Here is a 60948-nt window from a genome sequence, read left to right as displayed (position 1 = left end):
GAATCAAGAATCATCCCTCTGCTTTGTTTGACTTGTCTCCACCTCCAAAAGTCCCACCTCCTTGTAAATGTATAAAGAAACCATGTAAAGTATGTTAGTCAGACTGATTTGGGAAGAACTGCAGCCGCGTCAACGCGAAGTCCTCAATAAAGAATAACTTTGTTTGAACGTGATCCCCAACGTCTCCTGGTCTCTTGCTTCGACGAAGAAAAACTTCACAACACCTTTAAAAGCAGTGATTTGTCTGTCACGGTACACTGCTTTAAAGCAACACTAAGGAACTTTTCCTCTTCGGTCCCCCTACAGGTTGGAAGTGGAATTGTCCATTACCGCTGTTGTAAATCATTTAGCCTATCGCAGCCTACAGTCACACACACGCTGGCTGTTTATCCAGCACCGGCTTTGGAATGAACGATGTCCACAGACAAGGTAGAGTATGATGCATGATTTCATGAAAGTATGATGTACAGTCCTTCTAGAAAAATGCAGAGTTTTTTTGTGATTGTTGCGGGCAAAAATCTGTAAGGGTGGATTCCTGCAGTGGTTCAGTCTGCAAGAAATGCCGAATAAAGAAACGTTATTAGCAAGATGGTAGAAAACTGCACATTTCTTGTCTATTCCACCCACTGCCACTTATACCAACGAGGGAAATAAGCGCAGTTACTATAGCTTAATATGTGGGAGAGCGTTGCTATAGAGAGTGACAATATTGTTTTGCAATATGTAGCACTTCAAAGTCAATACCAAATCAAAACTAGTTAGTACATTAGTTGCAATTGAAAAGGTTTAATGACAAATTATGGTTATGGTTACACTTAAAATAGTTACAAAATAGATGTATGAGATGTTGATAACTTATATTATTAATTGTACCCAGCATATATGAAAAATGTTACCTGAGTAAGAGGAATGAGGAGGTAAAGAGAGAGAGAGAGAGAGAGAGAGAGAGAGAGAGAGAGAGAGAGAGAGTAAGAGGAATGAGGAAGTAAAGAGAGAGAGAGAGAGTAAGAGGAATGAGGAGGTAAAGAGAGAGAGAGAGAGAGAGAGAGAGAGAGAGAGAGAGTAAGAGGAATGAGGAAGTAAAGAGAGAGAGAGAGAGAGTAAGAGGAATGAGGAAGTAAAGAGAGAGAGAGAGAGAGAGAGAGAGTAAGAGGAATGAGGAGGTAAAGAGAGAGAGAGAGAGAGAGAGAATTTTTTTGAATTTTGAAAGAGACTTTATTACAATTTTTTCACATGAACCATTTTTTCAACAAAACAACATTTACAATTTTACATTTACCTTTTATACCACAAAGAAAATCAAAATAAAACAAAAAACAAAAAAACTTTCTACATTAGCAGAAGAGAAAAAACTATTTTTCCATCAATAACAGAGCACAGAGCCTCATTTTTACACCATTTCATTTCAAAAGTGACAAAGTCATCCATGGAACTAAAAAAACGAATATCAATGAGTATTCTGGACTTAACTGTGGCTAAAAACAGAATATTAATATCTTGATCTGCACCCATTTCTATCTTATTTTTTCTACTCACATAGATTGCCAGCTTTGCTTGACCTATAAGAAAATTTAAACACTGACAAATAAACCTATTTCTTCTAACATATTTAAAACCAATAATAAATACGTCTGTAGAAAAAGATTCATTAAAACTATAAAATAAATTATGTAATAAACTAAACAACCGTTTTAGTCTAAAACAATCCATATAAGCATGAAAAACAGTTTCTCTCTTTAAACAAAAAGGGCATTCTGTAGTGACATCAGGGTTTAAAACTGAAATAAAAGCATTAACTGCTATTGCACCATGTAAAAGTCTCCATTGTATGTCCCCAACTCTTTTACTTAAGGGTGGCTTATACAGTGATCTCCATTCTGGTTTATCATCATCACATAGATTTAAAACATTACGCCATGGTGTATCAACCCTCTTGTCAAGCAATTTTTTGTTAAAAACCAGAACACAAGCTTTATAAAAAAATTTACCAGTACTTGAAAAAAAATTAAGACATAGGGATTTTCCAGAGCTTAAAAACATTCCTGAAACATCATCTAACATAGGAAAAATTAAAAACTCGGATAATACATCTTTTTCATTAGGAACATTTTTTTTTCCACAGTAATCTGATAAAAGTCTCAGTTCATCAGAAGTAAGTCTTTGTTTCCATTTTTCTAATATACGAAAAACAAATCGTCTAGACTTAATTTTCAGATTCAAAGCAACTTCTTCCACGTTCCCAAAGTCTGGCCCTGTCAAGTTAACTAGACTCCCCATTGTACATATTTTGGAAGCCACAAGTGTTTCTGTGAGTCCAGGAATTGTAGAGTCATTGTGAGTTAAATCAAAACGTGCTCCATGTATTAGCGGTTCTTCAAGGAGCCAGTGAAGAGATTCAAAATGTCCTTCTCTTTGTACTTTGAACATGTTCCACACTTTAAAAACATTCCGATAAAAAGTAGGCATTTCATTGAGATTCAGTTTTGACAAGTCCATAAAGAAAAGATTTCTGTCCATTTTCAAATTTCCAAGATTTTGTAGTATTTTACATGCAACTACTTTCCAGCTTGAAATTATTGAACCATTAAGAAGTCTTTGCAAAAACTGTAAACGAAAAGCTGCTGCTCTACTTTGAAGATGTACTAATCCTTGTCCTCCTTCCTCTTTAGGTAAAAACAAAACACTCTGAGGAACCCAATGTAACTTGTCCCAGAAAAAATCAACTAAAATCGCTTGAATCTCTGCTAAGAGACGCAAAGGGGGATCAATGCAGGTTAACTTATGCCATAAAGAGGAAGCTACTAAATTATTTATAACTAAAGTTCGACCTCTGTATGACATATTTGGGATTAACCACTTCCATTTTTCGAGTCGACCTTTAACTTTTTCAAGAGTTCCTTCCCAATTTTTTTGCACAATTGCTTCATCTCCTAAAAAAACCCCCAAATATTTAAAGCCTCCTTTCTTCCATAATAAGCCAGGAGGAAGGGAAAAAGAACCATTTTTCCAATCCCCTATTAGTATTGCTTCACTTTTTTCCAAATTAATTTTAGCAGAGGACAGTTTTTTAAAATCATCAAGTACACTCATTAAAAACTGTACATCACTCTGTTGACTAACAAACACTAAAACATCATCAGCATATGCAGAGACTTTTATACTTTTTCCGAAATTGGGCAAATTAAAACCTTGTACATTTTTTCTCAATTGTTGTAACAGAGGTTCTATTGCTAGCGAATAAAGCATTCCAGAGAGTGGGCATCCCTGCCTCACTCCTCTAAACACTTTAAAGGGAGTGCATAAGCCACCATTAATTTTGAGTATGCTCTCAACATCACTGTACAAAACTTTAATTTTATCTATAAAACTTTTACTAAAACCAAAAGCTTTTAACGTTTCCCATAAGTATGTGTGTTCAACCCTGTCGAAAGCTTTTTCTTGATCGAGCGAAATCAATCCAATATCACTATTTGATAACTTAGAGACATCATACAAATCCCTAATAAGGGAAATATTATCAAAAATTGACCTTTTTGGGACACAGTAAGTTTGGTCCGGATGGATCACCTTATTCATAATTATTGACAATCTATTTGCTAAAATCTTTGAAAGAAGTTTATAGTCACTACACAGAAGTGAAACAGGTATCCAGTTTTTGATCTCTGTGAGATCTCCTTTTTTGGGAAGGAGGGTCAGGACTGCTCTCCGGCAACTCAAAGGTAACAGACCTTCGTTCAGACTACCATTGAGTACCTCTAGGAGATCTTCTCCTAAAACTTCCCAAAGACATTTATAGAGGTCTATCGGTATGCCATCAATTCCAGGCACCCTTCCGGATTCCATGCTCTGAACGGCCTTATGCAGTTCTCCCAGGCTAAGCGCACCTGAAATCTCTGCATTAGCTTCATCAGACACCTGTGGTAAATCCTCAAAGAAGACACTCTCATTGATATTGTCTGATCCGAGTTCACTTCTGTACAGTTTCTCATAAAAACCAATTGCCCTCCTTCTAATAACTACAGGATCGGACAACAAAATTCCTTCCTCAGATCGCAAAGCGTGAATGATTCTTTTTTGCCCATTTTTCCTTTCAAGGTTAAAAAAATATTTTGAAGGTGCATCCATCTGATCATGACTTATAAATCTTGACCGGACCAAAGCCCCCTGTGTTTTAACCCCTAATAATTCTGCCAATTGATTCTTTTTTTTAGAAAGAATTTTCAAATAACTTTGTTGTTTTGTTGACTCTGCCAATTCCTGTATCTTAATTATGTCATTCTCTAAGTCTTTCATTGACTGATTTAAAACTCTGGTGCTGTTGTGAGCATACTGCTGACAATACTGTTTAATTTGTACTTTGCCAAAATCCCACCATTTTTGTATTGATTGAAAAGATTCTTTTTTTGTTCTGTAATCAGCCCAAAACAATTTAAAAGTGTGTATAAAATCCTTATTATCTAGCAAAGTTAAATTAAAATGCCAGTAAGCACTCTTAGGCTTGACAGAATTCAAAATAAAAGAACATTGCACCATGCAATGATCTGAAAAACCAACAGGAAAAATACAACAATTTTTAAAAATACCAACATGATGCTTAAACACATAGAATCTATCCAATCTTGCCAAAGATAAGACATTATCACGTGCATGTGCCCAAGTATATTGTCTTTTATCCTCATGATAAAACTTCCACACATCACTTAACTCATGCTTGCTTATTATTTGAATGAGACGTTTTCTTGAAGGCATATGGGGTTCAATATGATTTCTGTCACAATTACTCACTGTACAATTAAAATCTCCTCCCAGAAATAAATAATCATCATTAGAAACATCTTGTAAAACAGAACATAGTGTATCTAAAAACAACATCCTATCAATTGTTGAGTTGGGGACATACACACAAATAAAAACAAAATTATAATTCTCCATTTGTGCTGTCACTTTTAAAAGTCTACCCTTCAAAAACTCTTTAACTTGATATGAACTTGGATTAAAGGTTTTAGCAAATAATATTGCTACTCCTCCACATAACGTGGTGTTGTGGCTGAAAAAAGATAAACCTTCCCATTCTTTCATCCAATCATTAACATTGTTCACGTCACTATGCGTTTCCTGAATCAAAGCGACATCTATTTTTTTCTGTTTGAAAATTTCATACAACTCAGCTCTTTTTCTATAATCTCTAGCACCATTAACATTCAAGGAGGCAATCCTCACTTCAGCCATAGTGAAATAAATGAACAAACAAAAAAACACAAGCAAAAGCAGATTACTAATGTTCTTAGTCTTCATTTTCATTTAAATCCGTGCCAACTTTCCTCACAATCTTTTTCAAACGATAAACCTCCCTGTTTGAAAGGCACCCATCTGCTATTAGGCTTTTGGCTTTGTCATGGAACTGCATTAGATCAGGAAAATATTCCTTTACAATCACACCTCTTTTGTTTTTAGTGGTATTAAGAAAACGTTTTATATCATCAACATCATAACTTCTGCTTATGCCTTCAATCTGTGACAACACTGTACTTGAGTCAGACTTTTCACTTTCACTTTCTGACTCTTTCTGATCTACAAACACTTCTCCTTTTTTAAAACACTTTGCATTACTGATCTTTTCCACATTTTTCCTTTTTTTTGGTACTTTGAACATCCTATTCTCTGCTTCGGTGTCAGACACATCATCATCCCTCATGTTTTCTACATCACTGTTCAACAACCCAGTTTCTGCAGCTACAGAAATCTCTGAAATATCCCTACCTTCATTCACTGACTCCGTCGAGGTCGATCCAGCTTCCACAGGCCCCTCAACAGATGTTCCTTCCCCAGCAGATTTATCTACGGTCGGCACTGCTTCAGCCAGACCGACCCCCGACGGTTTAACAGCAGTATCTTCAGTTGAAACTCTATCCTTACTATCTCCAGCTGCATTTTTGTCGGGACATGAACGGATTAAATGGCCCGATTTACCACATCCAAAGCACTTCATTTTATCAGTAGTAACAAACACTACATATTCAAAATCATCCACACGGAAATTTAGTGCCAAATCCAATTCTGCGTCATCTTTGATTATCATGAATGCAAATCTCCTAAATGAAACAATATGTTTCAATAAAGGAGATTCGCACCCGATCGTAATCTTTTTTATTGGCGAAACCAACTTTCCATAACGTGAAAGCGCTTGTTTCAAAATATCAACACTGAGAAACGGAGGGATATTTGATATTGTGACTTTTTTTGATGGTAACAACAGCGGTAACACAGGTGTAAGTATTTCATCAATGATTATACCTCGCGCAACCACCTCGTTTGCTTTTTCCACCGAATTAAAAAAAATCACGGTCGCGCCATTCATTCTGGATGCGGAGAGAATATTTTGATGGCCAACAATCTCTCCAACACCCAGACAGCAAGCCTCCACACTCGCCACGGATACAATCTTGACTCCATGACGGCGTGTGAGGACATCAAGCCCCGTCCCAGCCTGAGCTGCCATGCTTTCTAAGAAAGCAGGCAGCACAAACAAACAACACACAAAATAAATACTAAATCAAATAAACAACTTAGAAGTAAAAAATAGAAAGTATATATAAGGAAAACACAAAAGAAAAAACAAATACACGCGCTCAAAGCTCGAGCTCTCACACACGCTCCACAAACGCCCACGCATGCGCAGAGAGAGAGAGAGAGAGAGAGAGAGGAATGAGGAGGTAAAGAGAGAGAGCCCCCAAGAAAGGGACCCAGAGAATCAGAGAGCGAGAGCATCAAAAGAGACAGAGCAACAGTTTCAATCTTCTTTTATTCTTTCCTTGACCATGTGACTAAAACCCAGATGTGAGACATTCAAACTGACCAATCAGATAATTACACTTCCACCACCGTACTAAAGGTGTGACAATTCATTGACCCCCAAAATACAAACATGTTGGCCTACAGGCCTAGATCACTATCAGCCCCTCTGTGCCTTTAGGAACTCCAAATGGTCCTTGTGGTGGAAAGAGGGGGTGGAAACAGTAAAGAAATATCTTGGATTATTTTCAATCCTACAAATCCTTGGTTATGCAGCATGTGAATGAGAAATGTGGAGTTTTTTTGTGATTGTTGCGGGCAAAAATCTTTGATTATGCGGCACGTTTTCTTAAAAAACGCGGTGGAATATGCAGGATATTTATGCAATTTTATGCGACGAAATTGCGGGAACTTGCAAAAACTGCGGTTTGATGAAAAAGAGAAAAAAAAGTGATTCCCCCAACACCCTGTTCTCACTCGGCTACTACCTTAATGTAAAGAGTCATTTCTTATTACTTCCTATGATAAGCAAGCACACTACATCACAGAAAGTGCTGGGAATATTTAAGTTCTCATCTTGTTTTATTTCAGACCTTAATAAACACATGGCTCAAACTTACAAAACATTGATGAGTCAAACAAGTTCTGTAGCTTTACAAAAGGAATATGCTACAACTTCTGTAAAAATGAATAAATAAAATATAAAAACATAAAATGTGTGCTTCCTGTTTTACAGAGTATACAAAACAGACATCTTCTGTTAAAATAAGTACTTCCAATGCACAAAGTGCAATCTCTTACTGTAACGTAAATTTACATACTACTAATATACTTACAACTGTAAGGTTTTTGAACCTAGTATGATTTAACACACTGGTAACAAAAAAGTGCAATCTTATGGGGCAACCTGTAACCCGTGTTTTTCCAACCTTATACCCCTGAAAGTGCACTGGAACGGCAGTCAAACCCGTGACTTCCCACCCGTGAACTCGTACTAGATCAATGTACTCCCAGTTACGAGTTGGAAAAACACGGGTTACAGGTTGCCTGGAACGTGGCATCACAACTGTTAAGTTGCATCAACTCCTGACCTGAATGAAACTACAACAGTCCACTGTGAAAATGTAAACTATAACTGCGTAGCCTCTAACACTGGCCAATCATTCGCCATCCTCATCCTCTAGAGTTGGGGTACTCGACAGTGGCGGAGCCAGAGGGGGGTCCGGGGTGGCACTGGACACCCCTGACATGCGATTGGCCACCCCGGGTGCCACCCCAACATTTTATTTGCTACTGGCAGTTGCTGATGCAGATTTAAAAAAAAATGACGTTCGCCGGCAGCGCGTCGCGCGCGCAGTTTTCAAATGGACGAGCAGAGGACGAGAGATGGTTGCAAGATACCGAACTTCACCGAATAAGAAAACATCATATTTGAAGTAAGTTTTCAAGGTTTAGCATCAGGGTGGTTTGCTCCGAATACATTAGGCCTAATACACGCATACAGTATAGGCTACCTTGCCGTGTGTACGTTACAAATGTTCTAGCTAATGTGAGGATAAGAGATCAAAACGCAGGCAAAGAAGAGCAGAAACAAGCGATATTTCATCACTATAGGACTGTGAAGCTTTATGGGTGTAGGGTGTTGATGGACTCGATCTATTGTGTTTTGATAATCATTAAATCTGACTAAAATGCGATTTTCTCAGCTTTTTGCTCATGTTGCTTTTTATGAAACTTGCCAACATTCAAGTGTTGATAAAAAAAGACGCACGAAGCTAGAATAAAACATTTTTTTTTTTTTTTTTTTTAAAGCACAGGGTCTGTTCTTTCTTTTGGTATGTTCAGATATTCATACAACAAAATATTCTGGGGTGCCATGAAATTGTGAAAATTACCAAAAACACCATTTTTTTTATACTGGCGAGAAAAAGTTAAGATAAAAATGTTGGTAATTGGATGATGAAAAAGTTTCGAAAACTGTTTCTGGGGATTCACTTTTTATTTTGCCTACCTTTTGTCTTCTGCATTCTCCTTACCATTGTCTCCTGTTCTTCCCTCAGACTCGTCCCCCAGAAACAGTCCCACGGACCCAGCCCCAGGGTGGGAATTATACCGCGGCCACGCGGCCATGGCCGCCGTTGCCCTACACTTTGGCCTTCATGCCCCGTGAAAAAAAAATCATCGTACGGCCACAGTGGCCTGTGTGCCCTGGCCCTGTCCAAGTTCCACCCAAGTAGTCTCTGAACTTCAATTAGTTTGTGGATTCGCGCAGGTGCAGTGTCATAATCACATCGATGATCTCACGCATCAAAACAGCAGTGCAAGAAGCATGTAACGTCAGCACCAACAGAAGAACGACACTCTGTTGTCTACACTGGTGCATAGACATATACACTAGATTTCGCCTTGGCTACGGCATTCGTTCATGAACTGCCGTAGCCAAGGCGAAATCTATATGTCTATCTATGCACCAGTCTGCGCACACGTCACACAGCAGGAAGCGCGGGCGCCCTCAGATCACTTGGACGTCGCTGTGTTATAAGAGGTAAAAACGATATAAATACTGTTCGTTTTCTCACACAAACCGCTCGTTTCGTGTCTTAGGCCATCAATGTGTACTTACGATGGGGAATTGTTTTAATTTGGACTCTGTGGATGGCTGCTCTTTGAGACCGTGACCATAGACCTGCATTATATGACTGACAGACAAGAACGGTTTGACCTAAAAATATCAAAATCTATTTGCTAGTAGATAAGTGCCCTTTTCAGAAAAGGGCCCTATGCAAGGTTCCAGAGGTAACGGCGTCGGCGCACTGAAGCGTTTTTTTTTTTTAATAGTTCAAAGTTACTATAAGATTTAATGTTATTACCTTGACAAACTATAACTTACATCATTAAAAAGATATAAGACTCACGTTTCAGTATTTGACCACTATTGTATTCTGAGAAATTTATATTGACAGTTATGTCTTAATTTGTGTCAGGAGTTATGAAATGCAAAAATGAGTCGATACCTTTAATATGAATTATGAGCGTCAGACGCACCCATTCATAAAAAAACTCCTGTGCTGTCGTCATGACAGCGATTCACAAAACAACGTCCCTCGCGGCTCTTAGCTCAAAAGTGTGCAGATTTGGAGAAATATTGATATATTCTCAGTTTACATCAGATTTCTATTGACAGGAATAATATTTTATTGAATTTATAGCCAAATGCGTCGATGTAATCATTATGAGCGCTGTATACTGATGTGCTGTTTCAATTCATACCAGCAGCCTGAGGGCGCTCTACTGAACATTATAGTCCATATTTGAAACGCATGAAGAAGAGCGTTCAACAATGCAGGAAATTATTAATTTATTGGCATTTGTGTTGTTTCTGAATGCTTTTATTGGCATTTGTGTTGTTTCTGAATGCTTTTATTGGCATTTGTGGTGTTTCTGAATGATTTTATTGGCATTTATGTTGTTTCTATTGTTGTGTGAGGGTGTATACCTTCTGGATGTAATGGCGCTCTCTCTCTCTCTCTCTCTCATTAAAAAATGTTTTTTTTTTATTAAAAAAGTCATAATCCATGTCTTATTCCAAATTAGGATGTTATGCTATCAATCTGAATGGGAAAACCATCGAATTGTACGATGGCCTTTGTGCCCTGTCATATGGCCTTGGTGCCCCTAAAAAAAAAAAAAAGGTGGAGGCCAAATGGCCTTGCCCCTAAAATTACATAATTCCCACCCTGCCCAGCCCCAAACCCCATCTCTTAAAAATTAATAAAGGCTGGTTCCGTTCAGACCTTGACATCAAGTATTTTACTGTTATATGTCAACAAGATTCAACAAGACATTTTCACCTGGCTAGACCCAATGTTTAGATCTGTTGTGGTATTTATGCAAATTGGCACATACGTAATTAGATTATGCACCGTTTGTCCATGTTAACAAACAATTTAAAAAAACTTGTAATACATTTTTTGTTTGTCTTGATGTAAGTAATCAACTCAGTAATTTTCATGGTGATATCTAAAGGTTAACATTTTTACCTTATTCAAGTAAGAAAAAGAATGAATAGGCGTATGAATAGGCTATATTTGGGTCTTTTTCTAAACTTTCCCCTAATGGGATTCTTCGGGACTTGTTTTTCCTTACTCAGGACATATTGAGGATACAAAATCAGTTGAGTTTGCTTCAGTTGCAATTTGTTCAAGGTTTACCCCCATTTTGGCTTAAAATGACTGGACTAACAGGCAGATCAGGTGCAAACAGACCCCAGCCCTTGCATCACCACTGGCTAGTCAGAGTCAGTGTGGTCAGACTTCAGGACCAGGAACAGGTCAGAGCATCTACCAGACACAGGCAGTCAATCGCATACCCAATTCAGGAATTTAAGTTGAGATGATTTTGCCAGATTAAAAGGATAGTTCACCCAAAAATGAACACAAAAAAATAATTAGAATTAGAAAGAATAATTATAAATTATTATAAAGAAAGAATTATGTTGTATTAAATCTTCCTAGGATAAGATTTTATATTGATGGGCAATAAAATTGTTAAATTTTTTCAAGTACATGTCTGCTTGATGCCTGCTATATGGAATAAAAAAATAAAAAAAAACGTTTTTTTTTTTTTTGTAAATGTGAGGGTTTTTTTGTAAATAAACGCAGTAGTTCATAACAGACACATGCTACGGTATCTTATCTCCTTGGTGCTTCAGCTTTGTTTTCTGCAAATATTTTGGATGTTCAACACTTATAGACACAAACAGAGTGACCCAATTCCTTCCATAAGCTTTTCCACTGTGTCACTGTGTCTCTGTGTGTGTGTGTGTGTGTGTGTGTGTGTGTACTTCTTGCTCAAAAGTTTACCCCTGGCTCTTAATGCATCGTGTTGCATATTCTTGAGCATTACCTTGCAGATTCTGAATAATGTGACCAATCATAATGCAGATATCCACCATTTTTGTCTCTTTTGCAGCAGTAAAAGATTGTTTTTTAGTCACTGTAGTCAGTGGTTTTCAGCAAATGCTTGTGCACTAATGCATCATTTTTCCTGTCCTTTTAATCAAGCCTGTTAGCTTGCTTCCGCTAAAGAAAATAGTCCGTTCCGTCTCTACGGTTAGAATCCTGCATCCATAGCAACGCTCTGTTTTTGATGGCAACGGTGTGTTATACTTAGCAGCGGTCTGTTATCAAGAAATAATAACAGAGAAATATCAAGAAATAACAGACCGCATTCTACATTGAAATTCAACCAAGCCATGTAATAATAAGTTTTAATTGTTTTTCAAACGCGATCTACTGAGGCTCTACTACGTTCACACGCTTGTTTTCAGTCTTTCTATATTTAATTTATCAATATATCCTTATAATTCATTTAATTTTAAATAAAAATTAAATTAATTATATATTTGAGATGTTTTTGGTTTATATCTGAACAACATGTCTGTGTAAATTTGTTTTAACAAAAATTATGTTCAAACAAAATATGTTGTATATAATTGATTTTTTTTTTTTTTTACATTAATCATGGTTGTCAACTTGCCATCAGCAATTATCATTAAAAACAATGCAAATATTGATTTACACATAAACTTTTTTTATTTCAGAAAGAAACAGCTCACCATGAGTGAATTTGTTCAGAGGAGAAATCCCCCATGCACTCCTCAACAAGCAGCCATTGTAACAGATGCCATACTTAATATGTTGGTAACTGACATGCGGCCAATGTCAATGGTGGAAGATGAAGGATTCAAAAAAATGGTCAGCACACTCAACTCAGGATACATTCTTCCCTCAAGGACCCACTTCACAAAATTAATGGAGAGGAAGTACCAGGAGGCATTCCAACAAATTAAGAGTGCTATAAACACCACCAACAGCAGAATGGCTTTAACTACTGATATATGGACAAGTGTTGCCACTGAAGCTTACCTTGGCATTACATGCCATTACATTGGGAATGACTGGAAGATGACATCTGTCTGCCTTACCACCATGCCACTCGAAGACAGACATACCTCAACCAACATTGCAGAGTGGTTGGAAGAAGTAGCAGTCAAGTTTGAAATCCCTTCTGAGAAAATTTGTGCCATTGTACATGACAATGGTGCGAACATTGTGGCTGCTGCAAAATTACTGGAGGAGAAACATGGGTGGACCAGTATACGCTGCACTGGCCACACCTTGCAGTTGGTGATTAATGCTGCATTAAAGAACACAGGCATTCAAAGAGCTGTTGGAGCTGCAAGATTTCTTGTGGAGCATTTAAAAAAAAGTGAGCAAGCCTGCAGCAAGCTGAAAGACAAACAGAAACAAATGGGCACACCTGAGCATAAGCTTGTTCAGGATGCAAGTACTAGATGGAACAGTACATTCTACATGATTAACAGACTGATTGAACAGAGATGGCCTGTAACTGCAACTCTATCTGACCCATCCCTCACTCACAGAGACAAACGCTATCTTGACTTGAAACCAGACCAGTGGAGTCTGCTTGAAGAGCTTTGCACTGCTCTTAAGCCATTTGAATGTGCAACTGTTTTTATGAGTGGGCAGGAATATATAACAGTCTCTTCATTGCCTCCACTTGTGAAAGGGCTCTTGAAGTCCACTGAAGGTGCTGCCTACGATTCAGCTTCAGTGAAGTCCTTCCAAGTCACAGCAGTTGAGCAGCTTCAAAACAGATGGAAGGAAACACTCTTTGATCAGGTAGATAATCCTGTGATTCTCTCCTCTGCTCTGGACCCAAGGTTCAGAAGACTGAAATTTCTGTCACCTGAGCAAATTATAACTGTTCAAGCTAAAGTGCAAACTAAAGCACTTGCAGCAAGAAGGGAGATATGGTGCAGCAGCAAATTACCACCTCAACCATAAGAACCGCAGCTGAACCTTCAACATCTTTGCTTGACTCACTCCTTGAGTCTGGAGGCAGCAGTGACGAAGAGAGCAGAGAGGAGAAAGCTGAGGAGGACCTCAACACTCAAATAAGAAATGAAGTCCTGGCTTACTTTGGTGAGAGGCCCCTAGCCAAGAAAGAAAATCCTTTGGATTGGTGGAGAGATAATAAAGATAAATATCCCACCTTGGCAAAATTAGCTAAATCCTACTTGTGTATCCCAAGCTCCTCAACACCATCTGAGCGTCTATTTTCTGCTGCAGGTAACATAGCTTGCAAAAAGAGAGCCAGCCTCAGCCCGGAGCATGTGGACATGCTGACATTTTTGCATTCCAATTCAGAGTTTTGGAAGAGTGAATAAGAAACATGTTCTTATGAACAACACTGAACAGTGACAGTTTTCCTCTTCTTCTGCATTCTACCTCTGTATCAAACAGTAACATTTGTTTGTTTGTTTATTATTTATAATTTTGATATTTCAACAAAATCTGCTGCTTAATATCTTATTACAAACATGTTTGTGTCCTAATTTTATAATGTGAAGTTTATATGAGCAGCACAACTCAATATTTTGTTTTGTTTATTTATATTTTGGATATTTAAAGAAGTTTTACTGTTTAAAAACTGGACAGACTTTTGTGTTTTAAGGTTTAAAATGTAAAAATTAAAGATTATATTAGTAAAACTCAATGTGTGGCTTTTGCACTTTTTAAAGTACACTTTTACACATAAATACCCTGATTTAGGGTTTTATTTAGTTAATAAACAAAAAATCAAATAGAATAAAAAAAACAACAACATTTTATCCGATTAATCGATTAATCGAAAAAATAATCGTCCGATTAATCGATTATCAAAATAATCGTTAGTTGCAGCCCTACATTCATGTTTAATTCGTGCTATAATTAAAATAGATGATCAGTTCACATGCTGCTTGAACTAAGGCGCTATACAGTAAAGCGCCACAAAATGGTATTTATTGTTTGAATTTCACAAAAATTACTCAATTTTAAAGCTGAGACTTTATTTTATACAAAAAAGGAACCTGCTCTGTCTTGTCTGTTGGCGCACTATCAGTGTCCTCTTTGATCCGCAATAAATTTTTCACTGTGTGAGAACATGATGTGTGGAGTGAGAGTTGAATGGCTTGTCGGACATAGCAACAGTAACTAAGAGGGGCAGGTCTTTGTGAAAGGTCAAATCATCATTGAAATCTTTGTGGACTCGACTCGGACTCGGATATTAAGGACTCGGACTCAAGTCCGACTCGGGCACATTTGGACTCGGACTTGGACTCGGACTTGATTGGTAAGGACTTGGACTCGACTCGGACTCGACAAAGGTGGACTCAGACCCAACACTATCATCCTCCATCCCCTCTTCCTCAACGTCATGTAACACACCGGGAAACTGCTTTGCGCGGTCTTTTGCGCTTATTTTTGTTGGCAAATGAGACTGATTTGCGGGCTTCATCATGGCTTCATCGGGGGGTTTGCAGCTTTTCGATGATGTTCACGTCGCGTAATTACGTCACTTCATGACGTTCCCATGGAAACAGGGGAAAATGGCTGCTCTTGTGTGAAGTAAACGCAACATTTTTCAACTTTCTGCTGAGATATATGTGACTTTTTTGCAATGAAAATGTGGGTATTTTGAAATCATGCAAGCCCCGCATATTTTGCGCGCGGAAATCGGCAATTTATGTGGCGAAAGTGCGGCGTATTTGAAGAAATGCGGCCCCCGCCTAAATATGTGGACTTTGGCTGATTATGCATTGAATTATGCGATCGCATAATCGCATTTTTCTGGAGGGACTGGATATATTGCGACATCAGAAACAAAGAAAAACGTACTCGGTTACCTAATGTAACCTCGGTTCTCTCTAGAAGAGGGAACGAGTATTGCGTAAGTAGCTTACGCTTCGGGAAAGTTCTCTTTCTTCGAGATCTGAAGCCAAAAAATTATCCTTAATTTTGCATTTATTGTCAACGCAGTGCAGCAGCAGGCAGACCAAAGCAAGCTGTATAAGCGTGCTCATTGGCTGCCAGGCGGCAACTGCTTAAGCCTATCAGTGAGCCCGGTGTGACGTCACACCCAATGAGGGCGCTTCGCGCCCTCCACACGCTTCTAACCGTCAAGAAGGGTGTGGCCAGTGTGTATATATTGCGGGCTCACAGGCTGAGTTCTGGTTTTCATAGTCTGAAGCGCAAAAGCTCGTGGCGCGTCACGGCAGGTTACGCAATACTCGTTCCCTCTTCTAGAGAGAACCGAGGTTACATTAGGTAACCGAGTACGTTCTCTTACGAGAGGTTCTCTCGTATTGCGTAAGTAGCTTACGCTTCGGGAACCCATTGTCAACGCCGTGCGCGCCGAGCATCCAACACATGAATCCCAGGGAGACCGGGGAAAAACATAACGTTGAAACAGGTGGCCGGTCGGGCCCACACCTGTACTAAGCACTTCACTTCACATAAATGATAGAGCGGCATAGCCGGTCTGTATACATCAGTGGAAATGGTGTGGCCGGCAGCGCGGGCCCACACAGTGCATAAACACGTATAGGGAAAGGGAATAGAGCAGAAACACTGGTCTATTTGTGGAAAAGAATCCTTCCCCTGGTGCCAACCAGAAAATTAACCAGTATGTGGACATAGTCTGCGCATAAGCGACTGGGCAGCATACATGCCACTTATACTGATAACAGTTTAGCCTGCAGGGCGGGAACTTCCAGGTTATAAAACCTCACGAATGTAGATGGGGAGGCCCAGCCCGCCGCCATACAAATATCGTGAATAGAAATTCCGCTGGACCAGGCCCACGAAGAGGCCATGCCTCTAATGGAGTGGGCTCTGACACCCAAAGGACACTGCAGGTGTTTGGAGGCGTAAGCTGCTGCAATCGCGTCCACTATCCACCTGGGCAGGCTGTTTCGAGGCGGCGAGACCCTTGGTGCGTCCGCCAAAAGAAACAAAGAGCTGCTCGGACCGCCTGAATGCGGCGGAACACGTGATGTAAACTCTCAGCGCCCTTACAGGGCATAGGAGGTTATCACTGTCCCCGTTATCGGATATTGGCAGAGCCGAGAGGGAGATGATTTGTGCCCTAAAGGGGGTACCAATCGCTTTGGGAATATACCCGTGTCTCGGTCTGAGAATGACTTTAGAGACATTCGGTCCGAACTCAAGACATGCAGGGCTAATAGATAGCGCGTGCAGATCCCCCACGCGTTTTACTGAAGACAGAGCTATCAGAAAAACGGTTTTGAGCGAAAGGTACTTAGGATCCACAGATTCAAGCGGTTCAAAAGGAAAAGCCTTCAGGGCCTCCAGGACCAAGGACAGATCCCAGATAGGAACCGAGGGGGGCCGCGGGGATTCATCCGCCTGGCTCCTCTGAGGAAACGGATAATAAGCTCATTCCTTCCGAATGCCCGGCTGCGCGTCGCCTCAGCGAACGCTGCAATAGCCGCCACATACACTTTGAGCGTGGAAGGGGACCTGCCCTTTTCCAACAGCTCCTGTAGGAAGGAGAGCACTTGCGGAACCCCACATGTGCGTGGATCAAAGCTCTTAGTAGCGCACCATTTAGAGAACACAGACCACTTAGACGCATAGAGCCGTCTCGTGGAGGGAGCTCTAGACTGCGTGATCGTGTTCACGACCCCTTCTGGCAGGTCAACGGGTATCCGTTGATTACCCATGCATGCAGAGACCATCGCTCCGGATGGGGATGCCAGATTGACCCACCGGCTTGAGAGAGGAGATCCTTTCTCACCGGGATCGGCCATGGAGGTGAGTGCGACAGCCTCACCAGCTCTGGGTACCAAATCTGGTTCTCCCAGCGCGGGGCTATAAGGAGCACTGGGTGCTGTGTTTCCCTGATCCTTGTTAAAACCTGTGGTAACAGGGAGATCGGGGGAAAAGCGTACAGCGGGAGGCTGGGCCAGGTCTGGGACAGCGCGTCCTCGCTTTTCGAGAAAAATTTCGGGCAATGAGCGTTGTCTCTCGACGCAAAGAGGTCGACCTCCGCTCTGCCGAATAGGCGCCAGAGAAACTGGACTGTCTGGGGTTGCAGGGACCATTCTCCCGGGGGAATGATGTCTCTGGACAGTCTGTCTGGACCGACATTCAGGTGGCCCGGCACGTGCGCGGCTCTCAGCGAGAGGCGTTCTGTCAGCTTGCACAGGTTCCTGGATCTGACACCGCCCTGTCGGATCACATAGGATACCACGGACATGTTGTCCGAGCGGACTAGCACATGGTGATCCTGTATGAATGGGAGGAAGCGCTTGAGCGCGTTCTCGACCGCTATCATCTCCAAACAGTTTATGTGGAGGCATTTCTCCTGGTCTGACCACAGGCCAAAGACCGGTTTGCCCTCGAAAGAGCGCCCCAACCTGAGGTGGAAGCGTCCGTCGAGATAACTTTGCGGTGTGAGATGGCTCCCATTGTCACTCCCCGCTGGTACCAGTCGGCTGCTAACCAGGGCTTCAGTGCTGAAAACGCAGCTCTGAGTCACTCTGATTCGAATGCCGCCGGAAGCCCAGGCTCTGTGAGGCACTCGGGCATTCAGCCAGCGTTGTAGCGGGCGCATACGTAACAGACCCAGCTGAAGCACTGCTGCAGCTGAAGCCATACAACCCAGCATCCTCTGAAATGTCTTGAGAGGTGCGGTGCTGCCCGGCTGGAAGGACGCGGCCAGGTGTCGAATGCAGCGCGCGCGCTGTGTCGACAGGCGGGCCGTCATTGCCACAGTGTCCAGATCCAAACCCAGAAAAGAGGTTGATTGACTGGGCACTAATGAGCTCTTGGTCCAGTTGACCGTGAGCCCCAGGCTGTCCAGGTGGCTTAGAAGCACTGTTTTGTGGGCGAGGAGTTCGGCCTCTGACTGTGCTAGAATTAGCCAATCGTCCAAGTAGTTCAGAATTCGCATTCCCCGACCCCTCAGGGGAGCGAGAGCCGTGTCCATGCACTTCGTAAATGTACGGGGTGCCAACGACAGGCCGAAAGGCAGGGCGGTGTACTGATATACCTGACCGTCGAAGGCGAATCTCAAGAATGGCCTGTGACGGGGTATTATCTGGATCTGAAAGTACACGTCTTTTAGATCGAGAGATATAAACCAGTCCCTCGGGCGAATTTGCGCGAGAATTTGCCCGGTTGTGAGCATTTTGAACGGTCTTCTCATAAGAGCCTTGTTCAAACATCTTAGATCCAAAATTGGTCTGAGAGCTCCGTCCTTCTTGGGAACGAGGAAATAACGGCTGTAAAAGCCCGACTCGCTCATAGAAGGGGAAACCGGTTCTATAGCCCCTTTGCACAGAAGTGTAGCTATTTCTGCTCGAAGTAGATGTGCTACTTCTCCATTCACTCTCGTCTCGGTACGCGCCGAAAGCGCAGGGGGCGGCAAGCGAACTGCAGAGTATAGCCCTTTTTTACTGTGCTTAGCACCCATTCTGATGCGCCTGGAATAGCTTCCCACGCTTTAGAGTGTGAAGCCAGGGACAGAATGGCCTCCGGGCTCTGATCGCCGCGCGTCGCGGGCTCGAGAGCTCGAAACGGAGGGGTGGGCGCAGCGCGCGCGCTCTTGGTGCTTAGATACGGCGGATCGCACACAGCGATAGCTGGCCGTTTTACACACGGTGTCCCGGCGGCTTGGACGGGGAACATATAGTGTGAGGCGCGACGCGCGAGGGCGGCGTCGGGGCGAAATGTTCGTTAGTATGTGTGAGCGCTCGAAGGCGGGCACAGGACTTACATTTAAAACATGACCGGTCGTGAGAGGCCGTGTGACAGAGCGGGCAGTGAGTAGGTGTGGGCACGGTGAGGTGGACACGTGACCTACTTTTAACACTCGAGCGGCTTCTGCCTGCTTTGTGAGAGTGGGCTCTGTGAGAAACACGGGATTTATAGTGCTTGTGTGCAGGGGTGAACACGGAAACGTGGGCACATTCACTGCATTTGAAACACATACGGCGTGAGCCGTGCAACCAGACATTATGCTCATTTGAGATTTCTCTGGGTCGCCGTGAGAACGGTGGTTGCGCGCAGGCGAGCGGGTAGCTATACCGGCTCGATGACTGCGAAGTAAACATCTGCAGTAGCCGTGGCAACGGGGACTGACAGAGCGTGAAGCTTTGACAGTGGTCCAGCCGCAGCGGGACTTAACCGTCTTTTCTTCCCTCGTGTTTAGACGCTCATAAATACTCGAGCACCATGAGTAGGAGTGGTACGAGAGGCGGGTTCATTTTCTGTAAGTAAGAAAAACTGGCCGCGAGCTCGGAGAAGCGAACAGCATAAATTTTTATCTGCCGCGAGAGCCGGGATCGAACTCGGGTCTCTAGCGTGAAAGCCTATGATTCTGCCACTGAACCACAGGGGAGAACACATTACCTTTCAGTTAGCGCGAAGATATAAGAGAGCGACCTCATGTTCGTTTGCAGGCGTGCGTGTATAAAACAGGCTCGTTTACTGCAATAGTAATATTTCCAGCCGCCTGAACTTAAGAGGGGACTGAGAAATGTGTGAGAATTGGCGGTTTGTCCGGCCACAGCGGGACTAAAACACTCTCTCTCCTCTTTTCGCCGGTGAGTGAGGCGCGCGCGCGCTGAACGTTGCTCGTGACCGTCCGCTCAGTTATCCCTTGTGAACGGCGCAATCTGCGCGGCCCAACAAGGGGGAGAGCGGGTTCGCTTTCTGTATGTAAGAAAAGCTGGCCGCGAGCTCGGAGAAGCGAACAGCATAAATTATTAACTGCCGCGAGAGCCGGGATCGAACACAGGTCTCTGGCGCGAAAGTCTAAGATTCCGCCACTGAGACACAGGGGAGAATACAATAGCTTTCGGTTAGAGCGAGCTTATAACAGAGTGTCATGTCTTGTGACGGCGTTTGCTTGCAGGCGTGCGTGTATTTATAACAGGCTCGTACACTGCGATATGAACAATTCCAGTCGCCTGAACTTAAGAGGGGACTGAGAAATGGAGGTAGGTCCGGCCACAGCGGGACGAAAACACTCTGTTCTCCTTTTCGCCGGTGAGTGACGCGCGAGGACGGAGTAGCTTTCTTGTAACGTAAAGAGAGCTCCAAGACCGTCCGCTTCTGCCATCCCTTGTGAGCGGCGCAGTTTGCGCGGCTCGAACAGAGGGAGAGGAAGCTCGCTCCGAGACCATCCGCTTCTGCCATCCCTTGTGAGCGGCGCAGTAGCGCGGCTCGAACAGAGGGAGAGTGTTTATCTCATTCGCCTCATCCCCTGACGCGGCGGCGGCGCGGGCGAGAGCCGGCGGTTGAGCGGCCGGGAGGGGGGGCGGAGAGGGCGAGAGAGAAGCTCGAGGGAGAGGTTCCGGCGAGCTCCTCAGTCACAACAGTCTCCGGTGGTCTCTGCGAGCGGCGCTTCTTCTTGCGCGGCCCGGCAGGGACAGGCGGAGCGACAGCTTGGTCGAAAACTTCAAGTCGAGCCCGCAGGGTCGACATTGAAAGTTCCTCGCACTCGGGGCAGCCGCCCGTAGAGAGTGCGGTGGCGGCGTGCTCGCGGCCCAGGCAGAGAGCGCAAGGTGGCGGTCTCCGTTGCTGAGCGGGGCGCGGCACGAGCCGCAGGAAAAACGAGGTATTTTGACAAAAACGCCTCGTGCTCTTTTAGAACAGTGAGAGAAAGTGTGTGTCGCAGGGCGAACACACACAGCAGTAATAAAAGGATATGTCGCCGGATAGCGTAGCAGGCACGGATGGCTGAAGGCGGCGAAGGGCGGCCGGCTTCCTCAGGCGCTGTCCTAAGCTTGCTGGTCGCTGGTTTCGACGGCGGCGGCTTCTCAAGATCCAGCGATGCGAAGAGCTTCGCTGAAGACAAGAAAATCAGAACTCAGCCTGTGAGCCCGCAATATATACACACTGGCCACACCCTTCTTGACGGTTAGAAGGGTGTGGAGGGCGCGAAGCGCCCTCATTGGGTGTGACGTCACACCGGGCTCACTGATAGGCTTAAGCAGTTGCCGCCTGGCAGCCAATGAGCACGCTTATACAGCTTGCTTTGGTCTGCCTGCTGCTGCACTGCGTTGACAATAAATGCAAAATTAAGGATAATTTTTTGGCTTCAGATCTCGAAGAAAGAGAACTTTCCCGAAGCGTAAGCTACTTACGCAATACGAGAGAACCTCTCGTAAGAGAACTAAATAATGACTATTGTAACGCTTGACATAAAGCAAGTCAAATTTGTAGTTTTCTTATGTCTCCTTCGAACTACAGAAACGCGACCCAGTTTGGCAAACTTGCATAGTGTGGTTAAAGCAGATATAGGGCCGCAAAGCGAATGCAGAAGTGCCTTTCACCCTGTTACGACTTGATGAACCACTGAAACGATTTTGGAAACATTATTTTAAGGTAAAATTTTTTCATTAGTGTTGCTTTAAGACAGAAGTCCACCGAAGTCTGCGTGAGCAAATGAAACTGTGCAGTTCGCCTTACGTTCATCATTAGTTACTGGACAGACATTGATACCTGTTCGTTTACAGCGCATGTTGTCTAGACACCGTCGCTATGAAAACAAAGACGCTAATATGCAATCACCCGCAAATTAATGTGGGGGTAAAATATGGGACAAATCACGTCCCGCATTGATTTGGTACGGGACGTATAATTTTTCCTTTAAATAGGCCTACGGGACGATTCCGTATTTTACGGGACGGGTGTCAACCCTGCGGCGAGTCATTCTTTGTAATCTTCTTTGGTGAGCAAAATATCTTGAAACTTGCATTTTCCGGGCATCAAGTTTCAGCCTATTTTTGCAATGTCTGTGAAACGTTGAGGTACCATTGTAGTAGTTTTGTGCGCGGGTGAACGTCACGGCAACGAACAACACAAAGTAGCCTACCTCACGCGGGAAACACTTAACGTAACGCGTAAATGCGCGTAACTAAGGTAAATCAAACAAGCTAGTGTGCATAGGCCACAAAGTGTTGGCGAAATAACACATTAGCGGACCGGAGGGAATAATATGGACATTTTTCCAGAAAACTTCTTGCACAAACTAAATTCAAGCACTTTCAAGGACCTGTATCTGTGTGTGTTTATGTTCAAAAACTTTCCAGGGCCTTGACTTTTTTTTTTCAGATTCACAAACTTTCAAGGATTTCATTACAGTGGTGGGCCGTCAGAGCCAGCAAGGCCTTCTCTGCTGGCCTAAACACTACCACAATCACTGACTTGCACTTTAATATATTTTTTGAAATATTTTTTGGCTGTGGTTGAACGACCAATTTGCGACAGTATGGTATCGGGAAACAGTCGTGACTAGCTGGTTGATTTCTTCAGCGATGCATCGTACTATGGTAGTTAAGCAGAGAGTTACGTCGTTGTTCGGGAAACACACCCCAGTTTAGGCTGCCCCGAGTTCCTATAACTGTGTATACAAGCTCCTCTTTTTCTGGTCTCTTGTAGATGCGAGCTCGTTGACCACATTTGCTGAGCTCTTCTTGCCCACAGCAACGGTTTTTCACACTTTCAACAATTTTCATAGCGAAGCAAAGGTTATTCCTGTTTTGCTCTTTACTCTGACCTATACGCACTAAAAGCTATAACGGACGTTTGCAGTTTCAAGCTCTGTTTCTTTCCAGCAAATGTATGTATCAACACTTTAGAAAATGACAGGGCTGCGTCTCTAACAGACAGCGTTGATGTTTCTCTTTTTTCAGTAAAAAGAAGATCAACTCTCTCTGTTCGTTTCTCCATTTCATATTTTAAACAAATTTCTTCACGATGCTTTCCTCCTATTAACTGTTTTATTTAATCTCTATTGCTGCCTAATTATTCACATCATCTCTCTTTCTTTGAGGATGATTTTCTTCTTATGAGGATTTTCCCTTCCTCCGTCTTCGTTCCTTCTTGGCCTCCTTCTTTACTTTTTTTACTTTGTCTAGGGAGTTTATCATGGAAATACCTTTCTGGGTCAATTGACACAAAAATGATTACTGTTGGTGAGATTGCTCATATAGTATAGACTGAAAAGAATGAATGTAAGGACTGTTTAGTATCTATTGAGTAAGAGTGAGGAGAGTTTCTTCTTGAGAAGATTTGAAGAGCTACTGAAGAGACTGATTCTCATATCCAGAAGAGCCGGACTGGTGAACAGCAGGTCTGGGATGGACAGACTGTGTGAAAGACACATGGATTATTATCTGCACATGTAGTTTTTGATATTTCTCTTACTGTGAGTGTGTCGTAGAGGTCAGATGATCTGGACTTGAGCTCAAGAGCTGCATATGTGTTTGCACTGGGATCATCGTTCTACAGGGAAACAGAGAGAAGGAATTTACAGCACAAAAAAGAAGAGATTTTAAACATTGTGAGTTCATGTCTCAATCAGAGTTTGTCAGTTTGTTACGAGATGTTTGAGCAGTCTGATAATTTCACAACATATGAGGTAATCTGACTTGATCAGAGGTTAGACCAGCCATAAAAAAATCTGAAAATAAACAAAAAAGCCATTTTTATTCTTATAATGATAATATTCTTAGATTCTTTGATCATCTCACCTCATTTATAGCAGATCTTCTGTTTATTCTTTTCTTCTGACTGTCAAAAACACAAACAAGTAATTTAATTGTTCCATATACAATGAATAATCAAATATATTTATGAATTAGTTCAATTTATATATATATATATTTATGTACTCCTTATTGATAGATTTTTATTTACATTAAAAATAATATTAATATGATGATGATGATGATGACGACGACGACGACGACGACGACGACGATGATGATGATGAATAATCCTCCAGATGACGCTGTGCTCACAATCACATTTTGAACTGAAAGAGGAAGATCATCATGATTAACTCTCCAAACTGATGAATGATGTGAAGATACAGGAGTGTGTAAATAACACCTTCACATGTGACATTTACAGTGTCTGAAATAACGTTACTCATGCAAGTACACTAAACGTTAGTTTCTAGCAAAAACAAAAGACACAGAGACTGAGTGAACTCAATCTCACCGTCTTTAACTCATTAAAAACAACAGACACCAACAGGGCCGGTGTCTGTAACTTAGGAAAACAAACACTGTATTTTGTCTTGTTTCCAACATGTTAGTGTTGCATATTTACAAACTATATCAGGTTATGCTGGCTCTAAATGTGTTAGAAGTTTATTTACGGGCTGCGAATTTGAGGTCGGACTGAACAATGTAAGGACTGCATCATCTTTGATGAGTAGCTTCTTTGAAAAACCGGCATTGAACTGTGCCTGACGAAGCAGTCATTCGTGAAATGAGCAGAACAGACGGTTTAGGTCGAACATTGCTGTGGTATTTCTGAATAAATAAGCATTAGCCACTGGTCTCTTGTATTAATGTTGTTCGTAAGCCTGTGCAGTGACGGTGGGCAGTGTTCGGGGGGGCACTGAAGGCGGTGACTGAGTAGTTCTGACGTCACATTTATACAGAAGTCACAACGGCTCGTGAAAAGGCACAGCTACTTTATGCAGGCTGTGTGCATGTGTCTGTGGATCGACTGTTGTGAAACTTATATGGTATTACACAGCTTCTAGACCTCTGCTATCATGAAAAAAGCCAGGAAATTTCAGTTTTGACAATATGGGATCTTTAAAGTGGATGTTGTTGTGAGGACTTTTATTATGACGAAGGTATAAAGAGAAGAGCGGAAGGAAAAGGTGAAGAGAAAAGTTAATAAAAGAGAAAGAAGCTAAAGAAGAACTCGTCTGTGTCCGAAGATTTTATTTCTATATTCCTAAAGTTATCTTAGGGTGCTTTCACATCTGTAGTTCGGTTCATTTGGTCCGGACTGCTTAGCTTAGCTGCCTCTAAGGAGCCATTGGGGGCTTAAAACACCATCGAGCGTCACGTGACAACATCCACATCACTCGTTGGCCAGATGTGTCTTGAACGCATTTCCATAACTGCACTTCGATTGGTCAGAATTAACGTGCGGGAAAATTCCAACAGAACTCCCGGAAGTAAACGAAGAGGTGGAAAATCCGGCAGACAACACCCCTCTGTTTACTATGGAGAGACGACTGCGTGGGCTGATTGTATCCTTGGTCATATTTTATTATATAGTTTGTCTACACCACTTTAGACAAACAATAATATTTGAGAATGAAGCGAGGATGCGGCTCGAAAATAATGTTAATAATTTCTATCAGGCTCCGCACCTCCTCACAACTCCAAGTTTGTCTGCGAGCTGCCATGCTTAAAGTGCAAACTGTCAACAAACATTTCTCCTCATCCCATAATGCACAGCGCAGCTGACTACGGCAACTGGCTTAGTCCAAAAATGCGCAGATCTTTGGCAGTTGGTTCTGTTCGACGTCGGATCACGTTCTCACCACAAACGAACCACTCCAGAGTTCGTTTCAAAGCGTACCGAGACCACCTCTTCACTTTTGGTGCACCCGAGATGAGATCAAAATAAAATATTAAAGGTGCCCTTGCATGGATTATTTTATTATTTTAGAATGTTTCCTGGGGTGCCCTTATAATGTTAGTATGTTTTTTAGATCAAAATAAAATATGGTGGTAATATTGTTATTGACCCTGTTATGCGTTTAATGAAGGTGTATTCATGTAAAATACACTATATAAATGTCATTGTTTTAAACACATGATTATCCTGTAGTATTTTAGTAACAGTACAACTTCTCACGTATCAGTTCTCTTCCTGTGTTTATCGTCATAAGAAAGAAGAGTCTTACACTTGTAGTCCAGCCGGCAGTTCACATCACACTGATTCCCTCCACAAAAACACAATAGGATTTTCTCATAAGCTTCTGGATTATCGCAAAAAAAACAAGATTTATGATCAACAAAAGTTCATGATACACACGTTTCAGATGAACACAACTTTTATGAATATTGAAGCCTAAATGCAGTTGCCAGAAGTGAAAAGCTAAAGGTAGGCTATAAGCGAACTACATCACAGTCACATGACTTCAACGTCACCATCACTAAACTTCAGAAAACTCTTTCAGTTTTTATCTAGAAACATTTTCCCTGAAGGTCTGAGTTAGAGTAGTTTATAAAATCTCAATTATAAGCATATCAATGCTGTAAAAGCGCACTGAGTTTACATGTTCGGCTGATGACGTTTAATCTCCTCGACTGACTCTGTCGTCACATTTAGACACTTGTTAGCAACCGCCTTTTTCAAGACAAGAAACAGCTTCAATAAATCACGAGTGGGGAAATACTGATGTATTTTATGTTGTATAATAAAGCGTGTCTTGAGCTTGTGTTCACCACAGACCTTATTTCAGCCATTTAACCAAAACCCATTTCAAAAACCCATTGACTTCGGGACGATGAAACCAGAAGTGCTAAAATGCAACTCTCTTCCAAGATTTGGCCGACAAACTGATGTCAAACCTGCACCTCTACAGCCATCTTACCCTGAGGGAACGTGAGGAGTTTTGGCACAGCGCCACCTAGTGTTGGCGGATAATGGACAATTGATATTTTAGCCTATAAATAGTTTAATATCAAGCTGAATGACACCCAACTTTCCCATGTTGGCCATTTACTTTTTTGTAGTAACATGATGTATTTTATGAACTCAATAGGATGTTATTACGAAACTTGGTTTGTGTGATCATGTCCTGAAGGAGCCTGAGAAGATATAAAGAGCTGTGTAGTGTTTTATACAATATCTTGTCAAAGCTACTGCCTTTTGCACTTACACTTCATCATTGCTCTGATTCTCTGCTTTCTTAATGTTGCCTCTTGTGTGAATTGCCTCATAATTGCTGCTTGCTGCTGCATTTTACATTTTTAATAGCTTTATTGAACTGTAGATGAGGTGTGCCAAAGAATATTGAATTTTGTGTCATTTTTACATTTTATTTACATTACTTTTTTAAGTTGTTAGTAACATTTCTGGTTAGTATATACACTTTATAAACTGATAACAGTAAAAAATATATATATATTATCAGCAGTAAACGTAGAACAAACAGGCAGGGATCAAACACCAGCAAAAGAGATATCCAAGGCTGAACACAAACGGACACGGTAAAGAATTGCTGTAAAATTTACAGCAACTTACTGCCAATTTTGGTTGTAAAGCCTGTAAATGTACAAGAGTACTGTAACTGTACTGTGAATTTACAGTTCTTCAATGTAATCTTTACAGTATGTTACTGTTATTAATAATGCAAAGGCAGTTTCAGGGCAAACAGAGTAGCGAGTATCCAGGCAAACAAAGCAGAGTCACAAAGGCAATAAGCAAAGCGTCGTTCCGGTGAAAACAGTCCAGGGTCAATAACGAGGAAACAATGGAAACAGGGAAAACGCTCAGAAACATCAAGACTTCGCAATGATGGAGTGGAGAGAGACTGAATAAATAGTCCGAATGATGAGCGGCAGGTGTGCAGATAATCAGTACCAGGCACGGGTCATGGGGAACGGAGTTTAAATGGATAATGTCAATATTCGGGAGAGGGAGCCCTCTGGAGGCGAGTAGGAGGAACCACAGAGGCTTGTTTCGTGACCAGGGTTCGAAATGAGGGGGGTCTGGGGGGGTCCCGGACCCTCCATAAGTCATTAGGGACCCCCCATAAGAATTTATTTTTGGATTTTGGGGGGTCCCTGACAAATATATTTTAACATTAAAAATGATTGTGAAAATTCTAGGTCTTTAGTGACGTTTTATATTTATAACAGTAATTAATTTATTTCCTAGCGCGAGGCAGCAATCAGGGCAGCTATTAGCCGAGTGAGTTCCTATACAGCGTCACAGATTGTTGTTGTGGTGCTCCCGCAGACACGCACTGTAGCTGAACGCGGCAAAACGAAACAAAGAGTGAAATCCTGAATGAAAATCCTGTAAGTGCTTCGATTATATTTATATCTCCATAATTGCTTATAGTAAAATATCAGGAGTTCGAGTTCCTATATCAAAAGTTGCATTAACTAGATACCCAGTGTAATGATTAGAAGAGTACGTTTGTCAACGTTTCTTGCTAGCTGTAACGTTATGTGTATGAAGCCAAGTGATCTGCCAGCTAACAGCAGACTATGGAAGCTTCCGCCACAGAGTGAAAAATAAAAAAGGTAATTGCGACTTTTTAATCTCACAATTCTGACTTTTTTTTCTCACAATTGCGAGTTTACATCTTACAATTCTGACTTTTTATCTCAGAATTACGAGATATAAAGTCACAATTGCAGGTTATAAAGTCAAAATTGCGTGATATAAAGTTGCAATTGTGTGTTATTAAGTCAAAATTGCGTGATATAAAGTCGCAATTGCGTGTTATAAGATATAAACCCGCAATTGCGAGAAATATACTTGAAATTCGGACTTTTTTTTAGTTTATATCTCACAATTCTGACTTTATAATACGCAATTGGGAGATATAAAGTCAGAATTGCATGATATAAAGTCACAATTGCGTGTTATAAAGTCAGAATTGTGAGATATAAACTATTCTGAGGTAAAAAAATAATAATAAAAAAAAGTCTGTCTTTTTTTCCTTAGAATTGGACTTTATATATATCACAATTGTTAGTTTATATCTCACAATTCTGAGAAAAGATGTCAGAATTGCGAGATATAAACTCGCAATTATGTGTTATAAAGTCAGAATTGCGTGATATAGCCTAAAGTCGCAATTGCGAGAAAAAAAGTCAGAATTCTGACTTTATAACACGCAATTCTGACTTTATATCTCGCAATTCTGACTTTATAACACGCAATTGCGACTTTATTTCACGCAATTCTGACTTTATATCTCGCAATTCTGACTTTATAACACGCAATTGTGACTTTATTTCACGCAATTCTGACTTTATTTCTCAGAATTGCAAACTCGCAATTGTGAGATAAAAAGTCGAAATTTTCTTTTAAAATGTTTTATTCTGTGGCGGAAACAAGCTTCCATAGCAGACCTAGCAGCTAGACTAGTTATTCAAAGCTAGCATAACAACCTACTTTTCCAGTCAGTGATTACGAAAGATAACCAGGTCTGTGAGTTGATTAAAGTGAATGTGATTTGAGCATGAATGAGTATACATGAGAGCTTGGTAAGCTATCTAGGAAGCTAATATTATTTTTCTTAATTTAGAATCCTGCATCATGGAGAGAAAAATAACTTGTAACTTTGTTGCTCCAGAGTTAGAGGTTTACCTTTTAGATTATAGCCACTTCTCCAGACACCACTACAATACTGGGCCTATACCCCAAACCATGAAAAACATCCCAAGACCATTATCCCACCTTCAACATTGGTCCATATAATTTTGCCTACAGTATATAGTGTAGCAAGGTAGTCTTCAAAATTTTTAATAATTTAATAATTACATTTTAGGGGACCCCCCAAGAGTCCTAAGTCATTTCGAACCCTGTTCGTGACACAATGTCTGTGGACAGTCTTTTTCATTTATGGTTGATCACTGAATATATCGAACCCTCGTTTGTTGAGATGTTTTGTGGATGTGTTGCTGTTACGTAGATCAGGTCTGTCCCGCTGTCCTGTGTTGCTTTAGGAGACTTTATTTTGTCATAATAATCACCGGCTGTATCTGTCACCTGATTGGTCGAGTGGGTGTGACTGGGGTTTGAATCAGGCTGCTGATTGGTTACTGTGGCGTAAACAGGACAGACATCTGTGCAGTTGTTGAGGTGTGATGCAGGCGTCTGATTGGATGAAGATGCAGGCGTCTGATTGGAGGAAAATGTTACCGTGGCGACATCACTGTTTGGAATCTCCTCATACATGCGGTCAGTCTGAAAAACAACACATACATCAATTATTTACTAGTTAACATAGATTATCATATTTTTGTTGATCATTTAACATGTCTGATCTTCTACAGGTAAAGATTTGAACACTCACCTCTGTATTGTGCTGCAAGTTTTGCTGAAATAAAGCTGCATGTAAATAGAGAGTCAGTCAATTTACACACTAAAATAGAACTAAATAATAACACTAATAATCACAAACAAACTGTTACCTGTCCCAGATTTCCTCTTCCTCTTCTTCAGGATGATGAAGGTTCCAGAACACAGAGTCAGAACCAGCAGAACCGAACCCAGACCGCCAGCAACAGAAGCCAGATCTGAACATATTATATTGTATAAAACACAATGCTGATTCTGATATTACTGTTAAGTGAACAATAACATTCTTATCATTTATATAATGATACAATAGAATATTATATTGTGTAACTGAAATGAAACTGCAATGGTAAACCTCAACTCTAAAGAAGGAAACGTGGTTGATGTCAAAGCAAGTTAACCACACGAGTACGTGCCTCTACAAATGTTCAAAGTAATTTCCTTTCAAAGAGTGATCATGTGATCAGAGAGTTGCATTATGGGTAGTGTAGTTTGTCTTCTTACTAATGTTTGTCTGATAGAGTTGAACTGTAGTATTTCCTGTTGTTGTTCTTGTTGTTTCAGTTTCTGTTTGATGAGTCGCTGACAGAGAGAAACACCAGTGACTGTGAATCATGCAGTGAGAACATGAACACATATAAACTCTAAAGCTCTACATTCACACACAAACCATTCACATCATGTGAATATGAGCAAAAGTTGTATATTCTTTTATTCATAACACTGATTACTCTCAACTAAAAATATTTTAATGTTCACTCTAAAGACACTCTTATCCAAAGCAATTTGTACATTTTAATAACCGGGAGCAAACATCTGAGGACTGAACCTTCAGTCTTCAACAACTTTAACACATTTAATCTCAAAGGAATCATCTAATATATATAAATGACTTCAAGTACATTTAGAAGCACAATATTCAAGAAATAAGAGTCATAAAGAGCGTCAGACAGAGGAACTGACCTGATTGTGGATTCAGTTCTGTTGTACTGAAAGATGACGGTGTTTTTGAAGAAGGGCTGATGGTTGAAACTTCAGTGGTCTTTTTATCTGAAGGGTCACAGGAAAGATCAACTTAAAACACTGACACTGAAGTTCATTTAAAATACATACAATCTTTCATTCAATTTTAATCACTCTGTTTCTTGTTGTGCCAAAGAAATACAGTAAAGTCACTTTAACACACTACCAAGTCATAGTTAATGTAACGTTGGGGTTGAATGATAGGAGGAAGCAGGATCCACATGCAGCAAACTTTATTAAATAAATCCAAAACTAGACAAACTCAGACTCGGGAAACAGGACAAAGGAACCAAACAGCCAACATACAATAACAAGAACTCACAAAGACTGAGACTAGACACAGGGCTTAAATACATAGGTAAACAAGCTAAACAAGATAACAAGGGGGCGTGGCTAATCAGAAACACCTGGGGAGACTAATCAACATAATGGGGAAGTGCTAAACACGGGACAAGACAGAGGAACACAGACATGAATCATTACAGTTATAGTGACAATTGGACCCTAATATATTATTGTTTCAGTTTCTGTTTGATGAGTCGCTGACAGAGAGAAACACCAGTGACTGTGAATCATGCAGTGAGAACATGAACACATATAAACTCTAAAGCTCTACATTCACACACAAACCATTCACATCATGTGAATATGAACAAACGTTTATTGATTTACACTGATTACTTTCAACTGAAAATATGTTAATGTTCACTCTAAAGACACTCTTTTCCAAAGCAATTTGTACATTTTTAATAACCGGGAGCAAACATCTGAGGACTGAACCTTCAGTCTTCAACAACTTTAACACATTTAATCTCAAAGGAATCATCTAATATATATATAAATGACTTCAAGTACATTTAGAAGGACAATATTCAAGAAATAAGAGTCATAAAGAGCGACAGACAGAGGAACTGACCTGATTGTGGACTCAGTTCTGTTGTACTGAAAGATGACGGTGTTTTTGAAGAAGGGCTGATGGTTGAAACTTCAGTGGTCTTATTATCTGAAGGGTCACAGGAAAGATCAACTTAAAACACTGACACTGAAGTTCATTTAAAATACATACAATCTTTCATTCAATCTCTGTTTTAATCACTCTGTTTCTTGTTGTGCCAAAGAAATCCAGTAAAGTCACTTTAACGCACTACCAAGTCATAGTTATAGTGACAATTGGACCCTGATATAAAATGTGACCAAAACATGGGAAATCATTTCTTTGTACTTTTGTCAGTAAAATAAAGTTGAAACAGAATTAACAAATCACAGATTCTTCATTTGTGTTGCATTTTACAAAATTATCCAACTTTTCTGGATCTGGGGTTGTACAATATTAATGACTTGATCTCTCACTCTCAGCTTGTTTCCATGCAGTTAATTTCTGCTATTAACAAATGTAATCACTTACCCAGTTTAACCAGCAACACAATCTCTGAATAGTCATCAGGTCCAGTCCTCTCCACACCACACCAGTATTGGCCTTCATCCTCTGTTCTCAGATCAGTGATGGTGACGGTGAAAACTCTGGCCGTCGTGTCGTCAGTCAGAGAGAATCTCTCGTCTTTAGCTGGAGATCCTGATTTAACCATGATGTTTTTAAATCCAATGATTGGACACTCCCCTTTACAAAAATACTTTAAATATGATTCATATCCAGATTCATATGAGCATCTGATGTCAACTCTCTCTCCTCTGTATCCAGTAATTGTCTGTGGAGCTCCAACAACAACAGCTGAAAACACAAATATCATTATATAGAGCTGTTATGTGTGAGCAAGAGACATAAGCAGGCCAGAATAATAACTGACAAATATCATCCATATGAGTCTGATGATCATGTGATAACAGAGGAAAAACAAGAGAAGATGTCAAACTCTGTGTAAAAGAGCTGAGAGTCTCAAACTCACCTGTACAGATGCTGGAAAAGAGCAGCAGGACGTCCAACATGATGAAATTTGACAAGCGTTTCGCTTAAATAAAAGACCAAATTCTGTGTGACAAACGTTACTGTCGTTCTCTTCCGTACTGAGAGAACAATGTGCGTCAGCAACTAATATTCACAGTTCCTTCACGTGTTGAGAGTCAAACTCATACTGTTCACTGACTGTGTGTCTGTGTTTTCATGTGGCGTTAGGTGTGAAAACGCCTCTCAGTTTTGACCAGGAAATGAACTGTGAATTCATCAACCACAACCTGTTTCTGTTCTGTCTTTAACATTTTTGAGTGCTTTCTGTTGCCCTTTTGCTCTTTTTCTCCTTCTTAATGTTTTAATATATTTTCAAGACATGTTAATTACATGTAAAGCATCATCCACTTATAGGAAAAAAATGTCAAACATTTTAAGGAAACAATCATTGCCAAACTCTGAATGAAAAAGACATGAGATGAAGAAGAAATGTTTGTTAGGGGTGTTTTCTGTGGTAATCGACAGCATGGAGAAACACTGTTTACAGAAACTATAAATAATACAGAAAATTTCTTGAACATTAAAATCACTCTCTCCATCATATGAGCTCTGGGAGAAGAGTTGCATTGTGGGAAATGTAGTGTGTTTAGCTGAAGCCTCAAAGCTCTTCCTGTGGCTGTAGTTTCACTTCCTGTTTGGCAAGTGTGAGCCGAAGACATCACATGTTTAACTGAAGCTAAAGGCCTCCTAATATTGTAATGATGAAGCTTTTCTTAAGCATCTCAATCGCACCAAACTAATCTGAGCCATTTATATGTTGTTTGCAATGATTTATACGGATATTCATCTACTTTTGAATGGTGCAGTTCCAACATCAGCCAGCAGGAGTGAACCGATGAAAACAGACAAACCTTGAACTGAACATCCAACAAGGAAACGATATTCACATTAATAACTACAGACTCACAATATAATAATACTGAAATAAAACATATGCTTCATTTGCAATCAAGAATAACATGTTTAATTTGTCCATTAAAGTATCTAATGAATAAATATTGTTTGCATTTATCTTTCGCCACATGACAGAGATCTGATATTCTATTTGTCATATTTATGCTTTGCATAAAACTGAAGAATATTCGGTACATCCTATTAAAAAATAATGATAATAATCAAATAAAATATTTAATAAAATAAAAATGTGTTAAGGTCTTGGAACTGATTATTTCAACATGACAACTTGACAGCTCAACAATAAACCACGAGAAAACATGAGATCAAGTATGTGAACTTGCAAAAGAACACACATTATTATTTTACATTTGATTATTGATTATTTTATTCATTTCTACATAACTCTTCAGTATATGTTGGTGTGCCTTAAGCAGTCATTCTGAACCAGTAATCATGTTTTTGACAATTCTGCAGGGATGGGATCATTTTTTCCATTTTTTATTTATTTACTACTTAAATTATGACTACATTATTATGTAATTATTTGACCCATTTTTAAAAAAATAATTTAGCAATTTTTAAAACATTTTTTTTTTTAAATGCCATAAATTGTGTATGACAGATAGGATAATCATTTATTATGCATATTGTTAATATTTATAAACGATAAATTAATAAATAACATTAATTATAATCTATGAATTAATCTGTCTAATAACGTCTACAAATATAAAAGTTATCTATCTACCAAGCTCTGACAATGTATGGAATATTATATTAAGAGATTATCCAAATTAAAAACCAATAGGCCTATACCTTTAAAAGCAGGGATTTGTCTGTCACAGTACACTGCTTTAAAGCAACACTAAGGAACTTTTCCTCTTCGGTCCCCCTACAGGTTGGAAGTGGAATTGTCCATTACCGCTGTCGTAAATCATTTAGCCTACCGCAGCCTACAGTCACACACACACTCACTGTTTATCCAGCAGCGGCTTTGGAATGAACGATGTCCACAGACAAGGTAGAGTATGATGCATGATTGCATGAAAGTATGATTTTTTTTTGTGAGAGTTTTTTGTGATTGTTGTGGGCAAAAATCCTTGATTATGCGGCACATTTTCTTAAAAAACGCAATGGAATATGCGGGATATTTATGCAATTTTATGCGATGAAATTGCGGGAACTTGCAAAAACTGTGGTTTGATGAAAAAGAGAAAAAAAAAGTGATTCCCCCAACACCCTGTTCTCACTCGGCTACTACCTTAATGTAAAGAGTCTTATTACTTCCTATGATAAGCAAGCACACTACATCACAGAAAGTGCTGGGAATATTTAAGTTCTCATCTTGTTTTTTTTTTTTTTTTTTGATTTATTTATTTAAAAGGGACAACGCACATTAATCAACATGAGGACAAAGTCCAAAATGTAAATGTGCCAGATTTAGCCATACAGGCTAATTTTCATCTGCAGGTTGATGGTTAAGAGAAAACAATAAATACACTACAACAATACAATAAATACATATCAATAAGAAAGCCTTAGATAAAAATAAGTAAGAATAACACTACTATTCGCGATCTGGACAACTGGCAGGTTAATCAAAAAACAGAAAAAAAACAAAAAAAAACAAAGACAAGTATCATACACAGTAGACACAGATCAAAGTGTATAGACACACATTTAAATACATCAGCAACATATATGCACACACAGAGACACCACTATAATGATGAATGCAAATATATTATTCTGTATTATGGCAGCATATTTGATTTGACAATAACCAATGTTTTATGGATTTGGAGAATGATTTAATAGATGTGTTGTTCCTTAGTTCTGTGGGTATGGTATTCCATGTATGAGCTGCTCGAAAAGAGAAAGCTGACTGTCCAAAACTACTTTTTCTACATGGTATTTTACAATCCCCTCTTGTAGACGCTCTAGTGGATGCGTTTAGATTTTGTTGGATGAATTTATTGAGCGGAGGGGGGGCCATACCATGAAAAATTTTATATACAAGTAAGATATCAGCAAACTTAATCATGTTTTGCCAATTTAACAGATCATATTTAATTAAAATTGTACAATGGTGATATGAATTTAACTTTTTATCCAACGTTTTCAAGGCTCGTTTATAAAGTATTTCAACTGGTGTGGTTCGACCTGTCTGTGTCCAACTGGTAAGACAGTAATTCATATGTGATAAAATCATAGCATTAATGTATAACTTTGAGGCCTCTGTAGTTAAATTATTCCTGATGTGTCTGAAATTTGCCAAATTAAATTTGATTCTATTTATGACCTTTTTCACCTGTGTTTTAAATGAAAGACGTGAATCTATTATTATTCCCAAATATTTGAGCTCTTGGACCACTGGAAGTCTTTTCCCTGCTACTATGACATCTGGGTCTAGATCTCTATTTGCAGATTTCGAAAAAAACATACACACTGTTTTATCAGTATTAAGGTGAAGACACGAATTTGCTAACCAATTGGAGATATTGATCATTGCAGCTGATAGCTCTTCTGCAGCTTGCCTCTTGTTTGTAGCATGTAGATATATGACAGTGTCATCAGCATACATCTGGCAGGTGACAGTAGGTGGACAGACATCAGGTAGATCATTGATATATAAACTGAATAACAGGGGACCCAAAATGGAACCTTGGGGTACACCCAAATTAATGTCAGTTATTTGGGAGATGTTATTATCCACACGAACACATTGTTTTCTGTCTGTAACATATGATTTTATCCATTTAATAACATCTGATGAAAAATACAATTTTGATAACTTATTAATTAGAACGTCATGATTAACCAAATCAAAAGCTTTTTTTAAATCAAGAAAAACAGCTCCGAGCACCCCACCCTTCTCCAGTTTAGCCTTTATATTTTCCAACAGAAAGACATTAGCCGTTTCCGTAGAATGATATTTTCTAAATCCAAATTGCATCTTATGTAATGGGAAGGAACCTGCATTTAAATGCATTGTAATCTGTTCCAATATAAATTTTTCTGCAATTTTGGAGACTGCTGGAAGAATGCTTATCGGTCGATAGTTGCTGATGACACTATGATCACCGGATTTAAATACTGGTGTTATTATTGCAGTTTTCCAAGAACTGGGAAACACTCCTTCATTAATTGACCAATTTATAATTTTCGTAATAGATGGAATAAGTGCCTCCTTATGGGTTTTTATAAATGCTGTGTCCATCCCATATATATCTTTTGCCCATGAACCATTAAGAGAAGAGATGATTGAATTCACTTTGAAGTTTGTCACTTCTCTAAAAGTCATAATGGGGGCACCAGGTATCTAAAGGAGTGAGAGAGTAATTTGAACTGGCAAAATTCTGAGATAGAGCATTTATAGAATTAATAAAATAACAATTAAATGCTGCTGCCACTTTACTTGGCTCATGGGTTACATTTCCATCTATATTCAGTTTTATTGGTTTATTGATGGTGCATGATTTCCCTGTTAATTTTTTTAAATTATGCCAGATTTCTTTTGTATTTCCCTTAGCTTCACGAATAGCATCAATAAAAAATGTTGCTTTTGCCTGCCTGAGTTTTTTTAAAACCTTATTCCTCAATGTGGTGTATAAACGTCTCTCATGAGCCAGTTTATTCTTGAGAACCATCTTAAGGGTGCTGTCCCTCTGTTTCATTAGCGACCTTATAGTCTCATTTATCCAAGGTAGATGGTTTCTTTTACCAGGTTTACTTTTATTTTTTCTCATAAAACTATGTATAATTGTTTCAAGTTTAACCATGAGAGATTTACAATTTTCATCAACACTTTTATGAGCAAGATGTTCATTCCAATTGATTTTTTTAATTGTATGTTCAAGACTAGGTAACTGACTTTTAGGCATTACATACTGATTTAACTTTGTATAAGTTGATAAATTTAATGCCGTTTTGGGGAGTTTTCTTACGATCAGGATCATATTGTGGTCGGATAACCCTGTGACCAAATTGTACGATTTTCTTATTCTTTCTGGTCTATTTGTGAAAGCCAAATCAATAAGTGTCTCTGATGAACTAGTTATTCTCGTAGGCCCTTCAATTACCTGTTGTAATTCAAAATTACTTGTAACACGTTTTAACTCTTTCCTTTTTATTTTATCACTCCAATTTATGTTAAAATCTCCTAATAAAACAACCTCATTTTTAGTATCACATTCCTTTAAAAGAGCATTCAATTTATCATAAAAAACAATTTTCGTGGACGGTGGTCTGTATATTCCAATCAGAATTAAAGACATTTGAGTTGAGAGAGTTAATTTAAGCACAATGCATTCCAAGTCATCAACACATGACAAGTGAATTTGCGCACAGTTTATACTATCCTTTACATAAAACAATACTCCGCCACCCCGACCAACATTTCTGTCTCGTCTAAACATATTGTAACCATGGACTTTTAATATGTCAGCCGGGGAGTTTTCGTGTAGCCATGTCTCTGTCAAGCAAAGGAAGTCCAAATTTGACTCATATAAGAGATGTTACAGTTGATCCTCTTTAGGAATTGCGCTTCAGATATTTAAATGTCCTCCTAATAATCCGCTTGGTTTAGCCTGAAAATCCCACAGCATGCAAGCCTGGTTTACAGTGCGGAAAAGTTTAATACCACGATGTTTCACAATTGCAGGATTTATCTTACGTTTTGAATTGTTTGGTGATGCACAGTTTGTTAGTTTTTGCACATGATTTTTCACGCAAGGCATCACAGCGCTCGGCAGGATCACTGCTGGTAATGAAGTAAAGTCAGCTGGAAACTCACCCAGAGTGAAACTCACCCAGAGTGTTTTATTTCAGACCTTAATAAACACATGGCTCAAACTTACAAAACATTGATGAGTCAAACAAGTTCTGTAGCTTTACAAAAGGAATATGCTACAACTTCTGTAAAAATGAATAAATAAATAAAAAAAAATAAAAAAATGTGTGCTTCCTGTTTTACAGAGGTAGCTATACAAAACAGACATCTTCTGTTAAAATAAGTGCTTCCAATGCACAAAGTGCAATCTCTTACTGTAACGTACATTTACATACTACTAATATACTTACAACTGTACGTTTTTTGAAACTAGTATGATTTAAACCACTGGTAAAAAAAAAAAAGTGCAATCTTACAACTGTAAAGTTGCATCAACTCCTGAATGAAACTACAACAGTCCACTGTGAAAATGAAAATCCCCAGTGTTAAATTAACACTCCTCAGTGTACATATGTGTCCACACTACAGAGTGTTACAATTAACACTGAAGCAGTGTTGAAGTTAATGAGATAATTAAGTGATTAATTAAGTGATGATTGAGCATTATTGAAGATACCTGATGTTAATAAGCAGAATCATTGACGGAAAGAAAAAAAACAATAACAGGAAAAAAGAGAAACACAAGAACTACAACTGACTTCGAGTCATTACACATTGTTGCACTTATTATTACAAGTTTGACTTTATTTCTGTCATACATCGACAAAAGTTCTTGAGATTCAACAGAAGTTTAGACGGTAATGTTTTATGGAATTTTTCTTTTCAAGTCACCATTATGGCGATCGGTGTTTGTTTTAGTTGGGCTCTTGACCCGTTTCATTTTTTAATATTAGTTTTTCTCTGACTGTTCCAACATTGTGTTTATAAAGCACATTTGTTACTGCAAGAGAAAACGTGACCTGCTCACAATATGTTTTGATGACAATGACATTATCAGCATAAATCTTTGACTATATGCTTGATGTCTTGTTTTATTAATGGTGATTGTAGCTCTGAGATTCTACAGTTTAAGATCCAACAGCAATATCAAAAATTTTGAAAATACTTTTTGCACAAAAGTTATTGTGTTTAAACACACAGACATCAAGAATCAGCATATGAATCTCAACAATGGTGACAAAAAACAAACTAGTGACAAACAGATCAACTCTGAACATCACAAAACAAGCTACTAAAGTCAGAACAAAACAATAGCAAAATAAAAGCAAACAATGAAAATTATAGGACAATTCAGCTGCATAATTTATTCATGATGCAATGCATGATGTCAGCCATTGATGCGTTCTGATTGGTGGCTCCCATCATGCACTGCGACATTAAGCATTTGTTTGATTGCCACCATTGTTGAGATTCATATGTAGATTCTTGATGTCTGTGTGTGATTTTAAAACTTTCAGATCATTAAAATATTGCTGGAAGTAGTTACTGTAGTGAAAAATTAATAAAGCATTTGGATAATCAGTTTATAATGATGGGTGAGATCAGTGTATCAGGTCACTAGTAACTTCATCATTGAAACATAACCAGGGCTGTGTCTCCCAAAAGCATCTTAAGACTAACTTGATCTCAGACCAACTGGAACAAATGGTTTGTATGATCAAATTAGGCTTGCAATGTTTTCGGGAAACACAGCCCAAATCATAGTTTTTCTTGCCACGACAAATGTGCTTTATAAACACAGAGTTGGAGCAACCAGAGAAAAATTAATGTTAAAAAGTAAAGGGTCAAGAGCCCAACTAAAGCAAACACTGGTCACCATAATGGTGACATGAAACGAAACATTCCATAAAACATTACCATCTAAATTTCTGTTAAATCTAAATAAGACCGTGTGTAGATGTATGACAGAAATAAAGTCAAACTGGTAAAATAATAAGTGCAATAATGGTTCAAAGTCAGTAGTTCTTGTGTTTCTCTTTTTTCTGTTCTTGTTTCTCTTTCCTTCAGTGAGTCAGCTTGTTATCATCAGGTGTCACCACTAATGGCCAATCATCACCTAATTAATCACTTAATTATCTCATTAACTTCAACACTGCTTCAGTGTTAATTTTAACACTCTGTAGTGTGGACACACATGTACACTGAGGAGTGTTAATTTAACACTGGGGATTTTGCTGTGCACTGGCCAATCATTCGCCATCCTCATCCTCCATCCCCTCTTCCTCAACGTCATGTAACACACCGGGAAACTGCTTTGCGTAGTCTTTTGCGCTTATTTTTGTTGGCAAATGAGAGACTGATTTGTGGGCTTCATCATGGCTTCATCGCGGGGTTTGCAGCTTTTCGATGATGTTCACGGCGCGTAATTACTTCATTTCATAACGTTCCCATGGAAACAGGGGAAAATGGCTGCTCTTGTGTGAAGTAAACGCAACATTTTTCAACTTTCTGCTGAGATATATGTGACTTTTTTGCAACGAAAATGAATATAAATATGTGGACTTTGGCTGATTATGCATTGAATTATGCGATCACATAATCACGTTTTTCTGGAGGGACTGGATGTATTGTGACATCAGAAATGAAGATAAACTAAATAATGACTATTGTAACGCTTGACATAAAGCAAGTCAAATTTGTAGTTTTCTTATGTCTCATTCGAACTACAGAAACGCGACCCGGTTTGGCAAACTTGCATAGTGTGGTTAAAGCAGAGCTTGTGTTCACCACAGACCTTATTTCAGCCATTTAACCAAAACCCATTTCAAAAAACCCATTGACATCGATGAAACTGATGTCAAACCTGCACCTCTACAGCCATCTTACCCTGAGGGAACATGAGGAGTTTCGACACAGCGCCACCTAGTGTTGGCGGATAATGGAAAATTGATATTTTAGCCTATAAATATTTTGATCTTCAATAGTTTAATATCAAGCTGAATGACACCCAACTTTCCCATGTTGGCCATTTACTATTTTGTAGTAATATGATGTATTTTATGAACTCAATAGGATATTATTACGAAACTTGGTTTGTGTGATCATGTCCTGAAGGAGCCTGAGAAGATATAAAGAGCTGTGTAGTGTTTTATACAATATCTTGTCAAAGCTACTGCCTTTTGCACTTAAACTTCATCATTGCTCTGATTCTCTGCTTTCTTAATGTTGCCTCTTGTGTGAATTGCCTCATAATCGCTGCTTGCTGCTGTATTTTACATTTTTAATAGCTTTATTGAACTGTAGATGAGGTGTAACAAAGAATATAGAATTTTGTGTCATTTTAACATTTTATTTACATTATTTTTTTTAGTTGTTAGTAACATTTCTGGTTAGTATATACACTTTATAAACTGATAACAGTAATATATATATATATATATATATATATATATATATATATATATATATATATATTATCAGCAGTAAACGTAGAACAAACAGGCCGGGATCAAACACCAGCAAAAGAGATATCCAAGGCTGAACACAAACGGACACGGTAAAAAATGCTGTAAAATTTACAGCAACTTACTGGCACTTTTGGTTGTAAAGCATGTAAATGTACAAGAGTACTGTAACTGTACTGTGAATTTACAGTTCTTCAATGTAATCTTTACAGTATGTTACTGTTATTAATAATGCAAAGGCAGGCAGAGTTTCAGGGCAGGCAGCGAACAGAGTAGCGAGTATCCAGGCAAACAAAGCAGAGTCACAAAGGCAATAAGCAAAGGGTCGATCCGGTGAAAACAGTCCAGGGTCAATAACGAGGAAACAATGGAAACAGGGAAAACGCTCAGAAACGTCAAGACTTCGCAATGATGGAGTGGAGAGAGACTGAATAAATAGTCCGAATGATGAGCGGCAGGTGTGCAGATAATCAGTACCAGGCACGGGTCATGGGGAATGGAGTTTAAATGGATAATGTCAATATTCGGGAGAGGGAGCCCTCTGGAGGCGAGTAGGAGGAACCACAGAGGCTTGATTCATGACACAATGTCTGTGGACAGTCTTTTTCTTTTATGGTTGATCACTGAATATATCGGACCCTCGTTTGTTGAGATGTTTTGTGGATGTGTTGCTGTTACGTAGATCAGTTCTGTCCCGCTGTCCTGTGTTGCTTTAGGAGACTTTATTTTGGCATTATAATCACCGGCTGTATCTGTCACCTGATTGGTCGAGTGGGTGTGACTGGGGTTTGAATCAGGCTGCCGATTGGTTACTGTGGCGTAAACAGGACAGACATCTGTGCAGTTGCTGAGGTGTGATGCAGGCGTCTGATTGGATGAAGATGCAGGCGTCTGATTGGATGAAGATGCAGGCGTCTGATTGGATGAAGATGCAGGCGTCTGATTGGGTGATGATGCAGGCGTCTGATTGGATGATGGTACCGTGGCGACATCACTGTTTGGCATCTCCTCATACATGCATACAGTCTGAAAAACAACACATACATCAATAATTTAATAGTTTATGTAGATAATTCTCTTTGTTGATCAATAAACAATCATTTAACATGTCTGATCTTCTACAGGTAAAGATTTGAACACTCACCTCTGTATTGTGCTGCATGTTTTGCTGAAATAAAGCTGAATGGAGCATGAATAGAGAAAAAGGACAAATCAATTTCAACCCTAAAAACAGGACTTTATAATCACAAACAAACTGTTACCTGTCCCAGATTTCCTCTTCCTCTTCTTCCGGATGATGAAGGTTCCAGAACACAGAGTCAGAACCAGCAGAACCGAACCCAGACCGCCAGCAACAGAAGCCAGATCTGAAGGCAACGCTAAACACATGATATTTACATGATGAAACACAAACTGATTCTGATTATACTGGAAAATCAACAATAACATTCTAATAACTAATATAAATTCCTTTGATTATTGTACCATTAGGAATATTGTAATATTGTAAATATACAGTTGTTATATTGTGTAACTGAAGTGAAACTGCAATGGTAAACCTCAACTCTTCAGAAGAAAATACTTCTCTTTACGGTTGATGTCAAACCAAATTAACCACATGAAATCTGATTTGTGCATCATTTATATTTATACAGTAGATCAAATGTGTCTCCACAAATATTCAAAGCAATTTCTTTTCAAAGAGTGATCATGTGATCAGAGAGTTGCATTATGGGTAGTGTAGTTTGTGTTCTTACTAGTGATTGTCTGATAGAGTTGAACTGTAGTATTTCCTGTTGTTGTTCTTGTTGTTTCAGTTTCTGTTTGATGAGTCGCTGACAGAGAGAAACACCAGTGACTGTGAATGTGCCGCTCATGCAGTGATATAATAACACATAATAATAATAGACAAAAACACACTTAACACTGTTTGCTATTGCTGCATATGAACAAATGTTGTGTTTTCTGTTCACATCACTGAATACTGATAATCACATTATAAATGTTCATTTAGAAGACACTTTATTATCTGAACTGATACAGAGTCACTTTCAAAAGTCTCTGTCAAACCCACGTAAAGCTGGACTCATGCACAGCAAAATCCCCAGTGTTAAATTAACACTCCTCAGTGTACATATGTGTCCACACTACAGGGTGTTAAAATTTACACTGAAGCAGTGTTGAAGTTAATGAGATAATTAAGTGATTAATTAAATGATGATTGAGCATTATTGAAGATACCTGATGTTAATAAGCAGAATCATTGAAACAACAAGAAGAGAAAAAAGAGAAACACAAGAACTACTGACTTCGAGCCATTACACATTATTGCACTTATTATTTTACCAGTTTGACTTTATTTCTGTCATACATCTACACACGGTCTTATTTAGATTTAACAGAAGTTTAGATTTTATGGAAGTTTCGTTTCATGTCACCATTATGGTGGTCAGTGTTTGCTTTAGTTGGGCTCTTGACCCTTTACTTTTTAACATTGGCTTTTCTGTCTGCTCCAAATCTGTGTTTATAAAGCATATTTGTTGTAGCAAGAAAAACAATAACCTGGGTTGTGTTTCCCGTAACATTGTAAGCCTAATTTGATTGTACAGACCATTTGTTGCAGTTGTTCTGAGATCAAGTTAGGTTTAACCTGTTAACCGTTGCCAGTGCGCCCGGGCACTGAAGCGTTTTTTATTTATTTAATTCAAAATTACTATCAGATTTAATGTTATACCTTGACAAACTATACATAATTAAAAAGATATAATACTCAAGTTTCAGTATTTGACCACTATTGTATTCTGAGAAACTCATAGTGACAGTTATGTCTTAATTTGTGTCAGGAGTTATGAAATAAAAAAATGAGTCGATACCTTTAATATGAATTATGCGTGTCAGCCGCTTTCATTCATAAAAAACTCTGTGCTGTCGTCATGACAGCGATACACAAAACAACGTCCCTCAGGGCTTTAGCTCAAAAATGTGCAGATTTGGAGAAATATTGATAGATTCTCATAGATTTACATCATATTTCTATAGACAGGAATAATATTTATTGAATTTATACCCAAATGCGTCGATGTAATCATTATGAGCGCTTATATACTCTGATATTGTGTTTTCAATTCATACCAATAGCCTGAGGGCGCTATATGCACAAAAATAGTCCATTATATAGAACATGAAGAAGAGCCATGATCATGTGACATTCAGGACGTCACTGATACACACAAAGCTAACAAGAGATCGCGCTTTAACATGCAGATACAGACGTTTTGAAGACAATAAACATGTTTGCAATGATATTTGAGTTACCTGTGTTTTTCAAGGCATGCCAGGTATTTTCATAATAATAGATTATATTCATAATGTAATGCTAATCTATATAGACTAACATTGTGCAGAACACTATCCAATAGTATATTTTCTGTCTGATTTTTTTATCTGAAGCCAAATTAGATCACAGAAAATTATTTAAAATACTCGATTTGCTTTATAAAGTAAGTTTATAAGCACAAACATGGTTTTAATCTCATAAATTGTCGTGTATTGATGGTGTGCTAAGCTAACATGCTAGCTAGCCCTAGGTGCACCTGCCACCTAGAAGTTATACTTTTATTATTTTTTGAATGCTTACTGAAATGTTTCTTTATTCAAGAAATGCATTTGATACAGTTTAAAATGTGAGGTGAACTTCGAGAAAAGAAATTAGGGACTGAAACCATATGAATAGCCTGTGAATTCATATTCACGTCGTTAGTAACTATAATGCAGACAAAAGAAATGCATATTTAGAGCCATAACCAGGCTGGAGAGGTGTGAATGTGTGCAGGGGGAGACTGAGACTGAATGGGGCTCGTTTGCACCACAAAACAATAGAGACAACATACTGGATAGATGGTTAGAAGATGACAATAAACATCAGTAGCATTTTAGCGTCAAATCAAAATAAAGTAATTTGACATGGTCTTGAAAAACATTTAACTAAATACAGAGTTTTGGACTTATTATCTTCAGATTTTAAACAAAATGTTTAGACATGTGGCTTTAGCTGTAGTGCATTTCTAGATTGCTCCAGTGCCAACTTCAATTTTATTTTCATGAGGATGTTTCATAAAAAATAATTTCTAATAACTTTACAAAACTTTGAAGCTATTTATAACAATTTTTGTCATTATGACAATAATTAATTCTACATTTACAATAAACTGCCAGGTGTCAGCTTTCAAATGAGATCATACTTGTGCTTTTAGTACAAAGGGTTCATGAACTGTATCTGTTTCAGTTTGGGTATGTCATTTCTGGGGATTTTTCAAAAGTGGGGTTGCAGCTTAACAGGTTAAGATTGATTTTGGGAAACACAGCCCTGGTTATGTTGATGATAAAATTACTAGTGACCTGATTCACTGATCTCACCCAGCATTATAAACTGATTATCCAAATACTTTATTAATTTTTCACTATGGTAGCTACATCCAGCAATGTTTTAATGATTTGAAGGTTTTAAAATCACACACAGACATCAAGAATCTACATATGAATCTCAACAATGGTGACAATCACACAAATGCTTCATGTTCTGCATTTAATACAATCTCTTCTCATTTCACGACTCTCTGCTCTTGGTATTTCTGGAACTGCCCTATCCTGGTTCACCTCCTACCTGTCTGATCGCCAGCATTACATCTCCATCCGCCAGTCAAAGTCCACTTCTGCCTCTGTCCCGCACGGTGTTCCTCAGGGTTCTGTTCTTGCGCCTCTTCTCTTCATTATCTATGCTTCCACTAGGTGATATCATCCGTCATCATGGCTTCAAATTCCACTGTTATGCAGACGATACCTAACTATACATCCATTCCCAACGCAATGCTCCTTTCCCAACGCTTTCCATATCAGCTTGTATTGATGAAATAAATGCTTGGATGACCAGTAATTTTCTCAAACTCAACACAGACAAAACAGATTTACTTCTTATTCTTATATATCAACCTTCCACCACTGTCAAAAACCTGGGTATAATCTTTGATTCCTCTCTTTCCTTTCTTCCTCACATCTCCTCTCTCACTAAATCTGCCTTCTTCCACCTTCGCAATATTGCATGCTTACGTCCATTTCTTACCGTCAGTGATGCTGAGACGCTAGATCATGCTTTCATCAGTTCACGGCTTGACTATTGCAATTCTCTTTTCTATGGCCTACCAAATTCATCATTAAATAAAATTCAATATATCCAGAACTCTGCCGCCAGAGTCCTCACTTACACTAAGAAATCTTCCCACATTACTCCCATCTTACGCAGTCTACATTGGTTACCCATCCGCTATCGCATTCAGTACAAGATACTCCTTATTACATTCAAAGCACTCCATGGTCTTGCCCCAAACTATATCTCTGACCTCATCCATACATACACACCTGTCCGCACACTTAGATCATCTGATACCGGTCTGTTGAAAATCCCACGGCACAAACTATCATCATTTGGTGGAAGGGCTTTTTGCACCGCTGCGCCAACTCTTTGGAATTCAATTCCACAACAAATCCGCAATCTCTCATCACTACAAGATTTCAAAACCCACATCAAAACACATCTTTTTGTCACTTGTTTCCCTGACCCCTGAATGTTCTGATTCTATATGTACTATACCTCTACTATATTATCCTTCACAGTTTATATGTATCGTCTCTATGTCATGTTTCTATGTTATGTGTATTTGTAATTATTGTAAAGCGACCTTGAGTCCTCAGAAAGGCACTATATAAAATAAACATATTATTATTATTATTATTATTATTATGTTGCAGTGCATGATGGGAGCCACCAATCAGAATGCATCAATGGCTCTTTTTTCTGTTCTTGTTGTTTCAATGATTCTGCTTATTAACATCAGGTATCTTCAATAATGCTCAATCATCACTTAATTAATCACTAAATTATCTCATTAACTTCAACACTGCTTCAGTGTTAATTTTAACACCCTGTAGTGTGGACACATATGTACACCGAGGAGTGTTAATTTAACACTGGGGATTTTGCTGTGTGTTTTTACTGTCACTATGAGATGATTTTACTTAGAAACTGCAGAACAAAGAAAGTGCTAAGTGTGTCCGGTGAAGAAATAACCAGAGATAAAGCATATTAAAGGCTGAAGAGATGTTGAGAAGAAAGAGATGAAGGACCTGTTGAGGAGATCTGATGATCTGTGACGCTGCTGGACGCGTCCTCTTTGCTTCGAGATTTTACTGTGCGTGAGAAAATGAGAGTGTGAGAGTGTAGATGTCAGTGTGTGTGTGTGTGTGTGTGTGTGTGTATGTATGTGTGTGAGAGTGTAGATGTCAGTATAAATATATATGATGGCGTGAGAGCGTGTGAAAGTGTCAATTGTGTGAGTCTCACAGTGAATGCATGAGGGTTGTTGTGCATGAGGTGTCAGTGTGTGTGTGTGTGTGTGTGTGTGTGTGTGTGTGTGTGTGTGTGTGTGTGTGTGTGTGTGTGTGAGTGCAGATGTCAGTGTGTGTGTGAGTGAGTGCAGATGCCAGTGTGTGTGTGTGTGAGAGAGAGAGTGCAGATGCCAGTGTGTGTGCCTGTGTGTGTGTGAGTACAGATGTCAGTGTGTGTGTGTGTGTGAGAGAGAGAGAGTGTAGATGTCAGTGTGTGTGTGTGTGTGTGTGTGTGTGTGTGAGAGTGTAGATGTCAGTATAAATATATATGATGGCGTGAGAGCGTGTGAAAGTGTCAATTGTGTGAGTCTCACAGTGAATGCATGAGGGTTGTTGTGCATGAGGTGTCAGTGTGTGTGTGTGTGTGAGTGCAGATGTCAGTGTGTGTGTGAGTGAGTGCAGATGGCAGTGTGTGTGTGTGTGAGAGAGAGAGTGCAGATGCCAGTGTGTGTGCCTGTGTGTGTGTGAGTACAGATGTCAGTGTGTGTGTGTGTGAGAGAGAGAGAGTGTAGATGTCAGTGTGTGTGTGTGTGTGTGTGTGTGTGTGTGAGAGAGTGTAGATGTCAGTGTGTGTGTGTGTGTGTGTGTGTGTGTGAGAGTGTAGATGTCAGTGTGTGTGTGTGTGTGTGTGTGTGTGTGTGTGTGAGAGTGTAGATGTCAGTGTGTGTGTGTGTGTGTGAGAGTGTAGATGTCAGTGTGTGTGTGTGTGTGTGTGTGTGTGTGTGTGTGAGAGTGTAGATGTCAGTGTGTGTGTGTGTGTGTGTGTGTGTGTGTGTGTGAGAGTGTAGATGTCAGTGTGTGTGTGTGTGTGTGTGTGTGTGTGAGAGTGCAGATGTCAGTGTGTGTGTGTGTGTGTGTGTGAGACAAGCGTGCCGCACAAGCCCTGAAAAGTGAAGCCAAAACGTCTCGATCACCCCCCGGTGGCTGGTCCTAGTATAGGTCATAAGCCCCGCCTCCCTGTGTTATTCAACGGGACGTGAGAACAACTAAACAATTAAATTACACTTCAAATATCTTTTTGCAAAGGTGGTTTCTTTTATTTGCTGTCGTTTTTATCACGCTGATGTAATTTCAAGTGTCTGTTTCAAAAATAAGTTTGTTACGTGTTAGTTACGTGATGTGGTGGTGTAACGTCATGATGGACAGCTGTGATTGACAGGTTCTCTGAGCGAAGTAGTCACTGAAGCACCAACAGACTTTTTTTTCGGGATCTTCGGAGGACTGAGGAGATTGTATTTAGTTTATTTTAACAAGCCTCTGCAATCAATTTTTTAAAAAGTGTGCAGAATCCACTCTCCCTGAGTGCATTCTGCGAGAGTGAGGGCGGAGTGTTGATTTCGCGGCTTTACTTCCTGCTCACGACTGCGCAGGTCTGGTCCCGAGATCGCTACAGTGCAGACTCAAGATCCAATATGTCAGCGCCATTTCGGGACTCTGGCGGCTTCAGTTCTCATCAATGGAAGAGAGCGAAGGGGCGTCGTCCATCTTTTTTTACAGTCTATGGTGCGAGAGAGTGCAGATGTCAGTGTGTGTGTGTGTGTGTGTGTGTGTGAGAGAGAGAGTGCAGATGTCAGTGTGTGTGTGTGTGTGTGTGTGCGTCTGTGTGTGTGTGTGTGTACCTGTGCTGGTGTGTTCAGTGCTGCTATACGGACTAATGCTGGTTGTTGAGATCTGGACACGTGTCTTTGTCTCTGGAGCTGAGAAATGAAGAAGAGCGTCACGCCATAATACATATATTCATAAAACAATAAACATGAATGATGAAGCAGATTGGTGTTAAAGCTGCAGTCCGTAACTTTTTTTGTGTTCAAAATTTACTAAATTTATAGACACAAACAGAGAGAAGGAGCTCCGGCTCAATGTTCTTCAGACGCAGCAGTTTATTAACCTCTAGAGCGGCAGAAGTTACGGACTGCAGATTTAAGTGTTGAATATCAGGCACCTCTGATCACATTTAGCTGGATATCTGTGTAGTGAGTCCATCCAGCTTTACATGAGTACAGTCCAGCATCTTCCCTCTTCAGGTCACTGATGGTCACTGTAAATGATCTGGTCTGAGGATTATCCTTCAGTGTGAATCTGCCCTTGATCACTGAGGACTCTCCTCCATCAGACTCTAGTATAAGGACACGACCTCTGTTAACTCCTCTGTAGAAGTATTTGTAAGAGTTTTCATATCCTTCTGGATAAGGGCACGTAATGATCACTCGTCGTCCCTCTGTTCCTCTCACTGTAATGCTCTCAGACAGTGAACTGCTCACTACACACACACACACACACACACACACACACACACACGCACACACGCACACACGCACACACGCACACACACACACACACACTGCTTTACTCATGTACACTGATAACATACACCATAATGTTAGATAATAAACACTTTTAGTAGAGATCTTCAGCTCTTACCCGTCAGCAGAAACACACAAACTATCAGTGGAAACTTCATTTCTTCATCAGTTCAGTTCAGAAAATCAGTCTGAAACTCTCAGTAGTTCCTCACACGACTCTCTGAAACTCAAACAGCAATAATACTGCTCTCATCTATCAGTGGAGAGTAAAGTAATACGCTTGTTTCTCGTCTCACGTGATGAGAAACTGTGATCTCTGTGTTTCCGTGTGGCGTTAGATGTGAAAACGCCTCTCAGTTTTGACCAGGAAATGAATCATCAACCACAACCTGTTTCTGTTCTGTCTTTAACATGTTTGAGTGTTTTCTGTTGCCCTTTTGCTCTTTTTCTACTTCTGAATGTTTTAATATATTTTCAAGACATGTTAATTACATGTTAAGCATCATCCACTTATAGGAAAAAATGCCAAAAATTTTAAGGAAACAATCCTTGCCAAAGGATGGGAAAACACTGTTGTTTACAGAAACTATAAATATATAGTACCATAAACTATAAAATAAAGTACCATACTCACTAAAATAGGGGAAATGAGTGCTGAGGCCTTACCAGTGGAGGGACAGAGTCAAGGGGTGGGGGATCTCAAAGAAGGATTCCCCAACCACACATGAACACTCCCACACACACAGTGATTAAAAAAATCTAAATAAACAAAGAGGGAAAACACAGCACACAGGGGGAGACACCACCACCTCCACCTTTGGCACTCAGCAACTGTGGGAGTAGAAAATTCAGAAATCAGTCAATAAACCAAAAATAAATGAAAAACAATTTCAATCTAAGGCAAATCTAGGCAGCAAAGGTGACTTAATAGCTGCCTAGAGCCTAACAAAAATAACAAAAATTAACAACAAATCATAAAGTTTCAACAGAAATGAAAGTCTTTTTATCCAAAACTTAAACAAAAGAAATATAAATTAACAAAAAAATAAATAAATCACTTAATCAAAACTTAACAAATAAACCCATAAACATAAACCCCAATCTCCACACACATATTAATAAGCACGGGCGAGCCGAAGAAAGGCAAAGCGATCGTCCGTGTCACAATCACTCAAATACAGCCCAACGGATTCTGGCGCTGAAAGACACAGAGGCGTTCAAAGCCTGGAGTGAGCTCATGTAGCTACAACCCGTTGAACAGTCTGTGGTTGAAACAGAAATCGGTTGAGACAAAACAGCAGCGTGGCGGGGGAAGGGAAGGGCTAGTGCAGTCAGGCCCCGGTCACAGAACCAAGGAATGGGCCCCTAACAACGCCCAACACCCAAGACTGCTTTATTTTCACTATTATTCAAAACTTTTTTTTATTTTCACAAGGTTAAATTCAGAGCACCAATTGCAATAACATTAGCCTGACGTCGTCATACTCAGATTCTAGTCAGAATGTGAGTCTGATACTGCTCCATTGAGCTGTGATTATGGGGCGTGTTTCAACTGAACCAGGAAAGAAAATGCCTCTGCACTCAATTGGATAGACCTACAACCAATCAGAGCAACGGAGTAAGTTTTCATTCATGTTTCCGATCGACAAATGCCTTGATCGCGGTTCTCTGTTCCTCTTTTAAAATTAATGCGCTGTCGATATCTTCTATAACGAACGCGATGGCGGAATCTACACATAATGTTTTATAAACAAAGTTCGGGAGGAGCACGTTCACATAATCAATCCAATCAACTTGTCATCAAACAATTACCGTCTACGGTCTACACTATCAGCATGAGAGGAAGAATATATTTATTCACTCTGTCAACTCACCTAACATTCCTTGACAGTTTCCAGCATCCCTCCACTCACTCTCGGCTTGTTCTTCCACAGCCTGGAATACGGAGGGAGTACTTTGGGTTCGGGCCGAATACCGAGCCCGGAGCCTCTCCTCGGACAGCACGCCAAATATGCATCTATTCTATCTGACTTATTTGTAAGCGTGAACTTGTGAAATCTCAATTCTCCAGTGGCAGTCATCTTTGTTGTAAACGAATTCAACCCATGCGCTCGTTGGTGACGTGGATGATTACGTTACGTTGCTCAACTGTCCATCATCGTATAAAGCCCGCCCTGGCAATTTGATTGGTCCAAACAATTTTTGTCCGGGCATAATGGCCCTGTCCCAAATGGCACACTCCGGACTTGTGGACTTCCTTAGAGTCCACACTTTGGTGACGTCATGTAGTGCAGACCTAGGGCCCTTGGCGCGAGTCCACGAGGGCGCATTGAGAGGTATATTTGGGACAGACTCGATCGGCACGCCGGAAATAACGGTCTGGTTGTTGTTGGACAGGAGAAATCACATTTTTGCGCTCCGACGTCTTATCTGTATGTCAACTACACAGCCTAATTTTACAGTTCTATATTTTGATATTGTGCATATCACCTGGGCATTAGAAAATAGATATATTATTTAAATTATGTATACAGTTGTACATAATAATACATAATGTTCCATTTGAACTAAGATTACAATTTTAAAACATAATTTAAACATAATTTTTTCAATTTACAGGTTTCAATATTCATACTATGTTTACATATGACTCAGTAAAACCCTGCCATTCGGTTCTATTTATTTAATGAATCATAATGCGATCGTATTAGTAAACGCGCTATTATTATGTTTGAGACATCAACCATTGGTCGATGGCCATAATGTTTGTATAAACTGTAGGTAACAACTGGTAAAATGTACATTTAGGTCATAAAAACCGTAATATTTTCTTCTCAGCCATGTCAGCAATTATCCGTGAGTCAAATCTCCTCCCATCTGTTGTCTGATTGGCCTTTCGCAAGGATTCCTGGGTAGTTAAAGTGCGTGGAAGACCGCTTCAAGGGTACAAAGGGGGCGCTGCTGAGCACACTTCAGAGCGGTAAAATGCTGAATGGGACGGCCTACGGACTCGTAGACTCAGCGAGCACGCGCAATTCCAGTCCACGAGACCGAAAGTCCGCATGAAGTGTGTCATTTGGGACAGGGCCAATAGCTCCTCAACGGATCGAGTCCAGACCGAACTTCCCGACCTAAAAATTTGAGGGCGGGGCTAAGTTCGACTGGCATCCAGGCTACAATAACATAGCAAGAAATTTTAAAACAGACTAATTTTAACTATTTAACTATTTTATTTATTATAAAATAATAATAATAAAATAATTAAATAAGTGAATTATTAACATTAATAATATAACCCCTCTTTGGAACTTTCTTGAGAATGTATGTTGAATGTCTTTATTTCTTTCTTTTTTTCTTCTTCTTCTTCTTTTTTTTTTTTTTTTTTGCTATTGCCTTTCACCTGCTCTTTTAACTACCAGTTGATGGATGATTGTATGTGCTGCCATGAGACACCTGTACCATTGTTTTGATATTGTAAAACTATAAAACATTTATTTAATAATAAAATAAAATAAAATAAACAATAATATAAATGTAAATTATAGCGTAGCCTTCAAATATTTTTCAATGTTGAGCAGAAGAGAATTCTGATTTGTCGCTACACTCAATACGCTCAACAGACTTCTCTGTGATTGACTACAATGTTCAACAGACTTCTCTGTGATTGACTACAATGCTAAACAGACTTCTCTGTGATTGGCTACAGTGTTCAACAGACTTCTCTGTGATTGGCTACAGTGTTCAACAGACTTCTCTGTGATTGACTACAATGTTCAACAGACTTCTCTGTGATTGACTACAATGCTAAACAGACTTCTCTGTGATTGGCTACAGTGTTCAACAGACTTATCTGTGATTGGCTACAGTGTTCAACAGACTTCTCTGTGATTGACTACAATGCTAAACAGACTTCTCTGTGATTGGCTACAGTGTTCAACAGACTTATCTGTGATTGGCTACAGTGTTCAACAGACTTATCTGTGATTGGCTACAGTGTTCAGCGCTGCAAACAGAAACGCTTGTAAACGTGGACCGTTTGAATGCAGCCGTCTATCTGCGTGTATCTAATTAAGTCTCAGTACTCAGTAAAACCGCGCAGAAAGACTGGTATCGTCACATTTGCAAAATTTAATGATTTACTTTGTATAAAGTACCGGTAGGCTACTTTTGACGAGACTACTTCACTGAGGTAAAGGGATAAGTAATAAGTTACACAGTTACACTTTTCTCTCGCAAGTCTCTCTTTTCTGTGGAATGTTCTCTGAAATTTAGCGGACAGGATTCGGACATAAAAGCCTTGATTGATTCGGGAGCTGCTGGAAACTTTATCGACCTTGCTTTTGCCAAAACTCATCGTGTTTCTCTCCTCACATGTGAATCCGGTGTTACCGTGGAAGCCCTGGATGGACGCCCCCTAGGGTCTGGAGAGGTTCAGTACATCACCCAACCCCTCACGCTCAGCTTCGGGAAACAGCACTCTGAAACCATCCAATTCTTCACAATTCACTCACCCGGGCATCCAGTAATTTTAGGACTTCCATGGCTGGAGAGACATAACCCCCAAATTTCCTGGTCTGAGGGGAGAATTTCCCGGTGGTCCGGATTTTGCCAGATCAATTGCAAGGCAGCTGTCCAAGGTACTGAGCTCCACAACACTTCCCTTAAGGGAGTGGATTTTCAGAAAAGTATCATGATCTCGCTCTGGCTTTCAGCGAAACTGAGGCTTCTCACCTTCCTGCTCATCGTGCTGGCGACTGTGCAATTGAGCTTTTACCTGGGGCTGTAATTCCACGCTGAAGAGTTTACCTGCTGTCACAACCTGAGACTGAGGCTATGAAGGCGTACATTGACGAACAGCTGGCAAAAGGTTTTATTACCACTTCTACATCTCCGGCCTCCGCCGGATTCTTTTTCGTCAAGAAGAAGGACGGTGGTCTTCGGCCGTGCATCGATTATCGTGGTCTTAACGAGGTAACAGTCAAGTATCGCTATCCTCTTCCACTAGTCCCAGCAGCCTTGGAGATGCTCCGCTCTGCACGCTACTTTACCAAGCTGGATCTAAGGAACGCATACAACCTGATTCGCATACGGAGTGGAGATGAATGGAAAACTGCATTTTCAACTACATCCGGGCACTATGAATACAGGGTAATGCCTTTCGGCCTGTCCAATAGTCCTTCCATTTTCCAGGCTTTTGTTAATGAGATTTTCCGAGATATGTTGCATCTGAAAGTTATTGTTTACATTGATGACATTCTGATTTTCTCTGATTCCCTTGAAGAACATGTCCAAGATGTTCGTGCAGTTCTCAAGCGCCTGATCGAAAACCAACTCTATGCCAAGCTTTCCAAGTGCGAATTTCATCAGACACGCATCTCCTTCATGGGCTATGTCATCAGTGCGGACGGAGTCCTTATGGATGACAGCAAGGTCAAAGCTGTGGTTAACTGGCCCCAACCATCTTCTGTTAAAGAGCTGCAGCGCTTTCTGGGCTTTGCTAATTTTTACCGCAGATTTATCCGCAACTTCAGTGTGATTGCAGCTCCTCTTACATCTCTGCTTCGAGGAGGAGGTAAATGTTTCAGGTGGACAGCGGATTGTACTGCGGCCTTTGCTCAACTCAAGGAGAAGTTTACCTCTGCTCTTATTCTCCATCACCCAGATCCAGAGAAGGAATTCATCGTGGAAGTGGATGCATCTAACACAGGTGTGGGGGCAGTGTTATCACAGCGTCATGGTAATCCAGCTAAGATGTTTCCTTGTGCCTTCTACTCTCGCAAACTCAATTCTGCTGAAAGAAATTATGACGTGGGTGATCGCGAGCTTCTGGCCATGAAGACCGCCTTTGAGGAGTGGAGGCACTGGCTGGAGGGAGCCCGTCAACCGTTTACTAAGTAAACTAAGTAAACATCCCGCTCCGCCAGAATGCCCCGCTGACCGCCTCTTTGTTTCACCAGATCTCCGCCACCGTGTGCTTCAATGGGTTCACTGCACTCCCAGCGCAGGTCATCCAGGTATTGCAGCCACCATTCAGTTAGTCTCAAACCGCTTTTGGTGGGCTTCTCTTCAGTCTGACGTTATCAAGTTTGTTCATCTATGCTCTGTCTGTAATAATGTGAAATCCTCCCATCTCAAGCCCGCAGGATTGCTGCAACCTCTGCCAGTACCACGACGTCCCTGGTCACACATCGCTGTGGATTTTGTAACGGATCTACCTCCATCTCAAGGATTCACTACCATCCTCTCCGTGGTGGATCGTTTCTCTAAGTCCTGCCGTTTCATTCCCCTGACCGGCCTGCCCACGGCCTTACAAACCGCAGAGGCTTTATTCAACCATGTTTTCCGTCTGTTTGGCCTGCCCGAGGACATTGTGACTGACCGCGGCCCCCAATTTACCTCCCGTGTCTGGAGAGAATTGTGTGCAAAATTAAACATCAATGTCAGTTTAACTTCTGGTTACCATCCCCAGGCCAACGGGCAGGTTGAACGCCTTAACCAGGACTTAATTCGTTTTCTGAGAACTCACTGCCACCAGAATCAACAGGACTGAAGTCGTTTCCTGGCCTGGGCGGAGTATGCCCAAAATTCCCTGCTAAAGCCTGCCACCGGTCTAACGCCCTTTCAATGTGTTCTAGGTTTCCAGCCTCCCCTTTTCCCGTGGGCCGGAGAGCCTTCTGACCTCCCAGCAGTAGATGCCTGGCTCCGGCGATGCTGCTCAAGTCCATTTGCAGCACGCCGTTCGCCGTTATCAGCATCAGGCGGATCGAAGGAGGCGTGAGGGTCCCAGATACCGACCCGGCCAGTGGGTGTGGCTTTCCACTCGAGATCTTCGTCTCAAGCTCCCATGCAAGAAGCTCTCTCCTCGTTTCATTGGACCATTCAAGATACTTCATCAGATAACTCCTGTTTCTTTTCGTTTGTCACTCCCTGCTCAGTACAAAATCTCACCCACTTTTCATGTGTCCCTTTTCAGACCCGCTGTTGCCCCCAGGAGAGAGAGGAACCAGGAGGAGGTCGCTGCTGTTCAGACTCCCCCCATTGAAGTGGACGGCGCGGAGGCTTTCCGGGTGCGAGAGATCCTGAACTCCAGACGTCATGGCGGGGTTTTGCAATATCTCATTGACTGGGAAGGGTACGGTCCCGAAGAACGCTCCTGGGTCAGATCTCAAGATATCTTGGATCCCACATTAACTGCTGCATTTCACCGGGACCACCCAGACCAACCTGCTCCAAGACCACGTGGAAGACCCCGTCGTCGGCCAGGTCCTCGCTTCCGGAGCCGCTCGCGGGGGGGGGGGGGGGGGGGGGGCGTGGGGGGGACTCTGTCACGGAACGCATGACAATGCCTGTCACGGAACGCATGACAACGCCTCCTCCTGGTTTCACTAGGTCCCTCTCTCCTGCATACTAGGACTGCATTTCCCTCATCACCTCATTATGATTTCATCAGTTTCACCTGTGCACCCTCAGCTCCCCTTTATCTGGACTGTTCTGTTCTGTTCTCATTTGTGAAGTCTTGTTTTACCAAACCTCTGTCTCAGTTTGTATCTCTTGCTACTCAGTGTTTTGACTTGATCTTGTGTATTTGAACTTGGACTCTGAACTCGTTTGTGAACCTTTGCTGCCTGCCTCTGACTATTGTTTGCTTGACTACGATTCTGGATTGCCCTTTGACATCTATTGAGTTACTGTCTTCTTGTTCTCAGTTTGGTATCTTCTTTAATAAATATCTGCAAATGGATCCGACCGTCTCTGCCTCTCCGTCACAATATGTTTAGTGAAGTTAACAATAGGGATCCTGTAATTATGTACCTGAAATTATGATCCTGTGATTAATGCAAATATCTTTACTACTGAAACATCAGTTATTTTCGCTAGCTTTAATGGTGTGGTATGTATATATCTTGAACTAACAATAATAATCATTGTGTGCTTCCTTTCATTTGAGGTGCTCTCCTCACACAGAGTTTCCAGGTTCACATTTTCAGCCCACTCCCAGAGTTCTGTTCCAACAATTTTCACAGTAAGTGTATTTCATTATGGGGCATCATTCAATACAGTAAACAATCTGTTGACTGGTTACGGATGTTTTTTTTTTTTTTTTTTTTTTAAGCACATACTAAAATAGCATATATTACTACCATGTTACCTGGATGACCCACAACTGTTTTTTTTTTTTGCAACCATTATATATCTTATCAGTTAAACTGCCCACTGTTTCTTCAGAAAAATCCTGCAGCTCTTGCTTTTCCAGCATATTCTACATATATTTGAACACTTTCAAAGAGTGAGTCTGATTCTGAAATCAATCTTTCACACTGACATAATCATAAGTAGCTCTTACAAAGGTTTAAATGTTCACCAATGCTCAAGAAGGCAACACGATGCATTAAAGGATTAGTTCACTTTCAAAAAATGTTTTGCTGATAATTTACTCCCCCCGATGTCATCCAATATATCCATGTCTTTCTTTCTTCAGTCAAAAATAAATGAAGGTTTTTGAGGAAAACATTCCAGGATTTTTCTACACAGAATGGACTACAATGGCAACCAACGGTTTGAAGGTTCAAATGTCCATCTCAATGCAGCTTCAAAATCTGAAAAATGCAGCCCCCGCATAAATATGTGGACTTTGGCTGATTATGCATTGAATTCTGCGATCGCATAATAGTGTTTTTCTGGAGGGCCTAAAAGCAGATATAGGGCCGCAAAGCCAATGCAGAAGTGCCGTTCACCCTGTTACGACTTGATGAACCACTGAAACGATTTTGGAAACATTATTTTAAGGTAAATTTTTTTCGTTAGTGTTGCTTTAAGACAGAAGTCCACCGAAGTCTGCGTGAGAACTGAATGAAACTGTGCAGTTCACCTTACGTTCATCATTAGTTACTGGACAGACATTGATACCTATTTTCAGATCTGAAGAGGACGTGAGCTCGACATGGTTTTAAAAAAACGTCCATTACGCCCGTTTACAGCGCATGTTCTCTAGACTCTGTTGCTATAGCTAATATGCCATCACCCGCAAATTAATGTGTGGGTCTATGTAAAATACGGGACAAATTGTGTCCCACGTTGATTTGATACGGGATGTATCATTTTTCCTTTAAATAGGCCTACGGGACGATTCCGTATTTCACGGGACATTTTCCAGGCATCACGTTTCAGCCTATTTTTGCAATGTCTGTAAAACGTTGAGGTACCATTGTAGTAGTTTCGTGCGCGGGTGAATGTCATGGCAACGTACAACACAAAGTAGCCTACCTCACACGGGAAACACTTAAAGGAACACTCCACCGTTTTTTTGAAATAGGGCTTATTCACCTTCTTTCCCACATTTAGATAGGTGGGCAAATGCATTTTTGTCTCAGTGCATGCATTGTTTTAGTTTGACAGGGTCGGCGCTAGCTTAGCTTAATGAATGGAATCCTTTGTTGCCAGCTAGCATTTCCTGAGTAAAAGTGAAAAAAAAAAAAAAAAAAAAACCTCCTAATTACTTCTTGTGGTCTGCGTATTCACAACGAGTACAAATAGCGATGCAGATTAACACTAGGCAATTTCCTAGGCAGATATTGACTTGGGACTATATTAGGGGGAAGCACAGGCGATGCACTGCTACTTGGTCGCAGAGATAGCAACACATGAAATG

General features: G+C 40.2%; 2 protein-coding genes across 3 annotated transcripts; both read right to left on the bottom strand.

The window, feature by feature from the left end:
- Positions 1–22307: 22307 nt before the first annotated feature.
- LOC311077735 (protein CD300H-like) lies at positions 22308–33595 on the bottom strand. 2 transcript variants are annotated; one of them, XM_084106353.1, is made up of 7 exons: positions 33464–33595; positions 32965–33288; positions 32476–32562; positions 24372–24489; positions 24206–24245; positions 23880–23957; positions 22308–23821 (listed from the first exon to the last, which is right to left on the bottom strand). In XM_084106353.1, the coding sequence occupies exons 1-7, from the start codon at positions 33501–33503 to the stop codon at positions 23753–23755; spliced, it is 756 nt and encodes a 251-aa protein (XP_083962479.1). In that variant the 5' UTR covers positions 33504–33595; the 3' UTR covers positions 22308–23752. The 2 variants fall into 2 exon arrangements, with proteins under 2 accessions (XP_083962479.1, XP_083962478.1); XM_084106352.1 differs by lacking the exons at positions 22308–23821; positions 23880–23957; positions 24206–24245; positions 24372–24489; positions 32476–32562 and adding exons at positions 29566–30422; positions 30532–30566; positions 30650–30754; positions 31500–31586.
- Positions 33596–42574: 8979 nt separating this feature from the next.
- On the bottom strand, positions 42575–51582 carry LOC311078385 (uncharacterized protein). Its single transcript, XM_084107154.1, has 8 exons — positions 51418–51582; positions 50939–51256; positions 50616–50693; positions 48736–48798; positions 44313–44390; positions 43818–43934; positions 43700–43734; positions 42575–43581 (listed from the first exon to the last, which is right to left on the bottom strand). Exons 1-8 carry the CDS (start codon positions 51455–51457, stop codon positions 43132–43134), a joined length of 1179 nt encoding a protein of 392 aa, XP_083963280.1. The 5' UTR covers positions 51458–51582; the 3' UTR covers positions 42575–43131.
- Between the last annotated feature and the right edge of the window lie 9366 nt (positions 51583–60948).

Source organism: Abramis brama (assembly GCF_963993115.1).
Source record: "Abramis brama genome assembly, chromosome: 2".
Lineage (NCBI taxonomy): Eukaryota > Metazoa > Chordata > Actinopteri > Cypriniformes > Leuciscidae > Abramis > Abramis brama.
This window is presented reverse-complemented; position numbering and strand designations above follow the sequence as displayed.

Excerpts from the sequence above, each read along its gene's own strand:
- LOC311077735 (XM_084106352.1), bottom strand. The coding sequence starts at position 33,503 with ATGTTGGACGTCCTGCTGCTCTTTTCCAGCATCTGTACAG. Across the intron at positions 31,587-32,964 it reads TGTGTTGCTGGTTAAACTGG|ATAAAAAGACCACTGAAGTT; the intron begins GTAAGTGATTAC and ends GTGACCCTTCAG. Across the intron at positions 30,423-30,531 it reads ACTTGCAGCACAATACAGAG|ACTGACCGCATGTATGAGGA; the intron begins GTGAGTGTTCAA and ends GTTGTTTTTCAG.
- LOC311078385 (XM_084107154.1), bottom strand. The coding sequence starts at position 51,457 with ATGAAGTTTCCACTGATAGTTTGTGTGTTTCTGCTGACGG. Across the intron at positions 48,799-50,615 it reads CACTGAACACACCAGCACAG|TAAAATCTCGAAGCAAAGAG; the intron begins GTACACACACAC and ends TCTCACGCACAG. Across the intron at positions 44,391-48,735 it reads TCATCAGATCTCCTCAACAG|CGACTCATCAAACAGAAACT; the intron begins GTCCTTCATCTC and ends TCTCTCTGTCAG.